Source organism: Triticum aestivum, chromosome 7D, assembly GCF_018294505.1.
Source record: "Triticum aestivum cultivar Chinese Spring chromosome 7D, IWGSC CS RefSeq v2.1, whole genome shotgun sequence".
Classification (NCBI taxonomy): Eukaryota; Viridiplantae; Streptophyta; class Magnoliopsida; order Poales; family Poaceae; genus Triticum; species Triticum aestivum.
This window is the reverse complement of record NC_057814.1, coordinates 55071775-55141780: the sequence shown is the minus strand read 5'-3', so window position 1 is coordinate 55141780 and position 70006 is coordinate 55071775. Positions and strand designations below refer to the sequence as shown.

General features: G+C 47.2%; 7 protein-coding genes and 1 pseudogene across 8 annotated transcripts in view; 3 read left to right on the top strand and 5 right to left on the bottom strand.

The window, feature by feature from the left end:
* The window catches only part of LOC123166797 (early nodulin-93), a 945-nt gene extending 67 nt beyond the window's left edge, over nt 1-878 (bottom strand). The window contains exons 1-3 of the mRNA XM_044584597.1: nt 654-878; nt 437-498; nt 1-356 (exon numbers count right to left, since the gene is read on the bottom strand). The exon at nt 1-356 is cut by the window's left edge and continues 67 nt beyond it. Coding sequence (XP_044440532.1) covers nt 171-356; nt 437-498; nt 654-717 — 312 coding nt within the window. The 5' untranslated portion in view covers nt 718-878 and the 3' untranslated portion in view covers nt 1-170. The remainder of the gene's footprint in view (nt 357-436; nt 499-653) is intronic.
* Nucleotides 879-6293: 5415 nt separating this feature from the next.
* LOC123166794 (early nodulin-93) lies at nt 6294-7254 on the bottom strand. The gene is made up of 3 exons (XM_044584593.1): nt 6973-7254; nt 6787-6848; nt 6294-6702 (listed from the first exon to the last, which is right to left on the bottom strand). The coding sequence occupies exons 1-3, from the start codon at nt 7034-7036 to the stop codon at nt 6517-6519; spliced, it is 312 nt and encodes a 103-aa protein (XP_044440528.1). The 5' UTR covers nt 7037-7254; the 3' UTR covers nt 6294-6516.
* A 14336-nt stretch (nt 7255-21590) lies between these two features.
* Nucleotides 21591-21950, bottom strand: LOC123170771 (early nodulin-93-like; the record flags this gene model as incomplete). Its single annotated transcript, XM_044588537.1, has 2 exons — nt 21591-21776; nt 21879-21950. Coding segments are annotated over 2 exons (258 nt in total), but the record flags the coding sequence as incomplete, so codon positions are not given.
* An 8164-nt stretch (nt 21951-30114) lies between these two features.
* On the bottom strand, nt 30115-31100 carry LOC123166788 (early nodulin-93). The gene is made up of 3 exons (XM_044584588.1): nt 30825-31100; nt 30620-30681; nt 30115-30530 (listed from the first exon to the last, which is right to left on the bottom strand). The coding sequence occupies exons 1-3, from the start codon at nt 30886-30888 to the stop codon at nt 30345-30347; spliced, it is 312 nt and encodes a 103-aa protein (XP_044440523.1). The 5' UTR covers nt 30889-31100; the 3' UTR covers nt 30115-30344.
* Nucleotides 31101-35344: 4244 nt separating this feature from the next.
* On the bottom strand, nt 35345-36256 carry LOC123166789 (early nodulin-93). Its single transcript, XM_044584589.1, has 3 exons — nt 36070-36256; nt 35877-35938; nt 35345-35774 (listed from the first exon to the last, which is right to left on the bottom strand). Exons 1-3 carry the CDS (start codon nt 36131-36133, stop codon nt 35589-35591), a joined length of 312 nt encoding a protein of 103 aa, XP_044440524.1. The 5' UTR covers nt 36134-36256; the 3' UTR covers nt 35345-35588.
* A 13029-nt stretch (nt 36257-49285) lies between these two features.
* LOC123170180 (wall-associated receptor kinase 2-like) lies at nt 49286-53786 on the top strand (annotated as a pseudogene).
* A 209-nt stretch (nt 53787-53995) lies between these two features.
* LOC123170177 (receptor-like protein EIX1) lies at nt 53996-58531 on the top strand. Its single transcript, XM_044588007.1, has 2 exons — nt 53996-56209; nt 56336-58531. Exons 1-2 carry the CDS (start codon nt 55277-55279, stop codon nt 58175-58177), a joined length of 2775 nt encoding a protein of 924 aa, XP_044443942.1. The 5' UTR covers nt 53996-55276; the 3' UTR covers nt 58178-58531.
* Nucleotides 58532-58659: 128 nt separating this feature from the next.
* On the top strand, nt 58660-64871 carry LOC123170178 (wall-associated receptor kinase 3). 2 transcript variants are annotated; one of them, XM_044588009.1, is made up of 4 exons: nt 58660-60732; nt 62018-62923; nt 63070-63240; nt 63465-64871. In XM_044588009.1, exons 2-4 carry the CDS (start codon nt 62107-62109, stop codon nt 64649-64651), a joined length of 2175 nt encoding a protein of 724 aa, XP_044443944.1. In that variant the 5' UTR covers nt 58660-60732; nt 62018-62106; the 3' UTR covers nt 64652-64871. The 2 variants fall into 2 exon arrangements, with proteins under 2 accessions (XP_044443944.1, XP_044443943.1); XM_044588008.1 differs by lacking the exon at nt 58660-60732 and having other exon boundaries at nt 60744-62923.
* The last annotated feature ends 5135 nt before the right edge of the window (nt 64872-70006 follow it).

Here is a 70006-nt window from a genome sequence, read left to right as displayed (position 1 = left end):
TAAGTTCTTGCGCGCAGAGAAGCGCAGTACTACGCCACTGGCTGTCTGCAAGCCTCGCCTGATCTCAGATAAGTGCTGCCTGAACATTACAGTACTATCTTTCAGCAGACACTTCCAGGCCGGCGTGCAGATTATTACCCACTACTAATGGATCTATTATAGTCGAATTATTAGTGGAAGGATGTGTTCTTGAGGTGGTCCGGCGCGTCGTCGAAGGAGTGCTTCCTGGCCATGGAGAGGATGGTCTTGTCGGCGACGATGAAGTAGGCCATCCCGGCGACGGTGGAGATGATGAGGGCCTGCCCGGTCGGGTTCAGGTGCGCCCTCGCCCACGGCAGCATCCTCACGCTCGCCAGCTAAAGTTAGAGGTAAAGCATTCATGAGACATTCTATGAACCGTGGAAGGATTTCGTCGGAGAACTGAATGGCTACTTACTGTGGGGACTGCGGCAGCGACGGTGGCGACGGCCGCGGCCTTGGCTCCGGCCATGGCGGCCTCTGCAGTTTCGGATCAACACCGGGATGTTAATGACAACCAAGTTTTAGCACAAACAGTATACAAAGCTGCAATGTACTGGAGTAGAACAGAGTGGCAAGAGCATTGCCGGCATGGTGAACCGGCGGGCCATGCATCATATCGTTTTGGTTAGTACCTCTGGAGCAGCGCTTGGCGGCGGCGAGCCTCTGGTCGAGGTAGGCGCGGGTCACCGTCCACATCTTGGCGAGGGAGGTTGGTGGTACGAGAACCCAAGGAAGTGAACTTGCGAGCAGAGTAGTGAAGTGTGTGAGGCAAGATGAGTAGTGGTGTGTGAGATGGGATGGGGCAGAGCTGGGCGCTCCGGCCGGATTTATAGGCTGCAAGAAACCGCGAAACCGGCGTGCGGAGACCGTGGGTTTCAGACGAGCGTAGGGCGGGCGTGATGGCCGGCGACGCGGCAGAGCACAGACGGTCCGCATATAAAAACTGGATACTTTTAGATGACCACTGCACCGCAACTGGATAAAGAACGATCGGGGTTGGCAGGAGCCAAGGAGCGTGTTCGTGCGTAGGATAACACGTAGGCGCTTGTGCGTGAGTGTGCCCTCCGTTTTGTTGGAGATCTGTGTGGGCGCTCCCTGTTTTCGTCCAACCCGGCAGCAATCCAATTCCGCGAGTGGTTCGCTGCAAATCCTTCGTTGATCAACTTTTTTTTATCACACACTACAGACATAAGCGCTCACTTGAAGTCACCGTAGCCGCCTTGTGTGATGGAAACGTCTCCTCTCACTAAACACACATCCTTAAAAATCCTGAATTTATTAGGACTTGAACCGTGATGGATTGGGAATACTCATATCCTCCTAACCATCTAACCACATGTTGGTCCATCTCCGTTCATCACCTTGGTTGCGGGGAAATATAAAGTTGGTCACATGTTCAAATAACATAAAGGTTTTCACTAGCTAGCTACGTCACCGCTCGCACAACCACCGTACATCTCCCGTCGTCGTGAATCCCGACCCCGACCAAGGTAATGGCTACCAAATATACTGAACAAATGCCAAGAGGGGGCAAAAGATGCGGCTACCGAATAAAATCGACTAGATACCGTTCAAATATTCTCAGAGGAAGTTTAAAACTCAATTAAATTTATTTGAGCTAGGTATAACTATGCGTTATACTCATTTTAGGGCATCTCGAACACCGACCCTCAAATCATCCGCACACATTCGAATTGTGCAGTTCGGACGTGTTTTGCCATCCAATGCGTGTATCAGTCCGCCGACCGGTCCGGAGGCACTTTTTCCTACAAATTGAAAGCAAAATGGGGGGGGGGGGGGGGGGGAGGGTGCGGGAGTTCGGACAGCAGGCACGTAGGACTCCGAATCACCGGCCGCTAACCCCCACCCCCCTCTCCTCCCGGTCACATTTTCTTCCAAGCCGCCCTTTCTCCCTATTGCTTCCTCCTCTTCGACGTTGTCGTACCTCTCCGGACCCCACACAGGCATTGCCAGACGTACGCAATCAGCACCGACACGCCCGCTCGCCTTTTACGACGGCGCCGTCCACCCAGGACCCGTCTGTAGCCAGGCACAATCCACCCCCCGTCAACAAAGTCCATGGCTGACACCATGCCTGGCAGGTGTTCGGTCAAATGTAATTGAGCTTATCTTCAAATGGCATGTTGTTTTCTTATTCCACAAAGAATGGTGGGGGTACTCGACCATGGAGGATGAGTTGTTCTGCGATGCATGGTTGGCCATATCCACGGAGTTCGTAGGCTGGAGCAGAAGAGGGATCTTCTGGCAGTGTGTGCATGATTCGTTTCACGCGCGAAAGTACATTGCGCCCCATGACATGCACATCATCCATGATCTCAATGTGTAGTCGTTATCGTATCGATGGTACGCCGTCCAGACTACCATCACCAAGTGTTGTGACGCGGTTACTCGGCTGGAGGCAATGTGGCCATTGGGCGCAGCAGTGGAGAAAATCGTACCGCAATGTGGCCATTGGTAATTCTTGCTCAACTTGTTAATTGAATCATTCGCTCACTCAATGTTGCTCTATACATAGTCCCGTAAGCGCCGCCATGATGTACCATAGGATAGAGGGACAACCTTTTACGTACCCACACTGTTGGATGAAGCTGAAGCCGCAGTATGTGTGACGGCATGATCCATTCATGAAAAGCTTATTGAACATCCGGTTAAGCTCGTTGAATTTGAACTATTGTTTACTAGACTTATTTGCATGCTATGTATTTTCTATTCGAACTTGGATGAATTCCGTCGGGTTTGATGGTTTGTGGAAAGCCGAGTTCAACGTGCGGAGAGGACGGCGAGCTCAGCTGATACGGTGGGAAGCAAGAACGTGGTTTCGAGACGAGCGGTGGTGCGCTGCGGCAGAGCACAGGTGGCGCCGCCTTCTTGGTCCGCATATAAAAACCATCCCACGCGCCTGGTCTGTGTTTCTTTTAGGTGACCACTAGACTGCAACTAGATCGGGGTTGGCAGGGAGCGAAGTAGGATAACACGTATGGGTAGGAGCATGTGCGTGAGAGCATTATCTGTCAGCGTGCCCTCCGTTTTGTTGGCGATGTGTGCGGTGTGGGCGCTCCAAGTTTACGGCCAACCCGACGGCAACCATACGCCGCCAGCGGTTCCCTGCAAATCGATTGTTTGGCTGGTATGATTCCCCAGTGTGCAAGCTAAGCCCTTTTGGGGTGATATAAAGTTGAGTGCTTATCTTATTTTATGTTTTTAAGAAGTTGGTCCTAATTCTTTTAATATGCAAAGTGTCCATCCCATTGTCCTCAACAAGGTCATGCATTTAAGTTTTCTTTCCTATTAAGCCATGCAAAATCTGCCACATAAGCAAAGGTCCCCACTAAGGTCATGCATTTAAGTCTTCTCTCCCACTAAGTCATGCAAAGTCTGCCACATAAGCGAACTAATAAATTGCAATTATTTTTGCATTAGTCTATGCATATAACGTTGCCACATCATGCATGCATGTTAGTCATCCTTTACATGTTTGTTCGAAATGATATTTTTAACAGTAATTCAAAAGTTTATATTCTATTTTTATAGACTTTTTTAATGATTTTCAAACTAATATTTTCTTTTCATTAGATGTAGTTATTTTTTAGCAACTATCTACGCATTTTTTTAAACAAAGTTACCGCAGCAAGGCGCGGGGTATCGTCTAGTTCAAATAACGTAAAGGTTTTTTACTAGCTATCATTCATGCTCCTTAATTTTGGAGCCCTCCTATTGAATTGAAGTTTTAAAATCTGAATTTGACTTGTGATTTTGATCAGGTCAACTATTTCTCAACAAGCTCTTTCATTTGGTTGAGGTATTTAATTTTGGATTTGATTCATGATTTTGACCGGGTCAATGATTTCTCAAATTAATCGAAGCACACTAGTCATGTGTTGTGCACCCTCTCACCATCTAAAAAAAGAAGCGCCGACATGTGACACTATGGCACCAATATAGTACATGAGGCTACCAACTCAAGAAACTTCCCCACATAATAAGTAAAAAAAAAATTGAACCGGAACATCCTCACATAAGTATTTGTTGATTAGCAGATAACACATAATCACACCGCCAACAAATCCCACTAAGAACCACATTAAAAAACACTCCATCATCTTTCTCCCACGCCAAACCAAAAATTATCTTTGTGAAATCCAACAACAGCAAAGCGAAGCGCGTCCAACCCTTCTTGTAGGGATGAAATCGCAAAAGAAAGTTATGTAGCAAGGATAACTTCTATGGGAACCGTGTAAAAAAACTTCAATGGGAACGGCTCATCTTCTACAGATAAACAATTAGTGCTAATCAGTTAAAACGAAATTTGGTAATGTTAGTGTTCATTGAAGTGGATTTTAGCCTAATTGTTTTTGGCCTACAGCAGAACCAAAGTTAATTTGAAGTCATAATTGGACTATTGTTGTTCAAATCCAAAGAATTTTAGACCAACTAATTCTATATTAAATTCTAAATCTTATAAGTTTTGGAGATTTTGGTGAGATCTGAAATAATTTTGGTGTCGTGCAAATATTAACACTAATTTATTACAAAGTTCAGTAAACCAAATTGTGATCACTTTCACACCAATGGCATCGTGTTCATGACAAAAAAACATATATACATGACCCGTCCATGTCTGCCATTCACTTAAATTTTTGTATAAGGTAAGTACACATGAAAAAAAAACATCGCATATGCATATACAAAGCAAGATATGTGATTCGCCAGGGAAATTGCCAAATTGAACACGAACATGACGATTCAGTTGTGTTCACTCAAGAAGTTAAGAACTTAAGATTGATATTAAACCAACTTCCGGAAAAAAGGGATCGCGCTCCCGTGCGACTCCAGCGAGTCGCACCGGGGCGCCCCAGTCCGGCGGCCCAAGGCCTACACCGGTTCCTCCTCTCCCCTCACCGCCGCCGGCGCCGGCGGCGGTGGGGCCATCGAAAGGCGCAAAGTGGTCGGTTCTGCTAGGCTTGGAGCGAGGCGGCGGGGCGTGTATGCTACTCTCGGCGATGGCCTCCGGCAGGCTGTCCGCTCTCGCGTTGTCCTGCTGCTGATGGGAGTTGCGCTACCTCCTCCGTCCCCTCACCTAGCCAGCGGTGGATGGATCATGTGTTCTCGCTGGCTGGGGCATGCAGCGGCTGGACGGCCAACTTCGGCTCCTGGCGCATACAGTACATGGGTGGCAAGAGGGCTACAACCATCCCACCTCCGGCCATAGGCCCCTCTTGCTGCTACACCAGATTGGAACAGGGCATGCTGGCGACCCGGCGTGGTTGTGAGATCTGGTGTGCTTGATGGCGGTGATTCGGATCGTACCGGCCAGGTGGTGGTGGCTACTGACTGTCATGCAACTTCATCTTTTCAAATCTGGTGGTTGACTTCGGCGGTGAGATGCAAACTATATATAACGTCTTGACGCAGAGGGATGGTTGTGCAGCGATTGCGATCACATATCGCATTTAGCTGTTGGAATCGTGGAAAAGAGGTGGTAGACAACACAAGTGACTGCGATGGTGGTGCTATTCATGCATCCGGTCTCGAGCTCCGGGGTGAAAGCCCAGGTCTAAACCGAGTTGGTTATGCCTGGCAATGACGATGTTATTTTACGTCGTTACCTTGTTGAAGGCATTGCTCGGATATGTTCGGACTAATTCTTCAGGGTGAAACTTAGATTCTGGCCGTAGTCGTCGGATCCGGTGACGGCGGCGCTTGAGCGCCACTCCCTTCCTGAAGGCGTTGCTGTTGAAGAATCTCGTTGTCCATTTGGTGTCATAAGATGAGTGGTGCGGATATGGTCATTGCTGCAGTTTGCCGGTAGCTATGCAGAGGCCGGGTGTGTGCTCATCATGTTCTGTATCCTCTTGATGCTTCATTTTGAGCCAATAAAATTCACCCTTTGTCAAAAAAAGAAGTTGTGTGGACTGACTTATTGATAGTTAAACAACTATATATTCTGGGGAGATCACTGGCAGCAAGGAATGGACATGATGTAACACTGGTTTTTGACATGATGCATGGTGTGTAAATATCCCTCCTCTGAGAAATTTTGGCATCTTTCTGAGACCACCTTGGATCAAAACGGCACTGTCGGTGAATTTGCTAAGTAGAAACTAGGATCTGAGGTTTACTAGATATTCTTCGCTGATCAAGTCGATGTGTCACGTGGGTGGCAGCGAGCCAACAAGATTAAACTAAACGTCAGATTGAGGTTGCTTAACTTTTTATACAATCTGACTGATTCATAAAAATAGCCACGATAGTTGGAAAATATTGGTTAAACAAATGCTGGTACATCATTCAGTATTGCTAGCTCAAAACATACTGTACATGGCTACTTGCATGATGAAAATTATATTACGAAATGAGCAATTGCACTCGCAGTACAAGACTATCCGGGAGCATCCCTGACCCCCCTTGCTGATCACTGTACGCTATGCACTTTGGCTTACACGGTTTATTGGGCATTACTAATAGTGGATCTAACTAGTGGAAGGAGGTGTTCTTGAGGTGGTCCGGCGCGTCGTCGAAGGAGTGCTTCCTGGCCATGGAGAGGATGGTCTTGTCGGCGACGATGAAGTAGGCCATCCCGGCGACGGTGGAGATGATGAGCGCCTGCCCGGTTGGGTTCAGGTGCGCCTTGGCCCACGGCAGCATCCTCACGCTCGCCAGCTGAAATTACAGTACAGGTAACGCATTCATGAGAAGTGCTATGAAGTATGAACTCTGGAACTGAATGGCTAGCTGGCTACTCACGGTGGGGACTGCGGCGGCGACAGTGGCGACGGCCGCGGCCTTGGCTCCCGCCATGGCAGCCTCTGCAGTTTGAGTTAAATGGTAAGCCCGGTGTCACAGGATCAAGTCAAGTGTCGGCACAAAGAGAAAGCAGCAAAAAAAATGTCAGGAGTGCGTTGGCCTTAGGAGCGGGCCGTCGTTGGTTACCTTTGGAGCAGCGGTTGGCGGCGGCGAGCCTCTGGTCGAGGTAGGCGCGGGTCACCGTAGACATCTTGGCGAGGGAGAGGGAGGTTGGTGGTGAGAGATGGATAGTGGTGTCTCTTTGAGATGAGATGGGTGCAGAGCTGGGTGCTCCGGCCGGCTTTATAGGCTGCAAGGAACCGCGAAACCGGCGTGCGGAGACGAAGGCGAGCTCAGCTGAGACCCTGGTTTTCAGACGAGCGGCGGGCGGGCGGGATGGCCGGTACTATGCTGCTGCGGCAGAGCACACGTGGCGCCGCCTCCTTGGTCCGCATATAAAAACCATCCCACGTGACTCGCCTCTTATACTTTTTGATCACCACTGCACTGCAACTGGATAAAGATAAGGCATCGATCGATCCGGGTTGGCAGGGAGCGTCTTCGTGCGTAGGTGCTGAATCATAGGAGTAGGAGCAGGAGCAGGAGCATGTGAGTGAGTGTGCCCTCCGTTTTGTTGGCGATCCCTGTTTTCGGCCAACCCCACCGCAATCCAATTCCGCGGGCGGTTAGCTGCAAATCCTTTGTTTTCTTTTAAAACTGTACAGACGCAAGCGCTCATACATACGCTTATATACAAACGCATACATGTACACTCTATCCCTATGAGCATCTTTGAGAGAGTAAACCGGCGTATCACCTTGAGATTTACGAAGTCATCGCAGGCGTCCCGTCGTCGACGGGAACGTCTCCTCCCACTGAAAGCTCATCGTCAGAAATTCTGAAATAAATACAGGAATAATGCGAGCACCAGTATTTGAATCCTGGTGGGCTGGGATACTACTGTCCCACTAACCATCCAACCATAGGTTCGTTCGCTGCAAATCCTTTGTTGATCCCCTTGTTTCCGGGGAAATATAAAGTTGATCACCTGTTCAAATAACGTAAAGATTTCTTTTTTGCGGGGAAATAACGTAAAGGTTTTCACTGGCTAGCCACGTCACTGCTCGCACCACCACTGTAGATATCCCGTCGCCGTGGATCTTGACCCTCACCAAGGTTTTCGCAATACCATAAAGAACACAAAGAGGGGGTGAGAAACACCTGTACCGAAAAATACCAAGTGGATGCCGTTCAAAATTTTCAATCGAGTTTCAAATTTAAATTTATTTGAGCTAGGTATAACTATGCGCTATACTCATTTGGGCTGAATTTTATAATTGCAACATGCTTAGAGCATCTACAACCAGACTCTTATATTGACCCTATATGTCCGAGCAGACGGTCCGGTCACCGGCAAAAATAGCAACCCAGCCGGCTCCCTCAAACCGGTTCTATATGTCCGGTCAAGCACGAGACTTTAGCATCATCTACAACTGAACCCCCTATATTAACCCTATATGTCCGGGCGGATGGTCCGGTCACTTATTACCGACCAAGAAATAGCAACCAACCTCAAACCGGTCCTATACGTCAGGGCGGACCGACACCCTTCACATCCAGCCTATATCTGGGGCGGATATAGGAAGGCATGGATGCGTCGTCCGCTGTGTCGGATCTGACAGACGGGACACACCACAAATTCCGTCAAATCGCCCCAACCTAGTCCAACCTGCCCTTTTTCTCTCCTCTCTTCTGCCTCGTCCGTCCAGCCCTTCCCTAGCTTCGTCGCCGTTCTCAACATTGGCATCACTGCCACAAAACTCCAACCCACCATTCTCGCCGCCGCGGTACGTCCTGTTCCTCCCGTCTACACCTTACCCTCTATGTGTTCGATAATGTCCGTGCAGTTTGTTTGGATTCTTTTGTAGGTAAAATGATGGATTCGTCGAGCTCGTCGGGTGGGGAGTATAAAGACAAGGAGTTTGATGGGTTCATTCAAAAAGAGTTCATCGATTCATCGGAATTGGACGACGATGATGTAGAGTTGATGATGATGATCAACATCGGGGAAATGTCATATGCGTACGTCATGCTCTGGTTCTCTCCTTTGTTGGAACTTGTAATTTGTATGTGCAATGCAAGTTGATATTAGGCAGTATATTAATTGCGCGTAGATATTAAATAGTATATTATTTGCGTGTTAATTACGTGATTTGTGCTGAAAATGGAATTTGATATGATATTAACTACAAGCTAAACATGTTGAGTGCTCACCATCGGAGCAATATGAGTCATTGGATTGACCTGGTTTGATGGCCGGTTTTGTTGGATCCGTCCTTTGTGTCGTTTATATATCTATATCAAAACAATATAAAAGACCCAAAGGGACAGATCCAACAAATTCCGGCCATCAAATCAGGTCAATCCAACGACTCAGGCTGCTCCAATGGTGAGCGCTCAACACGTTTAGTGTGCAGTTAATATCATACCAAATATTTGTTGGAAATATGCCCTAGAGGCAATAGTAAAAGGTTATTATTATATTTCTTTGTTCATGATAATCGTCTATTATTCATGCTATAATTGTATTGTCCGGAAATCGTAATACGTGTGTGAATACATAGACCACAACGTGTCCCTAGTAAGCCTCTAGTTGACTAGCTCGTTGATCAACAGATAGTCATGGTTTCCTGACTATGGACATTGGATGTCATTGATTACGGGATCACATCATTAGGAGAATGATGTGATGGACAAGACCCAATCCTAAGCATAGCATAAAAGATCGTGTAGTTTCGTTTGCTAGAGCTTTTCCAATGTCAAGTATCTTTTCCTTAGACCATGAGATCGTGCAACTCCCGGATACCGTAGGAGTGCTTTGGGTGTGCCAAACGTCACAACGTTACTGGGTGACTATAAAGGTGCACTACGGGTATCTCCGAAAGTGTCTGTTGGGTTGGCACGGATCGAGACTGGGATTTGTCACTCCGTGTGACGGAGAGGTATCTCTGGGCCCACTCGGTAATGCATCATCATAATGAGCTCAATGTGACTAAGGCGTTAGTCACGGGATCATGCATTGCGGTAGGAGTAAAGAGACTTGCCGGTAACGAGATTGAACAAGGTATTGGGATACCGACGATCGAATCTCGGGCAAGTAACATACCGATTGACAAAGGGAATTGCATACGGATTGATTGAATCCTCGACACCGTGGTTCATCCGATGAGATCATCGTGGAACATGTGGGAGCCAACATGGGTATCCAGATCCCGCTGTTGGTTATTGACCGGAGAGGCGTCTCGGTCATGTCTGCATGTCTCCCGAACCCGTAGGGTCTACACACTTAAGGTCCGGTGACGCTAGGGTTGTAGAGATATATGTATGCGGAAACCCGAAAGTTGTTCGGAGTCCCGGATGAGATCCCGGACGTCATGAGAGGTTCCGGAATGGTCCGGAGGTGAAGAATTATATATAGGAAGTCAAGTTTCGGCCACCGGGAAAGTTTCGGGGGTTACCGGTATTGTACCGGGACCACCGGAAGGGTCCCGGGGGTCCACCGGGTGGGGCCACCTGTCCCGGAGGGCCCCGTGGGCTGAAAGTGGAAGGGAACCAGCCCTTAGTGGGCTGGGGCGCCCCCCTTGGGCCTCCCCCCATGCGCCTAGGGTTGGGAACCCTAGGGGGGAGCTTCCCCCTTGCCTTGGGGGGCAAGGCACCCCTTTCCACCCCTTGGCCGCCGCCCCCCCCCCAACCCTAGATGGGTTTTGGCCGCCCCCCCTCCCAAGGTGGCCTATATAAAGGGGGGAGGGAGGGCAGCAACCTACAGCTTTGGGCGCCTCCCTCCTCCCCTGCAACACCTCTCTCTCTCTCTCGCAGAAACTCGGCGAAGCCCTGCCGGAGACCCGCTACATCCACCACCACGCCGTCATGCTGTTGGATCTCCATCAACCTCTCCTAACCCCTTGCTGGATCAAGACGGAGGAGACGTCGCTGCACCGTACGTGTGTTGAACGCGGAGGTGCCGTCCGTTCGGCACTCGGTCATCGGTGATTTGGATCACGGCGAGTACTACTCCGTCATCCACATTCATTGGAACGCTTCCGCTCGCGATCTACAAGGGTATGTAGATGCACTCCCTTCCCCTCGTTGCTAGTACACTCCATAGATGCATCTTGGTGAGCGTAGGAAAATTTTAAAATTATGCTACGATTCCCAACAGTGGCATCATGAGCCAGGCCTATGCGTAGTTACTATGCACGAGTAGAACACAAAGCAGTTGTGGGCGTTGAGTTTGCCAATTCTTCTTGCCGCTACTAGTCTTTTCTTGTTTCGGCGGTATTGTAGGATGAAGCGGCCCGGACCGACCTTACACGTACACTTACGTGAGACAGGTTCCACCGACTGACATGCACTAGTTGCATAAGGTGGCTAGCGGGTGTCTGTCTCTCCTACTTTTGTCGGAACGGATTCGATGAAAAGGGTCCTTATGAAGGGTAAATAGAAATTGGCAAATCACGTTGTGGTCATACGTAGGTAAGAAACGTTCTTGCTAGAAACCTACAAACCACGTAAAAACTTGCAACAACAATTAGAGGACGTCTAACTTGTTTTTGCAGCAAGTGCTATGTGATGTGATATGGCCAGAAGATGTGATGAATGATATATGTGATGTATGAGATTGATCATATTCTTGTAATAGGAATCACGACTTGCATGTCGATGAGTATGACAACCGGCAGGAGCCATAGGAGTTGTCTTTATTATTTTGCATGACCTGCGTGTCATTGAATAACGCCATGTAAATTACTTTACTCTGTTGCTAAACGCGTTAGCCATAGAAGTAGAAGTAATCGTTGGCGTGACGACTTCATGAAGACACAATGATGGATATCATGATGATGGAGATCATGGTGTCATGCCGGTGACGAAGATGATCATGGTGCCCCGAAGATGGAGATCAAAGGAGCATAATGATATTGGCCATATCATGTCACTATTTGATTGCATGTGATGTTTATCATGTTTTTGCATCTTATTTGCTTAGAACGACGGTAGTAAGTAAGATGATCCCTTAGAATAATTTCAAGAAAGTGTTCACCCTAACTGTGCACCGTTGCGAAGGTTCGTTGTTTCGAAGCACCACGTGATGATCGGGTGTGATAGATTCTAACGTTCGAATACAACGGGTGTTGACGAGCCTAGCATGTACAGACATGGCCTCGGAACACACGCAATACACTTAGGTTGACTTGACGAGCCTAGCATGTACAGACATGGCCTCGGAACACACGCAATACACTTAGGTTGACTTGACGAGCCTAGCATGTACAGACATGGCCTCGGAACACACGCAATACACTTAGGTTGACTTGACGAGCCTAGCATGTACAGACATGGCCTCGGAACACGGAGGACCGAAAGGTCGAGCATGAGTAGTATAGAAGATGCGATCAACATGGAGATGTTCACCGATCTTGACTAGTCCGTCTCACGTGATGATCGGACACGGCCTAGTTAAACTCGGATCATGTTTCACTTAGATGACGAGAGGGATGTCTATCTGAGTGGGAGTTCATTAAATAATTTGATTAGATGAACTCAATTATCATGAACTTAGTCTAAAATCTTTACACTATGTCTTGTAGATCAAATGGACAACGTTGTCCTCAATTTCAACGCGTTCCTAGAGAAAACCAAGCTGAAAGATGATGGCAGCAACTATACGGACTGGGTCCGGAACCTGAGGCTCATCCTTATAGTAGCCAAGAAAGATTATGTCTTAGAAGCACCGCTAGGTGATGCACCAATCCCACAGAACCAAGACGTTATGAACGCTTGGCAATCACGTGCTGATGATTACTCCCTCGTTCAGTGCGGCATGCTTTACAGCTTAGAGCCGGGTCTCCAAAAGCGTTTTGAGAAACATGGAGCATATGAGATGTTCGAGGAGCTGAAACTGGTTTTTCAAGCTCATGCCCGGGTCGAGAGATATGATGTCTCCGACAAGTTCTTCAGCTGTAAAATGGAGGAGAACAGTTCTGTTAGTGAGCACATACTCAGAATGTCTGGGTTGCACAACCGCTTGTCTCAGCTGGGAGTTAATCTCCCGGATGACGCGGTCATTGACAGAATCCTCCAGTCGCTTCCACCAAGCTACAAGAGCTTTGTGATGAACTACAATATGCAGGGGATGGAAAAGACCATTCCCGAGGTATATTCAATGCTGAAATCAGCGGAAGGGGAGATCAGAAAAGAACATCAAGTGTTGATGGTGAATAAAACCACCAAGTTCAAGAAGGGCAAGGGTAAGAAGAACTTCAAGAAGGACGGCAAGGGAGTTGCCGCGCCCGGTAAACCAGTTACTGGGAAGAAGTCAAAGAATGGACCCAAGCCCGGGACTGAGTGCTTTTATTGCAAGGGAAGTGGTCACTGGAAGCGGAACTGCCCCAAATATTTAGCGGACAAGAAGAAGGCCGGCAACACCCAAGGTATATGTGATATACAAGTAATTGATGTGTACCTTACCAGTACTCGTAGTAGCTCCTGGGTATTTGATACCGGTGCGGTTGCTCATATTTGTAACTCAAAGCAGGAACTACGGAATAAACGGAGACTGGCAAAGGACGAGGTGACGATGCGCGTCGGGAATGGTTCCAAGGTCGATGTGATCGCCGTCGGCACGCTACCTCTGCATCTACCCACGGGATTAGTTTTAAACCTCAATAATTGTTATTTAGTGCCAGCTTTGAGCATGAACATTGTATCTGGATCTCGTTTAATTCGAGATGGCTACTCATTTAAATCCGAGAATAATGGTTGTTCTATTTATTTGAGAGATATGTTTTATGGTCATGCCCCGCTGGTCAATGGTTTATTTTTGATGAATCTCGAACGTGATGTTACACATGTTCATAGTGTGAATACCAAAAGATGTAAAGTTGATAACGATAGTCCCACATACTTGTGGCACTGCCGCCTTGGTCACATTGGTGTCAAGCGCATGAAGAAGCTCCATGCAGATGGACTTTTGGAGTCTCTTGATTACGAATCATTTGACACGTGCGAACCATGCCTCATGGGTAAGATGACCAAGACTCCGTTCTCCGGAACAATGGAGCGAGCAACCAACTTATTGGAAATCATACATACCGATGTGTGTGGTCCAATGAGTGTTGAGGCTCGCGGAGGATATCGTTATGTTCTCACTCTCACTGATGATTTAAGTAGATATGGATATGTCTACCTGATGAAACACAAGTCTGAAACCTTTGAAAAGTTCAAAGAATTTCAGAGTGAGGTTGAGAATCAACGTGACAGGAGAATAAAATTCCTACGATCAGATCGTGGTGGAGAATATTTAAGTCACGAGTTTGGTGCACACTTAAGGAAATGTGGAATAGTTTCACAACTCACGCCGCCTGGAACACCTCAGAGAAATGGTGTGTCCGAACGTCGTAATCGCACTCTATTGGATATGGTGCGATCTATGATGTCTCTTACCGATTTACCGCTCTCATTTTGGGGTTATGCTTTAGAGACTGCCGCATTCACTTTAAATAGGGCTCCGTCGAAATCCGTTGAGACGACACCGTATGAATTATGGTTTGGGAAGAAACCTAAGCTGTCGTTTCTAAAAGTTTGGGGATGCGATGCTTATGTCAAGAAACTTCAACCTGAAAAGCTCGAACCCAAATCGGAAAAATGCGTCTTCATAGGATACCCTAAGGAAACTATTGGGTATACCTTCTACCTCAGATCCGAAGGCAAGATCTTCGTTGCCAAGAACGGGTCCTTTCTGGAGAAGGAGTTTCTCTCGAAAGAATTGAGTGGGAGGAAAGTGGAACTTGATGAGGTGATAGTCACCCCTTCCGAACCGGAAAGTAGCGCAGCGCGGGAAAATGTTCCTGTGGTGCCTACACCGACTGGGGAGGAAGTTAATGATGATGATCATGAAGCTTCGGATCAAGTTACTGAACTTCGTAGGTCCACAAGGACACGTTCCGCACCAGAGTGGTACGGCAACCCTGTCCTGGAAATCATGTTGTTAGACAACGGTGAACCTTCGAACTATGAAGAAGCGATGGCGGGCCCGGATTCCGACAAATGGCTAGAAGCCATGAAATCCGAGATAGAATCCATGTATGAAAACAAAGTATGGACTTTGACTGACTTGCCCGATGAGCGGCGAGCCATAGAAAACAAATGGATCTTTAAGAAGAAGACGGACGCGGATGGTAATGTGACCATCTACAAAGCTCGACTTGTCGCTAAGGGTTATCGACAAGTTCAAGGGGTTGACTACGATGAGACTTTCTCACCCGTAGCGAAGCTGAAGTCCGTCCGAATCATGTTAGCAATTGCCGCATACTATGATTATGAGATATGGCAGATGGACGTCAAAACGGCATTCCTTAACGGCTTCCTTAAGGAAGAGTTGTATATGATGCAGCCGGAAGGTTTTGTCGATCCTAAGAATGCTAACAAAGTATGCAAGCTCCAGCGCTCAATCTATGGGCTGGTGCAAGCATCTCGGAGTTGGAACATTCGCTTTGATGAGATGATCAAAGCGTTTGGGTTTACACAGACTTATGGAGAAGCCTGTGTTTACAAGAAAGTGAGTGGGAGCTCTGTAGCATTTCTCATATTATATGTGGATGACATATTATTGATGGGAAATGATATAGAATTCTTGGAAAGTATAAAGGCCTATTTGAATAAGTGTTTTTCAATGAAGGACCTTGGAGAAGCTGCTTATATATTAGGCATCAAGATCTATAGAGATAGATCAAGACGCCTCATTGGTCTTTCACAGAGTACATACCTTGACAAGATATTGAAGAAGTTCAGTATGGATCAGTCCAAGAAGGGGTTCTTGCCTGTATTGCAAGGTGTGCAATTGAGCACGGCTCAATGCCCGACCACGGCAGAAGATATAGAAGAGATGAGTGTCATCCCCTATGCCTCGGCCATAGGGTCTATTATGTATGCCATGCTGTGTACCAGACCTGATGTAAACCTTGCCGTAAGTTTGGTAGGAAGGTACCAAAGTAATCCCGGCAAGGAACACTGGACAGCGGTCAAGAATATCCTGAAGTACCTGAAGAGGACTAAGGATATGTTTCTCGTTTATGGAGGTGACGAAGAGCTCGTCGTAAAGGGTTACGTCGACGCTAGCTTCGACACAGATCTGGATGACTCGAAGTCACAGACCGGATACGTGTATATTTTGAATGGAGGAGCAGTAAGCTGGTGCAGTTGCAAGCAAAGCGTCGTGGCGGGATCTACATGTGAAGCGGAGTACATGGCAGCCTCGGAGGCAGCACAGGAAGCAGTCTGGATGAAGGAGTTCATTACCGACCTAGGGGTGATTCCCAATGCGTCGGGCCCAATGACTCTCTTCTGTGACAACACTGGAGCTATTGCCCTTGCGAAGGAGCCCAGGTTTCACAGGAAGACCAGGCATATCAAGCGTCGCTTCAACTCCATTCGTGAAAGTGTTCAAAATGGAGACATAGATATTTGTAAAGTACATACGGACCTGAATGTAGCAGATCCGTTGACTAAACCTCTCCCTAGGGCAAAACATGATCAACACCAGGACGCAATGGGTGTTCGATTCATCACAATGTAACTAGATTATTGACTCTAGTGCAAGTGGGAGACTGTTGGAAATATGCCCTAGAGGCAATAATAAATGGTTATTATTATATTTCTTTGTTCATGATAATCGTCTATTATTCATGCTATAATTGTATTGTCCGGAAATCGTAATACATGTGTGAATACATAGACCACAACGTGTCCCTAGTAAGCCTCTAGTTGACTAGCTCGTTGATCAACAGATAGTCATGGTTTCCTGACTATGGACATTGGATGTCATTGATAACGGGATCACATCATTAGGAGAATGATGTGATGGACAAGACCCAATCCTAAGCATAGCATAAAAGATCGTGTAGTTTCGTTTGCTAGAGCTTTTCCAATGTCAAGTATCTTTTCCTTAGACCATGAGATCGTGCAACTCCCGGATACCGTAGGAGTGCTTTGGGTGTGCCAAACGTCACAACGTAACTGGGTGACTATAAAGGTGCACTACGGGTATCTCCGAAAGTGTCTGTTGGGTTGGCACGGATCGAGACTGGGATTTGTCACTCCGTGTGACGGAGAGGTATCTCTGGGCCCACTCGGTAATGCATCATCATAATGAGCTCAATGTGACTAAGGCGTTAGTCACGGGATCATGCATTGCGGTACGAGTAAAGAGACTTGCCGGTAACGAGATTGAACAAGGTATTGGGATACCGACGATCGAATCTCGGGCAAGTAACATACCGATTGACAAAGGGAATTGCATACGGATTGATTGAATCCTCGACACCGTGGTTCATCCGATGAGATCATCGTGGAACATGTGGGAGCCAACATGGGTATCCAGATCCCGCTGTTGGTTATTGACCGGAGAGGCGTCTCGGTCATGTCTGCATGTCTCCCGAACCCGTAGGGTCTACACACTTAAGGTCCGGTGACGCTAGGGTTGTAGAGATATATGTATGCGGAAACCCGAAAGTTGTTCGGAGTCCCGGATGAGATCCCGGACGTCACGAGAGGTTCCGGAATGGTCCGGAGGTGAAGAATTATATATAGGAAGTCAAGTTTCGGCCACCGGGAAAGTTTCGGGGGTTACCGGTATTGTACCGGGACCACCGGAAGGGTCCCGGGGGTCCACCGGGTGGGGCCACCTGTCCCGGAGGGCCCCGTGGGCTGAAAGTGGAAGGGAACCAGCCCTTAGTGGGCTGGGGCGCCCCCCTTGGGCCTCCCCCCATGCGCCTAGGGTTGGGAACCCTAGGGGGGAGCTTCCCCCTTGCCTTGGGGGGCAAGGCACCCCTTTCCACCCCTTGGCCGCCGCCCCCCCAACCCTAGATGGGTTTTGGCCGCCCCCCCTCCCAAGGGGGCCTATATAAAGGGGGGAGGGAGGGCAGCAACCTACAGCCTTGGGCGCCTCCCTCCTCCCCTGCAACACCTCTCTCTCTCTCTCGCAGAAGCTCGGCGAAGCCCTGCCGGAGACCCGCTACATCCACCACCACGCCGTCGTGCTGTTGGATCTCCATCAACCTCTCCTTCCCCCTTGCTGGATCAAGAAGGAGGAGACGTCGCTGCACCGTACGTGTGTTGAACGCGGAGGTGCCGTCCGTTCGGCACTCGGTCATCGGTGATTTGGATCACGGCGAGTACTACTCCGTCATCCACATTCATTGGAACGCTTCCGCTCGCGATCTACAAGGGTATGTAGATGCAGTCCCTTCCCCTCGTTGCTAGTACACTCCGTAGATGCATCTTGGTGAGCGTAGGAAAATTTTAAAATTATGCTACGATTCCCAACAATATTAATATCAATGCTAATCACATACTTAATATGCAAATAATATCCTACCTAATATTTATGTGTAATTAATATATTACATAATATCAACGTGCATTGCACGTACATATTTACTACTAGTTGGTATAGATGCACGAGTGCTATGAGAATTATTATTTTTTCTTTAAAAACTTTCCTAATGTGGCTATTAAACCTTATCAAAAGATTTAACGAGTGAGGTGGCATGATCCCGATGTGCATCGCAAAACAGGGGAGGATTAGGGGGTCAAAGGATGCAGAGTTATTTCGGTCTTCTGCATGCTCTGACACTGCCACATGTCAAATGATAACCACAAACAAGAACATGCAAAATGGGCGATGGCAGGTGAACCTAAGTTGGACAAACGCAAGTTATAATTAGTTCAAGATTACTGGCTGGATACATGATGATTACTTGATCAGATACGCAGAGAAGAGCAGTACACCACATCACTCACTCTCTGCATGCCTCGCCTGATCTCGGATAAGTGCTGAACATTATACTAACTAGTCGTCAACCCGTGCACCTGGCTAGCAATTTAAAGACTACAAAATTTAGTATTAGAGAATCATAAGCAGTCACTAAATTGTTTCGTGGTGATACACTCTAATAATACTTATTTAATTTTTACCATTGTTTTTCTTGATTAGTTATATCCCTATTTACATTGATTTTAATATTGTTATTCCAAAGGCTCTGACGTAACTCAACATATTTTCATGAATATGTATACAAATCTACTTGATCTTTTTTCTTGAGGTTGCGTCAATTAATTTGATTGGAGGGAGTATTTAATTGCTTTTTTAATGGACATACACACTTGCATGAATGTTTGGAGCATGTTTCACTCGTATCTAACTTTGATATATAGCTATATTTAGGCCAAGTGTTCCTTGTCACCAAATGTGGCTAAGGCTAACAGAAGCCCTGACATGTCAATGTATGGACATTAAAGTGTAGAAAGTAGCCGTTGCTATGGTTTAAATCATATATATCTCCCAGTTGATGCCCTTCATTATTTCAAATATATGTATTTTCTTTTATTTCTAGCATTTATGTGCATATGAAATCTAAGACATGGTAATGTCGTATATATATGCATGTGATTCGATCATTACATAATCCAGATATATGTGTGCCTTGTATAATCCAGATATATATGTGCCTTGTATATGATTATCCCTGCCATTTTCAAACCCTAGAATATATCAGTATTTTTTATCAGAGGCGTCAGGCACCTGAATATATCATAATACCAACAATGATCACTTATGTACCTTGATCGGAGGTGCCGGACACGTCGTGACATCCAACATGTAAAATTGCTGGGACATTGGGGCGACCACCATCTAAAATTCATGTCTGAGAATTTTTTAGACTTGTGCTTTATTTTTTTTAGGTGAGTCTTGGTCCTAAACCAATAATTCTAGGGAGACACGTTTACGATGGTATACAAAATTGTAAGCTTTTAGGACTCGACCCCAACTGAACTTCACGGTGCTTGCTTGATCCTAATAATGGTAGAATTTAGATCTTCAGGTCATTTTTATGTGTTTTAATAGGTCAACCTGGGGGTTTGTATGATGCCTCCCATTAGTAACAGATTATAATATACTATAAACCTCAAAGCGATTCCGAAACACATTTTAATGTCCAATAAAATAGTAAATGCTGTTAGTAATAACTGATGAGGGGCCTCATAATACTAATATTACCGAAATATATATTCGGAAATTAAATATGGCCATAAAATTAAATTCAAGTTCGAAGAATCTCTTACCACATCATTAGGTCGGGACATAATTAACTTCAGCTCCCTTCACTTCCAACAAATAATTAAATTAAGTGAAGGGATGAAAAACAACGTATATATACTGCTATTGTCTTTCTTCAAACTTAACATATCTAGCAACGGATAAAGGACATAGTAATAGCCATGTGCCAAATGGGAAGCACACCCCGAGCACGAGGTCGATAAGACCCGTGTGCCGGTGGCCACGTGCGCGGCATGCGCACTTAGCTTACCAAAAATTGTCAATCGACTTAGTAATAGCCATATTAATTAACTAAATGTAATACACAATGTGAACAGTGGCAAAAGGCAAAGTGAGAGGAGGCAATCAAGACAGATTCATTTTGTTCGTCTGCAATGGTGCGGTTTCTCGTTCTTAGTGCACTTACGTGAAGAAAACAATCAGTTAACATGCTCATGCGTACAGTTGTAACCAAATTTTACAGAACCCGACCATAAACAATTGCATCCACTTATTGCATCCGTGCATGTAATTCACGCGATTAAGCAATCAGACCATACCTGAAGGTTCGTTCCATCAAGCAATAGATGCTGGATTCAAACTTGATTTTCCCATGGTGGTAGCACGCAGGAGAACATAAAGCGGAAGGTCATCCATCACAGAATGCAACTCAACAATCAGAGAAGGCGTGGCGCCGTCAGTCTCGACTGGTAGGTGCACGAATATTGAAGGGAAGGAGACGGCCGCGGCCATGTACAGGAGTCGACGTCGATGTTTTTTTTTTTTCCTTTTTATTATATCCGCAGTCAAGGTTGGGTAGAGGCATTACGATGTGCTATAACCGAATCGTGGAAGATTTTTCTTCCCATCCGTGATGTGGGATAATTTTCTCTTTTTTTATCTATCGATGTAGTTTTTATGGCTGGAGGCTTCCTTTGTTTTTTTTTTCCACCAAAGATCGAATCTATACCTGAAAGGAGAGGAACGTGGTGATGGCCTTTTTTAGGAAACCTGTTCATGGTCCTGTTTTTTTTTATCTATCGATGGAGCTTTTATGGGTGGAGCTTCCTTTGTTTTTTGTTTACCAAAGATTGAATCATACGTGAAAGGAGAGGAACGTGGTGATGACCCCTTTTTTTAGTAAACGTGCTCATAGTCCTGTTTTTTTTACAACTGTGCTGACGGTCCTGTTTCTTCTGAAATATGGTCTCTTTTTTTGAGGGAAATGCCATCATGGCGGTTTATATTGAGATATGTCTCTTATAATAACGGTGTTTAATTTTCTTGTGAGATCGCGACTCTTATAACGTTTTTGTTAAGGAAAATATTGATTTTTCTTCTGATGTTAACTATGTGCAAGTTGGGTCATGTTTACGTCCAGATTGGTTATTTTTTTGTCACGGGTGTAACGGAAATTGAAGGGTCAAGATAAATCTATAACATAGATCGGATGATTGAGAATGACCAACGCACTTTTAATGATGTGGATTAACGTGGAGCTTCGTATGATGCCTTCAATTAGTAAATATAAGATAAGATGTATAAGATAAGATGGGCTGGCGCACGCAGCTTATTGCGCACTACTAAAGTACTAATGGATCTATTAGTCTAATTAGTGGAAGGAGATGTTCTTGAGGTGCTCCGGCGCGTCCTGGAAGGAGTGCTTCCTGGCCATGGAGAGGATGGTCTTGTCGGCGACGATGAAGTAGGCCATCCCGGCGACGGTGGAGATGATGAGCGCCTGCCCGGTTGGGTTGAGGTGCGCCCTCGCCCACGGCAGCATCCTCACGCTCGCCAGCTGCAGAGAAAGGCACGGAGGAAGAAGACAGTGAGATGCATGATTGTTAGATCTTGGGGATGCTTGCAAGATAGCGGTGCCGGCTGAGAAACGTGTACTTACGGTGGGGACTGCGGTTGCAACGGTGGCGACGGCGGCGGCCTTGGCTCCCGCAATGGCTGCCTCTGCAGTTACGAATCAACAATGGCATGCATGTTACCGACTGGCTGCCTCTGCAGTTACGAATCAACAATGGCGCCGCCCCTGCCTCGTTGGTCGTATATAAAACCATCTCACGTGCACTGCACTCCACTACAACGGGATAAGAGGAGGCATCGATCGATCGGGGTTGGCAGAGAAGGGAGCGTGCGTGGGATAAGAGCATCTCTAGCGGATCCTTTAAAATCGCAAACTGCAAAACTGAGATACGAGTTGAAAAAAGTGCGCTTCAAAGATTTATTTTAGCTGCGGCCGAATAGATACTGTAAAACAAACTGTAAAACTGGAATAAAGAGCTCCTTCCTTCAGTCCGGCCGCTGCCGCCCCTTCCCCCAGCCGGCCGCGCCGGCCACGCCGGTCGCGTCCAACCCCGTCGGCCGCGCCCCATCGCTCGCAGGCCAAGACGCGTCGCACGTCGGCCGCGCCCCGTCGCCCGTCGGCCGCACCCCGCCCCTGTCGGCCGCGCCCCATCACCGCGCCGGCCGCGCCCAACCTCGCCGGCCATGCCCCGTCGCCTCCGTCGTCCGCGCCCAGCCTTGCCGGCCACGCCCCGCCGCCTACGCAGTCCGCGCCTTACTCTATTGCCAGCCGAGTCGTGCCCTTTTGCCTGCCGCGTCGGGAGGATTCCGGCGGCTAGGCTGAGGTCATGGGAGGCCACGGCTATGTCGAGCTCGTCCAATTCGAACCGGCGGCAACTGATTGCGGCGCCTAGAGGCCTTTTCCGGTGTGCGGTGATGAATTCCGGCGAGTTTAGGGCGGATTCCGGCAAACTCCGCGGCGACGTGATTGTTTCGACGAGGTTTGACCGGTATACGGGCCCCCTAGATTCGGCTTTCCAACCTCCAAAGATAAGGGTTTCAGGTGTGCATTTGCGGGTGGCCCTTAAAATTTTTACGGGTTGAACCACTTTTACAGTTTCTGTTCTGGACACTTTTTTCGCCCAAAACTGTAAAACGCAAAATTTTTACGGGTTTGACCACTTATGCGGGGTCTACTAGAGATGCTCTAACACTAGACTAGGAGGAGCATGTGCGTGAGAGGAGTGCGGTGTGCCCTCCGTTTTGGCGCTCCCAATTTTCCGCCAACTCCGCGAGAGTTTGCCACTTTCGTCGGCGTCGTTCCCTGCTGAGAAACTACCCGAGGTAGGTTTGCACCTTTCGTCATTTCGCCAATTTGCTCATCTGTCCACGGACGCCGATGTCGGAGACCCCATCCAATGCTCCTTGCATACATTTTAAACATCTTTTTAACAAACCGAATTAAATTCATGCAAACATAATGGATGCCATACAAATCGGAAAATAAGATAAAACTAGTCTACGGCCGGCGGCGGCGGATATCCATTCCGACGATATGGATACCCTTGACTAGTCTACTGCCGACCACGCCTTCATAGTTGTCCCTATGTCCGGCAACCGTGAGCCCCGGAGGTAGATGCTTCAACGCAAAGGGCGGCTCGCTTTCCCATCGCTCATCGGAGTGGAACTGTCGGCTGATGCTTCAGCCAGAGGGGGAGGGTCCCTACACTGCAAGGACCAGAGTTGGTTTTTGGGTAGGGGGACATGGTGGCCTGCCACAGGGCAAGACACCGGTTGCGTACGGCGGTGTCGCCTCGGCGGTGGCCTTCATGGAACCCAAGCAGCTGCAACCTCCCGTGTTCTACTTCTCCTCGATGATGGCGGCAGGCGCTGGCGTGCTGGCCACCACCTGGTCGATGTCCGTGCAGCCGGCTTCTCTTTCTCTGCATCCAGGGCGCGGACGCAGACACAGGAGGGGTGGTACGACACGACGTCGTCCACAACAACCACGATGCCCGGGTCGACCTGGGGAACTTGTCACTCCTCACCTCGTCACCGGTAATGTTCAAGAAGGAAATGGGGAGTGGAGGTGTGTTGTTGTTATTCTCCGGAGTCTGGCATCATTTAAATAGTGGGCAGACACGAGAAGCCAACCGGCATTGTGTTTAATGCCGACCGGCTCGCGGACGTACGAGTGGTCGAAGTATATTTCTCGGCACATATGCGGGTTTCTTGGAGGAAAGCGGGCAGTTTGCAGTCGCTTGGATGCGGCGAGGATGCATGTTCCCTCTCCTTCCTGTGAAGGAGGAGCCGGCCTTGCCCCGGCACAACCATGTCGTCCAAATCATACGCCGCGTGAAGGAGGAGCCGGCCTCGCCCCCACACCATCATGGCGTCCAGATCGAACGACGGGTCAAGGAAGAGCCGTCGTCCCCACCATGAGGCCAGTACGGCCGCATGGATGCGCCATCGTTCCGCTGCACCGCCACCGCCTCGCCGTCAAGGAGATTGCCGCCCACGATCAAGAAGGCGCGGGGCCGCCTCCTCCACTACCTCGAAGGAGGCTGTTACGGCGGTCCCTCGGCCTCGAGGGTCGTCGTCTCTGAGGCGGAGTGCACGGCTCGACGGTAGGAGAGGTACGACCGGCGCAATGCCGGTCGCTGCTCCACGTTCGCGAAGAGCGATGTGGCACCAAACTAGGTCCACAACAACCCTGATCTCGCCACGACTTGGGCACTCGACCGCTTCATGACCACTGGGAGACAGCCGCCGCCGTCTTGACGGCGAGCTCGCCAAGATCGGCGAGGAGTGGTTGCTTAGCTACTCATCCACCAACGCTGGTCCGCCAGGGCTCTGAAGGCCACATCGATAGTGGCCGTGAGGGCACTCCGTGCGGCGCAGCAGGAGGTGGAGCGGCTCCTCCGCGAGCGGCAGGCAGCCGCCGGACAAGGCTGTCGCGGCCCTCCGGTGTCGTTGCACCGCTGGAGGAATCACGACGACGATGCAACTTCTTGAGCTTGCGTTGGTTTTCCCTTGAAGAGGAAAGGGTGATGCAGCAAAGTAGAGATAAGTATTTCCCTCAGTTAGAGAACCAAGGTATCTATCCAGTAGGAGGTACAAGCAAGTCCCTAATCTATGCACCTGCACAAACAATCAAACACTTGCACCCAACGTGATAAAGGGATTGTCAATATCCCTTCTCGGTCAATTGCAAAGGTGAGATGTGATAGAGATAGGTATAAAAGATTGCTAAAAAGTAAAAGTAAATAAAATTGCAGCAATGTATTTTTGGTATTTTTTGTTTATAGATCTGAAAATATATGATGGAAAATAGACCCGAGGGCCATATGTTTCACTAGAGGCTTCTCTCATGAAGGTAAATAATAGAGTGGGTAAACAAATTACTGTCGAGCAATTGATAGAAAAGCGCAAAGTTATGACGATATCCAAGGCAATGATTATGCATATAGGCATCACGTCCGTGTCAAATAGACCGAAACAATTCTGCATCTACTACTATTACTCCACACATCGACCGCTATCCAGCATGCATCTAGAGTATTAAGTTCATAAAGAACGGAGTAACGCCTTAAGTAAGATGACATAATGTAGAGGGATAAACTCAAACAATATGATGAAAACCCCATCATTTTATACTTGATGGCAACAATACAATACGTGTCTCGCTACCCCTACTTTGTCACTGGGTGAGGACACCGCAAGATTGAACCCAAAACTAAGCACCTCTCCCATTGCAAGAAATACCAATCTAGTTGGCCAAACCAAAACGATAATTCAAAATGAAATATAAATATATCAAATCATGCATATAAGAATTCAAAGAAGATTCAAATAATATTCATAGATAATCCGATAATAAATCCACAATTCATTGGATCTCGAGAAACACACCGCAAAAGAAGATTACATCGGATAGACTCCAAGAACATCGAGTAGAACATGGTATTGAGAATCAAAGAGAGAGAAGAAGCCATCTAGCTACTTGCTATGGACCCGTAGGTCTGAGGTAAACTACTCACGCTTCATCGGAAGGGTAATAGGGTTGATGTAGATGCCCTCCGTGATTGAATCTCCCTCACGTAGATCGCCAGAAAAGGCCCCAAGATGAGATCTCACGGGAACAGAAGGTTGCGGTGGTGGAAAAGTATTTTTGTGGCTTTTACTGAGGGTTTGGTAATATATATTTATAGGCCAAGGAAGGAGGTCGGTGGACTCCCGAGGGGGCCACAAGCCAGGGGGCGTGCCCCTACGGCTTGTCGTCGCCTCGTTGTGTTGGGTTATGCAGTAATTTCAAAAAAAATCCTACGCACACGCAAGATCATGGTGATGCATAGCAACGAGAGGGGAGAGTGTTGTCCACGTACCCTCATAGACCGAAAGCGGAAGCGTTATGACAACGCGGTTGATGTAGTCGTACGTCTTCACGATCGACCGATCCTAGTACCGAACGTACAGCACCTCCGCGATCTGCACACGTTCAGCTCAGTGACGTCCCACGAACTCACGATCCAGTAGAGCTTCGAGGCTGAGCTTCGTCAGCACAACAGCATGATAACGGTGATGATGAAGCTACCGGCGTAGGGCTTCGCCTAAGCACTACGACGATATGACCGAGGTGGATTATGGTGGAGGGCGGCACCGCACACGGCTAAGAGATCAATGATCAACTTGTGTGTCTGTGGGGTGCCCCCTCTCCTGCATATAAAGGAGTGGAGGAGGGGGAGGGCCGGCCCTCTACTATGGCGCGCCTTGGGGAGTCCTACTCCCACCGGGAGTAGGATTCCCCCCCTTCCAAGTAGTAGGAGTAGGAGAGAAGGAAGGGGAAGAGAGAAGAGAAGGAAGGAGGGGGCGCCACCCCTCCCCCTAGTCCAATTCGGACTAGGCCTTGGGGGGCGCGCGGCCTGCCCTAGGCAACCCCTCTCTCTCTCCCCTAAAGCCCAATAAGGCCCATATACTCCCCGGCGAATTCCCGTAACTCTCGGGTACTCCGATAAATACCCGAACCACTCAGAACCTTTCCGATGTCCGAATATAGCCTTCCAATATATCGATCTTTACGTCTCAAACATTTCGAGACTCCTCGTCATGTCTCTGATCTCATCTGGGACTCCGAACAACCTTCGGTACATCAAAACACATAAACTCATAATACCGATCGTCACCGAACGTTAAGCGCGCGGACCCTACGGGTTCGAGAACTATGTAGACATGACCGAGACTCATCTCTGGTCAATAACCAACAGCGAAACCTGGATGCTCATATTGGCTCCTACATATTTTACGAGGATCTTTATCGGCCAAACCGCATAACAACATACGTTGTTCCCTTTGTCATCGGTATGTTACTTGCCCGAGATTCGATCGTCGGTATCTCAATACCTAGTTCAATCTCGTTACCGGCAAGTCTCTTTACTCATTCCGTAATGCATCATCCCGCAACTAACTCATTAGTTACATTGCTCGCAAGGCTTATAGTGATGTGCATTACTGAGAGGGCCCAAAGATACCTCTCCGATACTCGGAGTGACAAATCCTAATCTCGATCTATGCCAACCCAACAAACGCCTTCGGAGACACCTGTAGAGCATCTTTATAATCACCCAGTTACGTTGTGACGTTTGATAGCACACAAGGTGTTCCTCCGGTATTCGGGAGTTGCATAATCTCATAGTCATAGGAACATGTATAAGTCATGAAGAAAGCAATAGCAACATACTAAACGATCAAGTGCTAAGCTAACGGAATGGGTCAAGTCAATCACATCATTCTCTAATGATGTGATCCCGTTATTAATCAAATGACAACTCATGTCTATGGCTAGGAAATTTAACCATCTTTGATTCAACGAGCTAGTCAAGTAGAGGCATACTAGTGACACTCTGTTTGTCTATGTATTCACACATGTACTAAGTTTCCGGTTAATACAATTCTAGCATGAATAATAAACATTTATCATGATATAAGGAAATATAAATAATAACTTTATTATTGCCTCTAGGGCATATTTCCTTCACGTTGGTCTTGTGACTTCATCTCCAAATCTTGTAGGTGTCTCTTCTGGTCCAAGAAAAATCATCGCGAAAGTTTTATTCCGTTTGGACTCCGTTTGATATTCCTTTTCTCCGAAACTCAAAAACATGGGAAAAACAGAAACTGGCACTGGGCTCTAGGTTAATAGGTTAGTTCCAAAAATAATATAAAATAGCATATTAATGCATATAAAACATCCAAAACAGATAATATAATAGCATGGAACAATCAAAAATTATAGATACGTTGGAGACGTATCAGACGACAAGACGACGTCACTGACAGAGACAGCGGTGCGGCAGGGCAGGGCGGCCACGCGCATGAGGTGGTCGTCCGGTATAGGGTTTTGGTGTTTTTGCTAAACGGTCGAAATATCGACCTTTTATGTAAACTATGTCCGAACTTCAATGAAATCCACTCGGTTTTATCGAATCTTGTCCAATTAGTTCGAACTGTTACTAAAATGTATGCCCGCGTCCATGTCCGCAGACTGGTCACCCCTATCCGCGGACGGATGCGGGAGGAAATTTGCGAGGTTCCCGTTGGAGGTGCCCTAAGAGCAACACCAACTCGTCGACCCAAACAGACGCGCGCTTTGTCCATTTTTTATCCGTTTGGGTCGACGCGTGGACGCCGGTGTCTGGTTTTTCATTTGGGGTCTGCCCATGCATCCAACGCTGGCCCGACTCACATTTTTGAATGCTGACTTAAAATAAACAATCACGTTCAAACATAAACATAAATAATGCATTAAAACCAGTCAGCCGCCACCCAAAGTCTACATTTACATTAAACATAAAATTAAAAAAGTCCGCGCCACCACGCACGGTGCCCTAGGCATCCGAAGGAACGCCGGTCAGGTCGACCAACTGGGGCGCCGGGCCAGCCCACGGGAATGCCACCTCCCAGGCCCGGCCACGTCGCCCTGCTGCGCTGGCTCGGCGCTCCTCCTCCTCCTTCTATCTGCGCTCCTCCTCCTTCTCGCTCTTCCTCTGCATCAGCCGCTCGCCTTGCGCACGCTCCTCCGTCAGCGCGCTGCCTCCAATGCTCTAGGTACGCGGCCGCTGCGTCCATGGCACCACCGGCACTGGGATGCGCTGCGGATCGAAATGCCAGTTGTGCGGCAGCGTGACATCCAACTATGGCAATGGCTGCCTGTACAGCTAGTGCCAGCGTGCTTGGTGCACCGGAATGTGCAGGCGCTGCTTCGCGGGACGGGCAGGCGTGGCGGCGAAGGAGGAACCGCGTAAGAGGAGGATGCGCCGGGGGCGAACTTCCCCTTGCTCTTGCCGGAGCCGCTGAAGAAACGCATGCCTAAGGTTTGGTGGTCGCCGGCGAGGGAGCACGCGGGTGGATGGGGGGGGGGGGGGGTAGATGTGGACAGGCAGTGGAAGTGGATGAGTCCCCTCTCCCCCCTGGCGCACTCGTGGATTAAAAAGGCAGGCCGCCGTAGCTTCTAGCCGCTGACGCGTGGGCCCTTGGTGAATACGACTTGGTAGTTGGCTGGCCGACATGTGGGGCCGCGGCGGACATCGAGGGGACGCGCGGCGCGTCCACACCGACACATTTCAATTCTAAATTTAGGCCTGAAATGGGTCGACGAGGATACGAAGCGGACGCATTTTGAGTTTGAGCCGACGCATTGGGCCTGCGTTTTTGTCCGCGGCAATCCAAACAGATATGGACAGACGAAATGAGTTGCCCCTAACACTACTTTCTACCCGGACAAAGAAGATTCCATGAAACATTTCTTGTCGTATGCACAAATCCTTATTCTAGAGCGTGGGGGTGGTGTGCATGATCCCTGCTTCAGGCACAATAGGGATTTGTCGCTCTCTCCTTTGTTGAAATGCATGAGTGCTATGAGGTTTTTTTTTCTTTATAAAAACTTTCCTAATTTGCGGCGGCATCTATTAAACCTTATCAAAAGATTTAACAAGTGAGGTGGCATGATCCCGATGTGCACCCCAAAACAGGGGAGGAACGGGGGGTCAAAGGCCCTGTTTGGATACTCTAACACAGTTAGAGTTAGAGTTATATTCTAACCCACTCTAACTCAAATAAGCACCTCTTCACGGGGATAGTTGGGTTAGATGGAACTAACCCACTTTAACCCTACCTGTTTGGATACTTTTGGGATTTAAGCCCCCAACTAACCCAAACTAGTTGTAACCCATGATCCAAACAGGGCCAAAGAATGCAGAGTTACTTTTGTCTTATGCATGCTCGGACATTGCCACATGTCAAATGATAACCACACACAAGAAAATGTACTAAGTGGCAGGTGAATCTGAGTTGTACAAATGCAAGTTATTATTAGTTCAAGATTACTGGCTGGATACATGATGATTACTTGATCAGACAAGTCCTTGCACGCAGAGAAGAGCAGTACACCACACCACTGACTGTCTGCAAGCCTCGGGTAAGTGCTGAACGTTACACACCATCTTTCAGCAGACACGTACGGGCTGGCGCACACAGCTTATCGCGCACTGCTAATGGATCTGTTATTACAGTCTAATTAGTGGAAGGAGGTGTTCTTGAGGTGCTCTGGCGCGTCGTCGAAGGAGTGCTTCCTGGCCATGGAGAGGATGGTCTTGTCGGCGACGATGAAGTAGGCCATCCCGGCGACGGTGGAGATGATGAGCGCCTGCCCGGTTGGGTTGAGGTGCGCCCTCGCCCACGGCAGCATCCTCACGCTCGCCAGCTGCAGAGAAAGGCACGGAGGAAGAAGACAGTGAGATGCATGATTGTTAGATCTTGGGGATGTTTGCAAGGTGAGAAACGTGTACTTACGGTGGGGATTGCGGCGGCGACGGTGGCGACGGCCGCGGCCTTGGCTCCCGCCATGGCGGCCTCTGCAGTTTCGAATCGACGTAGGGATGTTAATGACGACCAAGTTTCAGCACAGACCGTACAGAAAGCTACAATGTACTTGAACAGAGTGCCAAGAGCATTGCCGGCATGGTGAACCGGCGGGCCAGCATATCGTTTTGGTTACCTCTGGAGGAGCGCTTGGCGGCGGCGAGCCTCTGGTCGAGGTAGGCAGGGGTCACCGTCGACATCTTCGCGGGAGAGAGCTCGGTGGCACGAGAACCCAAGGAAGTGAATTACTAGTAGCTAGCAGTGAAGTGTGTGAGGCAAGATGAGTAGTGGTGTGTGAGATGGGATGGGGCAGAGCTGGGTGCTCCGGCCGGATTTATAGGCTACGAGAAACAGCGAAACCGGCGTGCGGAGAGGAATGCTAGCTGATACGGTGGGGAGCGAGACCGTGGTTTTCAGACGAGCGGCGGGCGGGCGGGATGGCCGGCGACGCGGCAGAGCACAGATGGTCCGCATATAAAAACCATCCCACGTGACTCGCCTCTCATACTTTTTGATGACCACTGCACCGCAACTGGATAAAAATGAGGCATGGAGCGATCAGGGTTGGCAGGGAGCGTGCTCCTGCGTAGGATAACACGTAGGGGCATGTGCGTGAGTGTGCCCTCCGTTTTGTTGGAGATCTGTGTGGGCGCTCCCTGTTTTCATCCAACCCGGCAGCAGTCCAATTCCGCGACTGGTTCGCTGCAAATCCTTTGTTGATCAACTTTTTCTTAACCGCGCTCGTATATACAAGCATACAGTCAAAGTCACCCTGGCCGCCTTGTAATCGACGGAAACGACTCCTCTCACTGAACACGCATAGCTGTAAATCCTTAATTTATCATGACTTGAACCCTAGTGGGCTGAGAATACCTCTATCCTCCTAACCATTCAACCACATGTTGGTTCGTCTTCGTTCATCACCTTGGTTGCGGGGAAATATAAAGTCAATCACCCATTCAAATAACGTTAAGGTTTTCACTAGCTAGCTACGTCACCGCTCGCACACAACCACCGTACATCTCCCATCTTCGCGAATCCCGATCCCGGCCAAGGTCATGGCTACGAAATATACTGAACAAATGCCATGAGGGGGCAAAAGATGCGGCTACCGAATAAAACCAACAGGATACCGTTCAAAATTCTCAAAGGAACTTTAAATCTCAATTTAAATTTATTTTAGCTAGGTAAACTATGCGTTATACTCATTTTAGGGCATCTCCAATATCAACCCTCAAACCGCCCGCACATATTCAAACTACGCGGTTCGGGCGTGTTTTGCCATTCAATGCGTGTACCGGTCTGCTGACCGATCCGGAGGCACTTTTTCCTGCAAATTGGAAGCAAGTGGGAGGTGGGTTGCGGGAGTCCGGACAGTAGCCACGTAGGACTCCGAACCCCCGGCCACTAAACCCGTCTCTCCTCCCGGTCACATTTTCTTCCAAGCCGCCCCTTCTCCCCCTTGCTTCCTCCTTCTCCGACATTGTCACTATACCTCTCCGGCCGCCACACAGGCATTGCCAGACGTACGCAATCAGCACCGACGCGCCCCCTCACCTTTTACGACGGCGCCGTCCACCCAGGACCCGTCTGTAGCTAGGTACACTCCCCCTCCCCCCCTGTCGACGATGTCCATGGCTGACACCATGCCTGGCAGGTGTTCGGTCAAATGTAATTGAGCTTATTTTCGAATGGCATGTCGTGACCACAAAGAATGGTGGGGGTACTCGACCATGGAGGATGAGTTGTTGTGCGATGCGTGCTTGGCCATATCCATGGAGTTCGTAGGCTTGAGCAGAAGAGGGATCTTCTGGCAGCGCGTGCATGATTCGTTTCACGCGCGAAAGCACATTGCGCTCTATGACATGCACATCATCCATGATCTCAATGTGAAGTCGTTATCGTATCGATGGTATGCCGTCCAGACTACCAAGTTTTGTTACACGGTTACTCGGCCTGGAGGCAATGTGGCCATTGGACACGGCAGCGAAGGACATCGTAAAGTTTTGCTTCCTCCTGCTCAACTTGTTGATTGAATCATTCGCTCACTCAATGTTTCTCTACACATTGTCCCGTAAGCATTGCCATGATGTACCACAGGATAGAGGACGGCCTTTTTATGTACATACACTGTTGGATGAAGCTAAAGCGGCAGTATGTGTGACGACATGATCCATTCATGAAAAGCTTGTTGAACATCCGGTTAAGCTCGTTAAATTTGGCTATTGTTTTAATAGACTTATTTGCATGCTATGTATAGATGACTTGCGCTATTTTCTATCCGAACTTTGATGAATTCCGTCGGGTTTGTGAAAAACCGTCTTGAAATGTATGTGGCTCCCGCATCCGTGTCCACGGACTGGTTCCTCTGTCTCGGGACGGACGCGGGAGAAAATTTGCGGGTCAACATTGAAAATGCCCTTAATTAGGAATACACTAACATTGCAGTGGTTGTCTTTGCGCACCTTAGCGAACGTGAGACCTTCGCGTTCAATGCTTAGAGCATCTACAACCGGATCCTTTATATTGGCTTTGTATCATACCCTTTATATGGGCTGGCGGATGGGTTCAAGAAATAACAACCCAACCGGCCCCCTCAAATGGGCCCCATACATCCGGGCCGACCGACACCCATCATATCTAGCCCATATCTGGAACGGTTATGGGGAGGCTCTGACACGTCCGCCATGTCGGATCCGACAAATAAGACCCACCACAAAATTTCATCAAATCACCTCGGCCTAGGTAGACCTGCCATTTTTGTCTCCTCTTTTCTCCCTCGTCCACGACATCCCTTCCCTAGCTTCATAGTCACCCTAGCTTTGCCATCGTTATGACCCCACAGTGTCGGCATAACCATCACCACCACAAAACTCCTTCATACCATTCTCGCCACCGCAGTACGTCCCGCTCCTCCCGTCATACACCTTTGCCCTCTATGTGTTCAATAATGTCTAAGCAGTTTTTTTGGATTCTTTTATAGGAAAAACAATGGATTTGTCAGTCTCGTAGGATGAGGAGTATACAGACCATGAGGTTGATGAATTCAGTCAAAAAGAGTTCATTGGTTCATCAAAATCGGACTACGAACATGTCGAGTTGATGATGAAGTCAACATCCAGGAGGAAATGGAGATGGAAGTGGAGCACATTCCGAACTTCGAAGGTTTGATCAAAGGGAAGATAGTTCTAAACTGGGATAGGGTTGCTGGCGCACGATTGCTCTATTAAGGGCATCTTCAAGGTGGACCCTCAAACCTTCACTATATGTCCAGACCGCAGTGTCCAGACCACTTTCGACATCCAACGAGGACCTGTATATGTCCGCTTAGCAGTCCGGGCGTACGGATTCTGGTATCCAAAAAAGCACATTTCACTGATTAAAAAAATGGTTTCACTCATTAAAGATATATCTCAAAAACTAATTTCACTTCGTATTTACAAAAATATATTGAAACGGATTTCACTCAGTAGAAATATCAGTTTCAAACATTGAAGTAAGCAGTTTCACACCAAAAAGTTATATTTCACTTGTTTTAAAAAGCTGGTATCACTCATTTGTTTTGAAAAATTGATTTCACTCAACTGAAATACTATATTTCACTTATTTTAGAAAATTGATTACACTCATTACATAATATATATTTCACTCATTTCACTAGTTTCAAAAAAAAAACACATTACAGTCACTCAATTGAAAAAACAATTTCACACTAATATATTTCATATATCAGAGAAATACAAGTTTCATATATTTTTAATAATCAATTCCGGGTAATGAAACAACCAAATTCACATATTTGAAATAACCTGTTTCACAGATGTTCACGCAGCGGAATAAGCAACTTGACAAACACACTAAAAAATCACATATTAAAACATGTTTGAAATAATCCATTTCACATATTTTTACACACTGGAATAAGAAAGTTGATAAACACACAAAATTATGTTTCATATATTAAAAAAATACCAGTTTCATATATTTGGAAAGTACTAGTTTCATATATTTGAAATAATCGATTTCACACAATGAAACATTCAATTTCACATATTTGAAATCTCACATTTCATAGTTTTCTTGTACAATGTATTTGAACGAATCAATTTCACACAAACTGGTTTCAACAACTTAAGAAAACTATATTCAGAAACGTGGTTTCAATCGTTTCAATTATTTTGAAAATTGAAATTTGAAATGAGTGAAATTAATATTTTGATATGATTGAAATAGTAAAAATTAAACTAGTTTAAATATATTCAAGATTGGTCTTATTCTGAAGATTTTATGTTCAGGAATTTGAATATATGAAAAAATTAAATAATAGAGCATCACTGTAAAAATATTGGCCATCTAAAAATGTAAACAAAAATAAAATGCATGGATTTGTTTGGGAGAGGGAGAGGGAAGAGACATTGCATGCATACATACATCCCACTGCAAAACCTATTAATCTGACACTGATTTGACTATATACAAAAGATTAACTGCCACAAATACACTCTTATACATTGGATGTGGGCCACCACAGCACGAATCACGAGCAAAATGGCCAGTCGATGCTTCACCGGTAGCTACCTTAACCGGTAAAAAAGACTTTGCGATGATAACCACAAACAAGAAAATGTAAGATGGGCGATGGTGGGTAAACCTGAGTTGTACAAATGCAAGTTATTATTAATTCAAGATCACTGGCTGGATACATGATGATTACTTGATCAGATAAGTGCTAATTGCACGCAGAGAAGACCAGTACACTACACCACTCACTGTCTGCAAGCCTAGCCTGATCTCAGATAATTGCTGAACATTATACTAGTGCTAGTATCCTTCAGCAGACACGTGCAGGCCGGCATGCAGTTTATTGCACACTGCTACTAATGGGTCTATTACAGTCTAATTAGTGGAAGGAGGTGTTCTTGAGGTGCTCCGGCGCGTCCTCGTAGGAGTGCTTCCTGGCCATTGATACGATGGTCTTGTCGGCGACGATGAAGTAGGCCATCCCGGCGACGGTGGAGATGATGAGCGCCTGCCCGGTGGGGTTGAGGTGCGCCCTCGCCCACGGCAGCATCCTCACGCTCGCCAGCTGCAGAGAAAGGCACGGAGGAAGAAGACGGTGAGATGCATGATTGTTGGATCTTGGGGATGCTTGCAAGATAGCGGTGCCGGCTGAGAAACGTGTACTTACGGTGGGGACTGCGGTTGCAACGGTGGCGACGGCGGCCGCCTTGGCTCCCGCAATGGCTGCCTCTGCAGTTACGTATCAACAATGGCGTGCATGTTACCGACTAGCAAGTTTCAGCACAGACAGTACACAAAGCTGCAATGTGCCCTGAACCGTCCTGGAGGACCGGCGGGGCATGATATCGTTTGTTGGTTACCTCTGGAGCAGCGCTTGGCGGCGGCGAGCCTTTGGTCGAGGTGGGCTCGGGTTACGGTACACATCTTCGCAGGAGCAGAGCTTGGTGGCGCGAGATCGCAAGGAAATGAACCGGTAGTACAGTGAAGTGTCAGCAGCAGTGTGAGTTAGGTGAGATGGATAGGAAATGTGCTCTGTCCGGATTTTTATAGGTCGCAGGAAACCGGTGACCAGTCTGCGCGCAAGAAGACGATACAGTGGGAAGAGACCGTGGTTTTGCGTGGTTCAGGCGAGCTAGCGATACCGGCGGGCGGGCGTGGTCGGCGCTGCGGCAGAGCACAGGTGGCGCCGCCCTGCCTCGTTGGTCATGTAAAAACCATCTCACGTGCACTGCACTCCACTGCAACTGGATAAGAGGAGGCAACTCTGCGTAGGATAACACTACACTAGCAGCATGTGCGCGAGTTGAGCGCAGTGTGCCCTCCGTTTTGGCGCTCCCGGTTTTCCGCCAACCCGGCCGCGTCGATCCGGCAAACTCCATGAGCGGTTCGGTACTTTCGCCGGCGTCGTTCCCTGCCGCGAAACTACTAGTGGCAGTGGTAGTACTATTATACCATTTCTATCCGATTCTTTATAAATAAAAATGCGATGTTAGAGCATCTACAGCCACAAATCCGTTCTCTCAAAACGCACGTGGACGCGACCGGGGGCGTCTGTAACTGGTCACGCCTTAAATTAGTCACTCTATATCCGAGTCTCTCATATTTCGACTCCTAAATCCATACAAAGTATGCAAAAGAAATCCTACGTACTATCCTAGCTAATCTTCGTCGTCGGAGATATCCACGATGACGGTGCCGGGCTCCTGCTCACCCTCCTTCTGCTCGACCTCATCCATGTAGGCGAGCATCTCCGCCTCCTCCACGGCCTCCATCTCCTGTCGTCGACGGCGTCTGGCCTCCGCAACAGACTCCAAGCGGAGGGAATCGAGGATGTCCTGTTGCTCCGCCTGCAGACCCACGTCGCCAGCGTCCGCCACATCCTCCTCCTCCTCCTCCGGCTCATTCTCATCCTCATCAACCTCCTTCTCCTGAACCTCCTCCTCCTCCTCCTCCGGCTCATTCTCATTCTCATCCTCATCAACCTCCTTCTCTTGAACCTCCTCCTCCTCCTCCGGCTCATTCTCATCCTCATCAACCTCCTCCTCCTGAACCTCCTCCTCCTCGTCCTCCTCCTCCGGGTCCAACTCCTCCTCCGGATCCACTGCATCTGGAGGTATCCCCGCGGCTATCCGGGCTTCGCGCCTTGCCCGGATCTGCTTAAGGATTTCGAGCCGGCGCTCCGACGTTAGAAATGGCTCGCTCCTCACCCGGCGGCATGGGGGCATGGCTACTAGGCGGACGAGGGGAGTGGAAAGTGGCAGCGGCAGCGGACAGGCGGATGAAAATGTGGATGGTAGGGTTTGGGTGCCGCCAGTCGACTTAAATAGCCGGACTAGGCACTACGCGGCCCGCCGGAGCAGCGCCACGCGGCGGCATCGGTCCGATGGAGGAGACGAGCTTCGGACTGTCGGGTTTCCGGGCGTTTCCGCGTGGGACCCCACCGTCAGTCCGACGTGGCGGGCGCGCCCGGGCGCCCCCGTATCCGCCCCATATTTTGGCTGGATATGAGGGGTGCCGGTCATCCCGGGCGTTTGAGGCCCGTTTAAGGAGCACGTCTGGTTCGAAAAATCGTGACCGAACAGTGACTGGGCGCCCGGCTATAGATGCTCTTAGGTCATCTACAGTTTGCGTCTCAAACTATCTCTCATACACCCGCGGACGCGCCCGGTCAATGACTGAATATAAGAGAGAAGGAAAAATGTGACCCCCTCATATCAATCCCTATACGTCCCGCCTGTCAGCGAACCGTCATATCCATCTCAAATGTAGGGAGGATATGAGGGCTCACGGACGCGTCCGGTCTCAGACCGCCACGTAGGACACGACCCCACCCTGTACCACCTTTTCTCTTTATTTATTCATTCTTTCGTTCTCTTTCTTCATATAGGAAGAAAATGAAAAGTGGGGTTGTACGGACGGACAAATAGGGGGCTCAAAACGGACACGCCTGGTCACTGACCGGGCGCATCTGCGGGCGTTTAAGGAGTCATATTTGCTATGTCCGACTGTAGATGCTCTTACTCCTCTAACCGGCATCTAGCCGATCCCCAATCCGCAGTAAGGGAGTATAATTTTTACTCCATCCCTAAATTTCTCCCTGTATTTACTCCGTTTAGAGGCGGCCGAGTATAATTTTTCTTCACGCAAATGCCTCCTCGTGGCCGGCCAATGACTTACGTGAAGCTCCCACGGCCTCGCCGGTGACCTCGGGGCTCGTCGGCGACCCCTGCACGTACTACTACTGGTACGACCACTAAATGTTGCTGCTGCTGCGCGTTGCTACTGCTCGCCCCTGCCGGTGTGTGCTGCTGCTGCTCGCTGCTACGTACTGCTGCTGCTATTGCTCGCCCCTGCTCCGCCGCCAGTGCATGTTGCTACTGCTCCGGGCCAGCCGAGCCCCTCTGAATTAGTTGACGGCTTTGATGACTCGACGGTGAATATTAGGGAAAGGAGAGCGAGAGGAAGAGGGGGCAGCCCTCGGCCCGATCATCCAATTCGCTCCGACGATCCGCCGCCGCTCCGTGCTGCTACTGGTACTGCTGCTGCTCGTCGCTGCTCCGCCGCATGTGCATGCTCGCCACTTCTCCGCCGCCGGTGCATGCTACTACTGCTCCACCGCTGCTGTGTGCTGCTACTGCTACTGCTCCGCCGCCGATGCATGCTGCTGCTCACCGCAGCTCCGTCGCCGGTGCATGCTGGTACTGCTTCGCCGCCACTGCGTGCTGCTACTGCTCAGCTGCCGGTACATGCGCCGCCGCCGCCGCTGCTACTCGCTGCCACCGGGGCATGCGCTGCTGCTGCTCCTCCTCCCAGTTGCGTGCCTTTGTTGCTGCTGCTCGCCGCCGGCGTGGTCACCATGGTTGCCACTCGCCACGGAGGTGCATATATAGCAAGTGTTCGACAAAATGTATGAGCCACTAAGGTTTACTCCAAGATTTACTTCTCTATTTTTTAAGGGATCGATTAGAAATGCCCTTAGGTTTGCTCCTTTCACTACAACACGGTTGAGAAACAAAGGCATTTTCTAGAAGGCATTAAAAAAGTGCCTTAGATTACCTCTCTTTAAAGGCGTTTTGACCTCGTTAGCAGGCATTCTGAAAAAATGCCTCAAAACATGCTTAATTAGTGGCATTTTGAAAAGTGCAGTAATATATAATAGTTTTTGGAGCGTTTTGCGAAATGCCACTAGAGATTGAGAGGCGTTTTCCGAAAATGCCATAATAGATCAGAGTATAGGGGGCGTTTCGAAAATTGCTAGCACTCAGTTTTGAAGGCATTCCCGAGGAAAACGCCTCGAAAGCTCGGTCAGATTTTCAAATTAGCCCCTATTGTATCGAATATATATCTATACGGCCTTCCACTCGGGCGACCCACCTGGCCAAACTGACACACTATTACAAACTGAAGCTTCTTCTTGTACAAAACATGCAAGAAACGATTGGTTGGGTGGTTGTCGAGTTTCTCTTAGTGCGAGAGGTTGCTGGTTGCACATCGTGAGATGTGCAGTAATTTTTTTTTATGTGAGCCACTCCTCGCATGCAGAGAGCGTTACAATTTATTTAGTCCCATACCGCCCCCCGAGCAGAAATTTAGCCGCTTTATAAGGGGAGCCGCATATGTTCTCGTAAAGATTCTCTAACCTGGGAGGAAATGACATTGTGCTGTGCGTGATTCAGTTTGGCACGTTATTGTTACGCGTGATGCTGACCTGCGCACCTTGTGCTGTGCGTGTGGACTGGACGACGGGATGATATTTATATGAGATTTGAGCGCGCAGTTCCTTTTGTCGGTGGAGTGTATTCCAAAACGCCATCCAAGGATATCAGAGGCATTCCTCTAAAACGCCGTCAATGGTCTGAGCATCGGAGGCATTCTAGCGTTTTTTAGAAATGCCTTTGAAGGCACTTTTTGGGCTTTTAAAGGCATTTTTCAGCGCCTCCTAATTGCTACCGTGCTCTAGTGTTTGGACATTTCGCCACCAGCCGATTAAGAAAAACAAGAGAGAAAAGCGGGGATAAAGCTTTTCATAAATGAATAATCTTTCGAAAACGAAAGGTCAGGCTTTACGCCATAAGCGAAGAAATGGCGTGCTCTCGCGACCGCTCTCGCGACTGCGAGCCCCGCCAGCGCCGCCCGCCCCAGCCCATACTGGCGGCCGCCGCTCCGGCTCCGTCGGCCACCCAAGCTCTGCGCTTCCCCGTCACCCCTGCCGCTGCCCTGCAGTGGGGCTTCCCTGTTGCTGCCACCGTCGTTGCGCCGTCCCCAGATCTAGATCGGGAGCTGCAGACCCCACCCCCTCCGCCGCCGGGGCGGCCGGTCAGGCCTGCTGACGACGTGGATTTCGTCCCTGAGACGCCGCCCGAGCTCCTGCGCGCCGCGGCTTCCGCTTCTGGCGGCGCGGTCCCATTCAATGCGGGCGATGGCGTGCCGTGCGAGGGCGGCATTAACTCTGGCCTGCCCGCGGGCGGGTGGTTGGCCTGCTTCAAGAGGGTGGAGGGCGAGGCGCATTCAACGCGCGCGCCTGCTCCGCAGTCCGACGAGGGGCTCGAGGGAGGATGGGTCACCGTCGGGTCAAATCGGCCGCGCCGAGCGGCTTTTCCACCAGCGACATTCAAGCCTCGCTCCTCCCCTCCGGAGTGGATTCGTGGGCGCTGCTTTCACTGCTTAAAGCCCCGCCATCGCGCTGCTGCGTGCCGCGACCCCATCACTTGCCGCAGGTGCTTCCGCTCGGGCCACCGCGCCTGCTTCTGCACCAACCCGCCGGCGCCTCATCTTCGCCCGCCTCCGCTGTCCCAGCGCCGTCCGTCTCCACGTCCGCAGGCCGTGAGGCAGCAGCCGCGGCAGCCACCTCGGCCTGTTCCGCCACCTCCCCATCTGCAATCTGCTACGTCGGCGTCGGCTGCGCCAATGGCTTGGAGCGGCGACCATGGAGCAAGGCCGGCAGAGGTCTTCGCCATCATCCACTCGACGCCCTCCATGCTGCAGGAGGCGACCGTCCTCGAGGCCCACGCGGTTGTGGCCTGGCCGGACCGTGATCTGCGCGCATCCACGCAAGAGGTGGCTGCGGCGTTCGTCAAGGAGCTCGGCGTCCTGGAGCCGGACATCAGCGTCGTGCGCCACTGTCCGGAGGCGTTCTTGGTGCGCTTCTACCACCAGCATCACTGCACCAACGCCGTCGGCCGCCGCGAGATCCCTTTTGGAGCCACCAAGCTCCAAATTCGTCAGTGGCGCCTTGAAGCCCATGCCGAGCATGTTGACCACCGACACCACGTGCGGCTCTGCCTCGAGGGGTTGCCATTGCACGCTTGGGAGGAGCAGCCATCGCCACGGCCATCGGCTCCGCCTGCTCGGTGGATTACGTGGAGCCGGCATCCAAGATGAAGACAGCGACTGAGGTGCTGGCGGTTTGGGCATGGACGTCCAGCCCGGCCAACGTGCCGCGTGTGAGCTGGGTCACGCTACCAGGAAGGAACGGCGGCGAGCCCATCTTTGGGAGGCGTGGCCTGGAACACCGGGTGATTGTTCACCTCTCCATCCACGAGGACCCGACCCAAGGGCCAAACATTGTGTCCCAGGGATACGACTATCGCATGGGCATTGTTGATGGCGAAACAAAGCCGAGGGACAGGCGGCAGCGCATCTCCAGGCCGGTCGACCCTCATAGGCGGGACCGTGATGACGACCGTGACCGCGACCGTCGCCGGGATGATGATGGACGCCGTGGCCGCAACGACTCAAGGGACGGCCAGGGCTGGGGAGCCAAAATCCGTCGCAGTCTCTCCCGCCGGCCCCGGGACCGTGACCAGGGGCGCGACCATGGCCGCGACCGTGACTCCGGTCGTGGCGGTGGAGGCGATGGGAGGCGCAGGCAAGGAGTGTCTCCACCACGCATGCTTGCAGGTTCTGGCTCGGCCAGCGTTGATGGGGTGCGTGCGGCGGAGGGCGACGTCATTACTCCTTCATCCGTGCTGCTTGGTGGGCGTGGCCGCAGCCCGGCGAGGCAGGCCTCGCCGCGTGGGGCTAGGCGCCGTTCAACGGAGAGCCTCACACCGCAGGCCTCTCCTCCGCTCTCGCCAACCACGGTGTTACTGCCCTCGCCCCGCTCCAAGCGTGGCGAACTCGAGGGCGCTGCTCTCGCTTCCAGAATCGCTGCCGTGAGCCCGCAGGTGGCCCTGCTCTGTTCTCCGGCACGCATGGCCACTCCATCCCCAGCTGGCTCGCGTCCTCCTGGGTTCGAAGCTTCGCCAACACCGCCCCTTCTATCCAGCACGACGCCCAGGCGTACGCCCCCCTGATGCCCGGGGCTGCTATGGTGGAGAGCTCAATTCCAACGGGATTGGATGCTCTGTTTCAGCCAAGGCAGCAGCCTCTGCTTCCCTCGTCGGCTTCCTCCCCAGTCAAGGCCCCAACGCGCAGGCGCAAGACCCTGGCTGGCATGCACATCACCACCAATGGTGGGTTCTCGCTGAGGCGCAACAGTGCGCGGATCATGGCTCGCGGCGCTGGCTTTGCCACTGCCATGGCCAAGGAAGCGCAGGGGCTGCTCTGCCGCTCGATTGGCATTGTACAAGACGGGGAAGATATCACAGACAAGACGCTGAAGGCATTCGAAGACCAGTTCAAGGAGCAACTCCCAGAGGCGGTCATGGCAGCCTTGCGAGGCTTGTTCAAAGTTGATGATGTTGTTGCTGGAGAGGTGGAGGAGGCCCTAATCAACCACGGGGGTGAGGCTGCGATTGACCATGAGGCCACGGCAACGGCGCCGTCTGCCTAGGTCTCTGTTGTCTGCCATTGGGTTCCATAGTTCCTTATGATAGAACAATATTATGTGGTTCAGTCTACGTACTGTAAGGGGTTGTTCATGGATGCATGCTTGGATGCCATGACAGTGAGGTGGGTCGAGTGTAGAGACCACCTGATGCTATTTTGGTGTTTGTCTATGCTTCCTGTGTGGAATGCGTGGCAGAGAAGCCCAGATTGTCTTGTGGGCGATGCTTTTAGCCGGGCTGTGGCTGTGTTAGGGTCTGTGCTAGTTTCCATATGTTAGGAGAAAACATCAACTTTCTTTGCTGGAATGTAAGGGGCCTAAACTGTGTCAATCGGCGTTCCACCGTCCATGAAACCATTGCAGCAACAACCTGTCATGTTGCCTGCCTACAGGAGACCAAACTTGATCATATGGACCAATTCATTGCCTCTTACCTGGGTGGTAATAGGCTGCGCAGCTTTGCTCATCGGCCAGCTACTGGCACTAGGGGTGGCATACTGATGTTATGGGACGACAATGCTGTCCAGATTTCCGACGTGGTCAGCACTGTCTACTGTCTCTCGGCCATGGTTCTCATACGTGCAACTGGGAATATGTTCAAGATCACTATGGTGTATGGCCCAACTGAACCTTCTTGCAAAGACGCATTCTTTGCGGAACTGCTCGCCCAAAAGCCAGCGCCCAGGACCAAATGGCTCGCGTTGGGCGATTTCAATCAAATCTATCGCGCTAGGGACAAAAATAAGAGAAATATCAATCGCTCACGCATCAACCGTTTTCACAACGCCCTTCATGCTTGTGAGCTCAACGAAATACATCTTCAGAACCGCAAGTTCACTTGGAGCAATGAAAGAGACAAGCCGACTCTGTGCAAGTTAGATGCATTTTTTTGCAACGTTGACTGGGACACTTCCTTCAGCACTCACGTGTTGCATGCCCTCTCCTCGTCGCTGTCCGATCACTGTCCCCTTCTTCTTGCGGATGATAGTGGGCCCCGTAGGCCTCGAACCTTCAAATTTGAGAATTTTTGGACGTCCATGCCGGGATTTAATGAGGTGGTGCTTAACACTTGGAATGAAGATTGCCATCATTTAGAGCCTTATCAGAGGCTTTTTCACAAGCTCAAGAAGACAGGGCTAAGACTCACCGAATGGAGTAGGAAATTATTCTCCAAGTCTAAAGTGCACCTCCATGCCGCTCTGCTCGTGATCCTTCGGCTGGACACCGCTCAAGAGGGGCGTGCGCTATCCATCCCTGAGCAAGATCTGCGGGCCAAGCTCAAACGGAGGGTTGTGAGCTTGGCGGTATTAGAGAGAGCAAGAAAGAAGCAATGTGCGAGAATTTCCAATCTGAGAGAGGGTGACGCAAACACCAAATTCTTCCACCGGAGGGTAAACGCGAGGCGTAGGAAGAATCACATTCACAGGATACAACACAACAATGGTTGGGTTACGGACCATCAACAAAAAGAGAACTTGATCTATGAGCACTTTTCCAATGTTCTGGGAAAAGGGACCAGGAGGTCCATGGACTTCAATTGGGATGAGCTGGGCCTCGAGGACCAGGACCACGAGTTGGGCGAGCTTGACTCCACCATCACCGAAGAGGAAGTTAAAGCGGCGATTGATCAGATGCCATGTGGTAAGGCACCGGGGCCGGACGGCTTCACTGGCATCTTCTTCAAGCATTGTTGGCCCATCATCAAAGTGGACTTGATGAATGTCATCCACTGTTTCAACACCCTCCACACGGCCAACCTCAAGTGGCTTAACTCGGCGAACGTGGTGCTTCTCCCCAAGAAGGAGGGAGCAGAAGGGATCTCTGACTATAGACCTATAAGCCTCATCCACGCCGTTCCTAAGATCATAGCTAAGGTGCTTGCCAACCGCCTTGCCCCTCACATGCACTCGCTCATCTCCAATGCGCGAAGTGCTTTCATCAAAAGGAGAAGTATTCACGACAACTTCATGTATGTGAGGGGTCTTGCTCGCAAGTTGCACAAAAGTAAAACGCCTTCACTCCTCTTCAAGCTCGACATCCGGAAGGCATTTGACTCGGTCCGATGGGAGTACATCATTGACCTTCTGCAGAGAAGAGGGTTCCCACCCAAGTTTCGCAACTGGATCACCGCCCTGCTCCATACGTCCTCCTCAAGGACATTGCTCAACGGAGTGGCCGGTCCTCCGGTCTTGCATGCATGTGGCCTTCGACAGGGGGACCCTATCTCACCGTTGCTATTCGTCATCGGGATTGACCCGCTGCAGAAAATCCTCAACCTTGCAACCACCCATGGTCTCTTCCATAAGATTCGAGGACGGAGGGCAATATTCCGCACTTCCCTCTACGCCGATGATGCGGCGGTTTTCATGGCCCCTATCAAGGAAGATATTGAGAACCTCTCAAAGGTGCTCACCTGCTTTGGCAACTTGTCGGGCCTATGCACCAACTTTCAGAAGAGCTCGGTTGTCCCAATTCGTTGTGAGGCTATTGATCTAGATGCGATTCTTGCTAGCCTGCCGGCCACCAAGGTTGACTTCCCCATCAAATACTTGGGTCTACCACTCTCGGTTTGGCAGCTTCGAAAAGGGGATTTCCAGTTCCTTGAAGATAAGGCGGCGGCACGGCTTGTGCCGTGGGATGGGCAAAACATCACGACCATGGGGCGATGTGCTCTTGTCAAGTCAGTCCTCACTTCGCAGCTGACCTACCACATCATCTCCCTCAACCCTCCTGCCAGCACACTTCATAAGTATAACAATATCCAGAGGGCTTTCCTTTGGGCGGGCACGGACAAGGCCACCGGGGCCAAGTGTAAAGTGAGTTGGCGCAACGTTTGCCGCCCAACCGACCTTGGGGGTCTTGGCGTCATCGACCTCACCAAGTTTGCGCGGGCGCTAAGACTTAGATGGCTATGGTTTGAATGGAAGGATCCATCTAAGATGTGGGTTGGCCTTGACAACCCTTGCGACAAGATGGACCGAGCTCTCTTCTACGCATCTTCGCACATCATCATTGGCAATGGGGCCCGTGCACCTTTCTGGGATTCACCTTGGATCAATGGGGTGGCGCCCTTGGACTTGGCACCACTCATTTTGATATCTCCTCGAGAAAAAAGTGGAAGGTGCTTGGCTTGAAAAAATTAGGCTGCCCATGGACTGGAGAATGGAGCACATTACACAAATTGTGACTCTCTGGGCTCGCTCTCGGTCTATTCACCTTCTGGACGGAATCGAAGATGACATCATATGGAAGCATACGACAAGTGGTCAGTACTCCGCGACCTCGGCATATAAGGCTCAATTCCTTGGCGCCACGCGATCACCCATGGGCCAGACGATCTGGAAGGTCTGGGCGCCCCCAAAAGTCAAATTTTTTGCATGGCTTGCAACTCAAAACCAACTTTGGACGGCGGATAGGCTCCAGAAGCGAGCTTGGCCAAATTGCGGTTTATGTCCTCTTTGCAAGCAGACTAATGAAACGGTGGATCATCTCTTCTTCAAGTGTCGTTTCACTAGGAGGCTTTGGGGCATGATCAAGGATTGGCTTGGGCTAGACGGCATGGACACTTATCGCTGGAATGACGAGCGCTCCATCAAGGATTGGTGGATCAACATGTCCGAGAAGAACGTGGCAAATCGGAAGGCAATGGCAACCCTTACCATGTTGTCTTGTTGGAATATTTGATGCGAGCGAAATGCTAGGGTGTTCCAACAAAAATCGACGCTGCCATCCATCATTTTTGGTAACATCAAGAATGAGGCTAGGCTTTGGATCGCCGCCGGCGCGAAGCACTTGGGAAACATCATGCCGCGAGAGTAGAATCTATGTATCTTATCTTGCTTTTCTGTTGTAAAAGCAACTCTAAACTTCTTCTTAATTAATGGATGAGGCAAATCTTTTGCCTCCGTTTTGAAAAAAAAAACGAAAGGTCTTTTCTGGTGATGCAACTTTTTGAAAAGCGAAACATGTTTCGTTCCGGCCCGTGACGTATGCATGCATTGGTACGTACTTTCGCGGAATAAACACATGTACGTACACAAGCACGCGTACGCGTCTATTTTCAAAAGCCCGACGCATAATCTAAAGATCACAATGAAAATTTGTGTACAACGAGTTACCACATATCCTTAAATATGTGCTGAGAAATACTGTATTGTGCTACTAAAAGATCATCTCGTAATTAAGAGAACGCACGCCTTTTTTACGCTATCTCTCTCCTCCATCTGGGCATTTTATCCTGCTAATATAGGAACCATTCTGCATGCCCTAATTCTCGCACTAAAAAGATGGGCATCTGAACGGTCGATGTGCCTGAATGGATGGATGGCGTCTGTACATCCGTCGCCCACCTGTCTTCTTCTCTTGCGAGGAGTAAATTTCTACGCGGCAGTGCATCATCGTCGTTAGAGAGGGCTGATTTCTACAGCCTCTTCGCCCAGCCACACGTTGCATGCACCCGCTGATTAGTTAACGCGGCGCCAAATTTCCGTCTGAAAAATATGATGAGCAGTGAGGCGCGCGATGTTTGGTCTGAGAGGCCGATAGACTGACTGATCTAGAGATCGGACAGACAGACAGACAGAGATCCAAGCAAGGCTAGAGACGACTTGCTTCAAGTAACAGCCACACACCTGCATTCTGATTAGTACTCCAGTTCACACCCATGGAAAAATATACATCGGAGGAGACTTGACTCTACGAGTTTATCTTTGCTGCTATGTATATATATATATGCTGGCTAATACGTACACAAATCCATCCCCAAGCTCATCGATCACACGCGCCGTCGCCTCCCATGGATCCACTGCATACAGGTACGGACTTCTTACCAGCACTCCTAGCTTACGAACACTTGCATAGTTTTTTGTAAGGCAATGCGTACGCATCCCTAGTATTTACTCTCACTTTCTAGAAGTTTTTCCATTATGTTAAACATGTAGAGTAAATTTGTTTTCCCAACTTTGATGTCATGAGTGAAAGGCTGCCATTGCCGTACATATGGAAGCTCTTTGAGCAGCTCATACCCATATTTTTGTAGTTTCAATGGAACATATATACATACTCAGTCCAATCGAAAGTTGCTACTCAGAACTCTTTCAGAATGCATACAGGTTTGGGGTAGAAGACGTCTCTTGCCTGGTGGTTCCGGTGTTGGTCCGGTGGGCAACTTCGAACCTAAGCATCAACATGGCCTTTTCGTTTTTGTTAGTTATAATCCTCGATTTGTTATATCCACAAGGGAAATAATCCTTTTGTTCTGGTTGCACACGCATCTTTATACTCAAAAGCTGATAATTAAATTCTTTTGTCCGCAATTTTTTTCTTTTGGTTACAAGTTTTAATAAAAGATCATGTTCTTTCTATGTATCGATTTTTCTTTCATACTAACATAAAGACTTGAGGCAAGCGAAAACGAATTTTGGAGGATCGGCTCTAGGGAGACTTTTATTTTCTTTTTATCAAATATTACATTAATTTATATCCCGCAAAAAAGTACATTAGTTTATACCTTCAAAAACGTCTTATATTATGGGACCGATTTATTTTAATATATGTCTTAGTATGTAGTGTATACAAAAAATATTTGTTAATATATGTCTTCGTACCTAGCATATGCAAAAATGATTAATACGTAAATCAAAATGGACCTACTTTGTGCTGTTCCCATGAGCTCTTGAACATTTTACAAAAACGTCATCCTAGAGTCTAAAAATTACGCGCAGATACGATAGCTTCTTAGATGCCGTCGGATCTGCGATCCAACGGCTCCTGGATGCCCGTATCACAGTAGCACCTAAGAGCCAGTAGCACATGATTTTTTCCCAGCAGGCTTTTGTCTTGTCCTTGTGCAGACTACAAATCACTGCAGATGTAAGGGTTACCTATATGTTCTCACATAAAAAATGTTTTTCTTCTAAAAAATTATAAAAGAATGTTTTTTTAACTTGTAAATTTTTTCCATCAAAATACAGCGCTCATTGGAGAACGGGAGTTGAAACCTCACAACTCCTGAGAGCACACACAATAATGATATCTTACCAAAGTCATGTATGATAATACTAGACTCACGGGCAACAAACGACGGACTTTAACAGACACGAGTGCGTTCCCGGCCCGACTACGGCCAAAATATTGTTGTCCGCCAGCCCGAGCCCGGCCCGATCTGCCCACCGGGCTCAATTTTCAGGCCCAAGCCCGGCCTGATGGCACGCTCAGGCTCAGCCTGGCCCGGGATTTTCGGGCCGGGGGCCCATAGGCAGGTATAACTCTAGCATTACTCGTTTCTCCAAAAAAAAAACTATAGCATTACTCACCCGCACCCCGCACACCATCTCTCTCCCGCATTCCAATCCCCGACCTGCCTCCTGCCGGAGCAAATCCCCGCCTCCCGGCACGCCATGGCCGCCGAGATGCCTGATGCAGATGGAAATGCCCGTCCCCCGTTCCGCACCACCATCGGCGCGACACCTTTTGGTCCTCGTCCGCCGTCGGCGAGTTCTCGCGGTCGGCGGTCCTGGTTCCTCGAGCCGGCACCGCCGGCACGTGGGATTCGACTGCCCGGCACCCGCGCCCGCCGTCCTCCACCGCGGGCGTATTCGCCCCCCGCGCCGTGCTTTGCTCGGGGCTATCTGGCCCTATAAGGTATGGGGAACCCTAGCCGTACGACGTAACCTGTTGCCTGTCTCGTCTATGTGGTGCCGGCGAAGAAGACTTTCTGAACGGTATATCTCATTCTGTTCGAAATCTTCTGGTACTCTTTCCTGGAGCAGATGGCAAGGAAACAACAGTATAGATAAATACATTATGTGCATATACTGTATTGCTGGAACAAAATAAATAAATTGATTAAAAAGCAATCTGCAGCGTAGAGTTTGATGATTATTTGCGCACTTAATTGGTGGCAAGAACGATTTTTAGTTCACTACTTTACATGTGAAATCAGTGGCAAGAATGATTTTTTGCGCACTTAATTGTTGGGATGAAGATGCTGGCATGTATGGAATCAGTTTCACGAAGTAGTGGCATGGAAGTAATAAGGCCGCGTTCGGTGGCAATAGGGATTGGAGTGTTATTCAGTTATGCAGGAGGTTACTTTTTTACAAAATTCTCTACTTCAAGATGTAAGTAAAACGGAACAAAAGCATGAAAGGTGGTGCTCGGACAACAGAAAAAAATGCATCCAGTATAAATAAATCACTAAAAAACTGTGTGCCGTCGTCTGTGCTTGAGCTGCATAGAAGAACCCCAGAGGAGACAAGCTAGTAAATCTTGTTTTGGATTAGAGGTTATACTTTCCTAACTATCTCTTGGATGATAACATAAAGAATCATGGAGCCTGGAGTAAATACTGAATCGCGACTTCCTTTTGTTCTACCCCAACGTAGATGTATAATTTGACATGGTTTTGTTTCTTCATACCTAAATCAAATTTGATCTTCAATTCTTATATGGTGAAAAAAGACTTGAGAATAACTTAGAGAGACATTCAGAATCCATGTTTACTCTCAAAGACTGGAAATACATTTATTTCTTCATCCAGTTCTTAGATTGTTGGGTCGAAATGCTTTTAGGAGTTGGATCAAACTCTTAACTAACTACCGATTCATTCCACATGATTAAAGTTTTAAGGGATTTCCTCTAAACAGTGTTTGGATTGAAGGAATGGTGTTGACACATTTTGAAAGAAAGCAGTATTTGCTATCTACTAGTATACTGTATTAGGCATTTTTTATAGTGGGGGAATAAAGGACCCATATCAGTTACTATAACATGCATTCATTCAATATAGATAGATATGTACATGATACATGTCTTGGTTGTTGCCTACAGGTCAGAAGCTCTTATTACTTGTCGTGGCCACCCTTCTTGTCGTACAGCATAGTACTATTGCTTATGGGTCTGGGACCTCCGGGAGCATCAGCATGGCACTGCCTGGCTGCCAAGACAAGTGTGGCAACATGAGCATTCCGTACCCATTCGGCACTGGAAAAGGCTGCTTCCGAGAACCCTTTAACGTCACATGCAATGAAACTGGGGCATATCTGGCCTCAACCGAAGTTAGGTTACTGGAGATCAGTCTTACCCTTGGGGAAGTTCGTGTTCAGAACCCACACATAGATTGGCAATGCAACTACACGAACGGCAAAAATAGCAGCAGTGGTTTGAATCCCTTAACACTGGATTCTTTTCATAAGGTTTCTGACACCAAGAACAAGATGACATCAATTGGCTGTGCTACGCTTGCAATGGTTATGGGACGCACCAAGAGCAAGAAGCAGCTTGAGTACCCTACCGCCAACACATGTTTTTCATTCTGCATTGATGCAAGTAGTGTCGATGATGTCACAGAGTGCTCTGGCTTGGGTTGCTGCCAGGCCCCTGTTTCAGGAAACGTCAGCGCATTCATCACCGTATCCTTACCAGTACCTGATCTTTACAACACTACCATCCAGTCTTTCAGTCCCTGCAGCTACTCATTCGTTTCTGAGAAGGACTCGTTCAAGTTTGATCGTTCCTATGTTAACTCTACAAGTTTCGCAAGTACGCATACAGATGGGGTTCCTTTGGTACTTGATTGGGTTGTTGGTAATGGAAGCTGTTCAGAAGCCACCAAGATGGGATCACAGTATGCCTGTCAAGCCATGAATAGTGAATGTATTGATGTGTCCAATGGCCCTGGTTACCGCTGCAACTGCTCTCAAGGCTATGAGGGCAATCCCTACCTACAAGGAGGGTGCCAAGGTACGTATATATATGTCACAGAATCAACCTGTACTCTCCTTTATTTCAGCTTTATTGTTTATGGAATGCAATATTCTGTTGATTCATCACGACATTCTCCTCACTTCATTGAAATGACAGACATCAATGAGTGTGTACCTCCAAACCAGTCATTGTATCCTTGCAAAGGTAATTGCATGAACACCGAGGGGAGCTACAACTGTTTGTGCCCATCAGGATTCAGAAGTGATGATCCAAAGAGCATACCCTGTGTTCGAGCTGACCCAAACAAAACTCTGAAGATAATATTAGGTAAAGGATTATTAGCAATCAAATTATTTTGCACACTAGTTGCGCACGTTCTACTTCAATGTAAACAGAAAGCATTTTTGCACTTTTTACACGGTCATACAAGTCCAATACAATCTGTATGCATGCCATCTAGCGAAGCAAATGGGGTGTATGGGACAACATGTTGCAATTGTTTTACCCAATTGTGGGCAATTCCACTAGTTGAACTAATGGTAATTATCCATCATTATTTTCAGGCATATCTGCTAGCATCATCTTCCTCATGGTTTGTATCTTCGCTCTACGGGCCGAGTATCAGAAAAAGAAGCTGGCAAAAGAGAAGGAAAGATTCTTCCATCAGAATGGTGGTCAGATATTGTACCATCAAATTATGTCAAAACAAGTCGATACGTTGAAGATATTCACGCAGGAGGATCTCAAGAAGGCTACAAATGATTTTGACGAGAGCAGAGAAGTGGGCAAGGGGGGGTCATGGCACTGTCTACAAGGGCATTCTTAAGGATAACAGGGAAGTAGCCGTGAAACGCTCAAAGATCATGAACATGGCCGAAACTGACGAATTTGTGCAGGAGATTATTATACTTTCACAGACCAACCACCGGAATGTGGTCAGGCTTCTAGGGTGCTGCTTAGAGGTGGAAGTCCCCATACTGGTCTATGAATTCATCCCGAAAGGCACTCTCTTTCAGTTCATCCATCAGAACTATGGGAGTCCACCTCCCTCTCTGGACACCCGTCTCAGGGTCGCTCAAGAATCCGCTGAAGCACTATCATATCTGCATCTGTCCATGAACCGCCCCATAGTACACGGAGATGTCAAGTCGATGAACATTCTCCTGGATGACAACTACATGGCGAAAGTGACCGACTTTGGGGCGTCAAGGATGCTCCCCAAGGATGAGGTCCAGTTCATGACATTGGTGCAGGGCACCATGGGTTACCTGGACCCTGAGTACCTGCAGGAGAGGCAACTCACGGAGAAGAGCGATGTTTACAGCTTTGGCGTTGTTCTGCTGGAGCTGATCACGGGCAAGAAGGCGATCTACCACGATGGCCCCAAGGAAGGCAAGAGCCTTGCATCGTCCTTCCTGCTCGCAATGAAGGATGGTAGCCTTGAAGGCATCCTGGATGTGAGCATAGTTGGTGTCGGGATGGAGATGCTGCTGGGAGAAATCGCCGAGCTGGCGAGGATGTGCTTGAGCACCAGGGGGGAAGAGAGACCTTCCATGACCCAGGTGGCTGACAAGCTAAAGGCTCTGCGAAGCGCCTGGAGGGAGAAACTGGTGCTTGACCATGGCAAAGCAGAGTGTCTGGTCAAGTGCTCCTCACCTGCAGCTTCGGTGCTTCTTGATCCTCCATCATCGAGCACGTTCTCAACAGGGCCCCACATGTCTGGAATAGGTATAGAGACACCCAGGTGATAGTTTCAGTTATTATTTATTACACTACGCGAGTAGTATTGCAAAGAAGAGTGTGTGTGTGTGTGTACGTGTTAGAGGCCTGGAGCTTCCAGTGTACTACCAGTATTTGTCATGTATTTGCGGTACCAAATATTAAGTAGAAGAAGTTGGAATTGGTTATTAGAACATTTATGTCCTAGTTTTGGTTATTTTGGTTACGTAATATTTGACCTTCATCATTTTTTGTGTTGCTTGCTGCTTTTTATTCATGCCTTTTGGCAGTTGCATTGTAATGATTTGTAATAATTTTGAGAGTAAAATGTATCTGCAGTCATCAGATTAGTTTACGGAGCAGTATCCGATCACTTACAGTTAATGCTTCAGTGAACCTGCTGTCTGTTCTGTTGTTTCTGTGAACTCTTATCTCTGTTAGATTATTGAAAGTAGGTCCTGCTGTGCTCATATTCTTTACTAAGATATTTGCCTCTCAAGTCAGGCGAACAATAAATAACTTTACTCTAACTCCGACAGGTAATAAGGTGATTTGTGCTGCCACCACAGTTTGAAATTAAAATTTCACAGTTTGTTACAAGGATCAATCTCAGGTGACATTGCTCCACTTCCTCCTGCTTACAGTTTCTGTTCATTACTATCATATAGAATTTCATACTGAATTCGATTGATGGAGTTCAGTAAATTTTGATTCATCTGATGTCATGTTCTGTACTGTTGCGCATATCTATATAGAACCGCCACTTATTAGCAATTAACTATTCCAGTCTATATATAGTTATCCCATCACAGTTCATGAAAAGAAATAAGTAGAACTATTCCAGCAGTGAAGTGCCGGCCTGCTACTAGAATCAAGTGTTTATTGATTGCTAATCTGTTACACAAGTCTTCGGTCATAGCCTCGTAGGGCCTTCATTCAGCACAGTTTAGCTGCAAATCAACACAAGTAACCTGTGGGTTGTTGCCGTCATGACTTCAGACAGCGACACATTTTTCTCTATCTGATAGGTGCCTTCTTTGACTTGTTTGTCAGCTTGCGCCCAATTCTCTTCTGATAACAGATTATATCAGGGCGAGAGCTTTATATTGTTATACAGTACTCCCTCCGTCCGCAAATACTTGTCCTCGAAATGGTTGTATCTAGACTTATTTTAGTTATAGATACATCCATTGTATCCATTTCTAGGACAAGTATTTCCGGACGAAGGGAGTACCAAAGTTGACTTGGTAAAACAAAAATAATGCCGAGTTATCGGAAAGTAGTACTCCCTCCGTTCAAATTTTGACCAAGTTTCTGTTCAGACTTTGCCAACTTTGACCAAGTTTATAGAGAGAACTCTTTCTATCTACAATACCAAATATATAAAATATGAAACTATGTCTTATGATGAATCTAGTGATATATGTTTGTCACTCTAGATGTAAATGTTTTTCTCCACAAACTTGATCGAAATTAAGGTTTGACTTTTCAAAAATTCTATATTCACTATATGATGGAACGGAGGGAGTATAGAATTGTCACTTATTAGCATTTAGCTATTCCAGCAGAGAAGTGCTGGCCTGTTACTAGAATCAAGTGTTTTTTTATTGGTAATCTGTCGCACTAGTCTTCGGTCGTTGCCTCGTGGAGCCTTCATTCAACACAGTCTAGCTGCAAGTCAACACAAGCAACCTGTTTGCTGTTGCCATCGTTACAGTGGCACGTTTTTCTCTCTGATAGGTGCCTTCTTTGACTCCTTTGTCAGCTTGCGGCCAATTTTCTTCTGATAACAGACTAACTATATCAGGGCCAGAGCTTCATATTGCCATACGTCCTCAGAGCACCAAAGTTGGCTTAGTAGTAAAACAAAAATAATGGCGAGTTTCGCAGCTCCGGTATCCTCCATGGATGCAGCTGCAGCCCTTTGCCTTGTGCTCATTCTAGCCACCACGACTACCTCTCCTGTCTATGGGCAACAAACCAACAACGGCGGGTGCATCACAAAGGAGGGGGACGCACTGCTGTCTTTCAGAGCTGGCATCAGAAGCGATCCACAGAACCTCTTTTCCTCTTGGAATGGCCGAGATTGCTGCCAGTGGAGCGGTGTCAGGTGCAGCAACAGGACAGGCCATGTCGTCAAGCTCGACGTCCGCAACGGTCTCTTCTTGGACGATATCTATCGTAGCTGGTACAGTGAAAATCCTCATGGAATGCGTGGGAACATAAGTTCTTCCTTAGTTGCTTTGCATCATTTGGAGTATCTAGATCTGAGTGGGAACTATCTCAGTGGAGTGGATGTGCCCATACCCGGATTCTTGGGCTCCCTCCAAAGCTTGAGATATCTCAACCTCTCTTCCATGGATTTTCATGGTAAAGTGCCTCCTCAACTTGGTAACTTGTCCAGACTGCTATATCTTGACCTCAACAACAACTGGAATCATAATTCTTATGGCATGATGTTGCACATCGAGGATATCTCATGGTTGCTGCGTCTCGCTTTGCTAAGGTTTCTCGACTTGACTAGTGTGAATCTTAGTGCCATTGGCAATTGGGTTCAAGTGGTTAACACGCTATACAATCTAAGAGTCCTTCGTCTCCGTCGTTGTGGACTTGTTTTTCCACAGACACCTACTGTGCATTCTAACCTCACATCACTTCAGATTCTTGATCTAAGTGATACTGGGTTTCATACCATCAATCCAACCTACTGGTTCTGGGATGTTGGCACCATCATGCATCTTGACCTTACGAATAATGAAATCGCTGAAGCATTTCCAGATGCCATGGGAAATATGACTTCGCTTGAGGTACTTCATCTTGGAGGCAATCATCTCACTAGTATAAAGCCGGAAGTACTGGGAAACCTGTGCTATTTGAGAGTGCTAACACTCTGGTCAAATCTGATCAATCAAGACATTTCACAATTTTTACAGGGGTTGCCTCACTGTGCATGGAGTAAGATGGAGTTATTAGACATGTCTTGCACAAATGTCACCGGGGAAATTCCAAGGTGGATAAATCAGTGGACTGATTTGAGCACTCTTCAACTCTCCTCCAATAGGCTTGAAGGATCAGTGCCTTCAGAAATTGGTATGCTTGGCAAACTCAAACAGTTGTATCTAGACGGCAACTATTTTAATGGTTCTATATCAGAGGAACATCTTGACACTTTAGTCAACTTGGAGGAATTGGACTTGTCTTACAACTCCCTACACCTGATGATCAGCTCAAATTGGATCCCCCCCTTTAAATTGCGCCGGGCATATTTCCCACGCTGCAAAATGGGACCTCATTTTCCTCTCTGGCTAAATTGGCAGAAGGGTGTTGTTTATCTTGACATTTCTGATGCAGGCATAGTTGATAACCTCCCGGATTGGTTTTGGAGTGTGGTTTCAAATGTTCAATACTTGAACATCTCTTTTAACCAAATCAGTGGCAGGTTGCCAAGGACTCTTGAGTTTATGTCTTCAGCAGTGATATTTGATCTGAACTCCAACAACCTCACTGGTACTCTGCCGCTGTTGCCAAGGCAATTGGCAGAACTGGACATTTCCAGAAACTCTTTATCAGGGCCACTGCCACGAAACTTTGGAGCTCCGTTTATTGAAGAGTTGTTGCTTTCTGAGAATAGTATCAATGGCTCGATTCCAACATATATTTGTCAGCTGCAGTCACTATTGGTACTGGATTTAGCAAAGAACCTCCTAGCAGGACACCTCCCCGTCTGTTCAGAAGAAACTAAAAAACTGAATAGATCCATTAGAGCTCTAGTCCTGTATGAAAACAACTTGTCTGGTGAATTCCCTTCATTTTTGAAGAGCTGCTCAGAGTTGGTTCTGCTTGATCTTGCGCACAACAACTTTGTCGGAGAGTTGCCGGCATGGTTAGCAAACAAATTGCCAAATTTGTCCTACCTCCGGTTGCGGCATAATAAATTCTCTGGCTCTATTCCAGGTCAGCTCACCCAGCTTGAACACCTACAGTATGTGGACCTTGCAGATAACCGAATATCAGGATCTATACCTCATTCGTTGGCCAACTTAAAAGCAATGATACAGGAGGACCAAACAATTTGGAACCCCTTAGTGTGGAGTTATGAAAGGCCAGCAAACCCTGACACGAATGATTCACCAAAATATGATGACAGCTTAGCAGTGGTAATTAAAGGCCAAGACCTTGATTACACCAGCACTATTATTTATATAGTTGGCCTCGACTTGTCCTGCAACAGTTTGGTCGGAGAGATTCCAGATGAATTGACTTCCCTGGTTAGAATGAATAACCTGAACATCTCCCATAATCAGTTGTCCGGCAGGATCCCGGAGAAGGTCGGTTCGCTACGGTCATTGGAGTCTCTCGACCTGTCCTTCAATGAACTCTCTGGCGACATCCCTTCCGGTCTCTCGGACATCATGATGTTAAGCAAGCTGAACTTGTCATACAATAACCTTTCAGGAAGAATACCCTCAGGGAACCAGCTGCAGTCACTCATCGACCCAGCATCGTCGTATATCGGCAACAACTATCTCTGTGGGACTCCTCTTTCGAGGAACTGCTGGGAGCCTGATGTAACTAGAGGTGATATTGAGGAGCATCAAGACGAGGCGAAGTATTTCTATCTTGGGCTGGCTGCAGGATTTGTCTTTGGTCTCTGGCTGGTGTTCATTATCTTGTTTCGTTCATGTGGTGGGTTCGCAATGTGCGGAGCAATGCCATCATGCTGGGCACGACTGCCTGAAGCTCAAGGATTGGCATTGCAGCTTCGTCGTGGGTGAAACCAAGACCGGTGATGAGCTGAACTTAGCATTGCTGTTGTTGGAACTAGCGTTGATGCAGTGTGCGTGATGGTGTGATGCGGAGCCATGCCATTGCGCTCAACACGGTTGCCTGAAGGATTGGTGCTGCAGCTTCGTCGTGGGTGAAACCAAGACCGGTGAAGATCATGCAGCTGAACTTAGCATTGCTGGTGGTGGAACTAGTCTTGGTACTGTACTAATATTACTGCATGATGTTGTGATTTGGACAGTTTAAAATATAAGGGCAATTAAAATGATTGTAAGCCACACCTTTTCGAAGATGTGGATTGTACTGTTTGTATTGATTATTTCAAAGTTGTCTATATTGTTTTAGATGGTGGTGGTGTCTAAATTGTTTTATTCTTGATACTATACTACCACATGATGTTGTTTAAACTGTTTTAGACGGTGTTGTTGTCTAAATAGTTTCACTATAAGTTTTTGAAATTGTTTAGTGTTGAGTAGCGCTTTTATTGATTATTTTCAAGTTGCCTATGTTATAGATGGTGTTGTCAAGTACTCCCTCCGTTCGGAATTAGTTGTCGCAAAAATGGATAAAGTTGGATGTATCTAGAATTAAAATACATCTAGATACATTAATTCCTTCGACAAGTAATTTAGAACGGAGGGAGTACGAAGAAACCAGTTTTTTTTCCCTTTTGCTATTTCGGATCTCTATGTGTTACATTGAACAAATACCTTCATTTTTGGAACATGTATGTATCCTAGATGCTGGATCCGTCTAAATAATTTGGGAAACAAAGGCGCCATTTTCTAGTTTTTGTCCTAGTTGTGTCATGAAGAAACTCAGCACTTGTCCTAGCTAGCCACATGGTGAAGACACCTGGTACTTGTTCTAGCTTCATCCAGCGAGGTTGAACCAATCCATAATCTATATATGTTTGATGCATATGTTCCATTCCGAGATGAGCAACGACTTTGAATTAGTGCATTGATGGTGCTGAACTATATATACTTTGACTCCGGTGCAGTTTTCATATGAACATACGTGTCCGGGGAATAGCTCGCGGTCTTTGTTCTGGGAAGGAGATAAACTAAACTAGACGTTTGAGAATTGAGATTAGAGATCAGATGGAGATCGAACAACAGTTGACTGCTTGCTTGCTGCCACCTCCTCCCGCTCTCCAAATTAAACAACAAGCCACGCAACTTCAGTTTGATTAGTACTCCATTTCACACCCCAATGATCCAGGAGACTTGAGTGCAAGTTTATCTTTCCTTGTGTGTATATGTAGCTCATATGTGATTACGCGCACAAATAACCCTCGCAACAACTAGACAGTCGCATAATACACGGTTGTGAAACAAACCCGGGCGCTACACCCTACATACATACACACACACATACATGGGTTGGTCACTGCCTGCAGGTAAGAATTTCCTTCTGGCCTTGCTAGCCACCTTGTTCATGTTCAACAGTTCTTTTTGTAAAGAACACACTCCATGACTCCACCCGCTTCTTTCTGTAGATAGTTGCCCCCTTGCAGTTGGATGTAATTTTTTCGCTTTTTGGTTGCTCTTTTATAAGTAAACCTACCATGAGTTTATTTTGCGGAGTAGCAGTTTCCGTTTAGTATATGGTTTTAGAACATGTAAAATATTCTTCGCGTGTTGATGTTATTTATGGGAAGCTGTTGCTGCATGGTGAAAGGTTGTTATTGCCATATGAAGGCGCTTTAAGCAACCAAGAATTCAGGATGCACAAAATTTTCAAGTTTACATGAAACTTTCACCTATTTCGCCACACTATCATACGATAAAGCTTGATGGTAGCTTGTCGGAAAACCCCACGTACCTGCCCTCATGCGGAGTAGCAATGTTCACTTTTTTTTACATATCCTCGAGGGCACGACTTCGGCATCAATACGAGCTCTCCATCGTTGTATGTCTCATAGGATTGCTAGTATTGTAAAAACATTCTCCATCTTGTATACGCAAATAACATGCCACGGGTTGAATTTCTATCGGTGGTGTCATTTTGACCCGATGACAAGTTTTAAATTTTAATACCACGTGGTATACATGCGTGGTGAGCAATCCTAATCCCGATAAATTTTAGTAATAATTTGCTTCCATCATCGCAAATATTCTATCCATGCCACGGTTTTTTACTTCAGACTAAGAAATTCTAAAATGGCTTTCATATCATACATGTCAGCTTTCCTGAAATGACCAATATACCCCGCAGACAAGTCTCCCCTCCATCTCTCTCCCGCGTTTCCCATTCCCCTGGCCTGAACCCTCGCCCCGCCGCCCAGCACGGCCGTGGCCAGCGAGATGTCTGACGCCGGTGGACCTCCTCCACATGGCGCACCACCACCAGTGCGGCACCTCTGGGTGCTCCTCCGCTTCTGTCCAGTCCCCACGGCCGGCGGTCTGGTACCTCCAGTTGCCGCCGTCGCCGCCACGTGGCGTCCGAGTATCCGGCACTATCCGCCTACTCTGGCTTCGTCTCCGCGGCCATATTCCGCCGCCTCGCCGTTCTGCGCTCAGGGCTACAAGCCCCCCGTAAGGTACGGGGAACCTGGTCTGGTGAATTTGTCTTGTCTCTGATGTGTTGCAAACGCCAGGCCATTGGAGATATTAGGAGTGGGAGAAGTAGAAATCATCGCAGCTTAAGAGTGATTTTTTTTTTTTACTTTACTACCTTACATTAGTTCGTGCGAAGCAGGGGAATTTTTTTTATGCACTTATAATGGTTGGGCTGAGATGGAGGTTCCAGAGTAATGTCATGTGAGGAATCAATCACGACGCAGCGGCATGTAGAAATATGCTGTTTCTGGTGACAAGTAGGGATTAATCAGAGTGTTATTCAGTTATACAGAAGGTTATTTCTCAAAATTGAAAATTCTTTGCTTGAAGATATAAAACAGAACGAAAACATGAAAAGTGTTGCTCGGACAACAGGATAGAAGAACGCCCAAGATCAGTAAGAATGATATGTCAGTCGTAGTGGGCAAGAATGTTTGCCATTTTACATGCCTAACTTGCCATTTTAGCTTTACATACAGAGCAACAAAGGATGTTGCTAATGTTTTTGTTTTCAAAATATATCTTTTCCTTACTGATTGTGTACTTGAGTTTTAAACATCACCACCAATAAGCAACCAATAGAGATATTTCATCGGAAACTGAATATAAAAACCCGAAATGACAAATAGTATATGCAAACTGAAACACGCTGCTTAATGTTATTCTGGATTGGAGGTAGTGTGTTTTCCTACAATTTATAGAATGAGAACAGAAAGAAACATGGGGTCTGGAATGTACACTTAGTAGTGACTATTTTTTGGTATACTCCGCAACATAGATGCATAATTTATAAAAAAACTCTTCTTTTTATCTAAATCAGATTTGAACCTAAATTCTTGTCTGATGGCAAAAGACTTGAAATCCAAGAATAACTAAGCGACACATACAGAATTTATGTTCTATTTTATAAGACGAGTATTAATCTCTGTTTCATCTGATTCGGATATTGTTGGATCAAAATGTTTGTGGTAGCGGGATCAAACTCTTAACTAAATACCGATATATTCCCTATGTGATGGTAGTTTTAGGGGATTTTTCCTAAATGTGTTTGCATTGGTTTGTCATCTACTAATATGTCGTATTTGGCATTTTCTATTTTGTGGTGACAAAATGACCGATATCAATGATAGATTGGTATGTACATGATACATGTCTCCATCGTTTCCTAATATAACACTTTTTGCTAAAACAAAGAACTAGTGTAACATGCATATGGCCTAGATAGATTGGTATGTACATGATACATGTTTCCGTCTTTTCCTCCAGGTCAGAAGCTCTTACTACTTGTTGCTGTCACGCTAATCCTGCAGCATAGTACCACTGTTTATGGGTCTGGGTCTTCTGAGAGCATCAACATGGCACGGCCTGGCTGCCCAGACAAGTGTGGTAACGTCAGCATCCCGTACCCGTTCGGCACTGGAAAGGGCTGCTTCCAAGAACCCTTTAATGTTACATGCCATGAGAGCAGGGCATATCTGGCCTCAACCGGAGTTAGGGTACTAGACATCAATCTTACCTTTGGTGAGGTTCGTGTTCAGAACCCAAATATAGCATCGCAATGCAACTACACCAACGGCACCAATAGCACCAGTATGGTTGGCTTAAGTCTTGATCCTTTTCATAAGGTTTCCAACACCAAGAACAAGTTGATATCAATCGGGTGTAGTATGCTTGGAATGATTGTAGGACTGACCAAGGGCAAGAACCAGCTTGAATTACCCATTGTCAACTCATGCTTTTCATTTTGTACCGATGCAAGTAGCGTGGATGATACCACAGAGTGCGCTGGCATGGGTTGCTGCCAGTCCCCCTTTCCAGGAAACATCAGCTCCTTCAACACCACATCTACACCAATACCACCTATATATAACGCTACCATCCAGTCTTTTAGCCCATGCAGCTACTCATTCATCGCTGAGGTGGACTCGTTCAAGTTTGATCGTTCATATGTCAGCTCTACAAATTTCAGAAGCAAATATACTGAGGGGTTTCCTTTGGTACTTGATTGGGTTGTTGGTAATGCAAGTTGTTCTGAAGCCACCAAGATGGGGTCACAGTATGCCTGTCAAGCCATGAACAGCCAATGTATTAATGTGTCCAATGGCCCTGGGTACCGCTGCAACTGCTCTCAAGGTTATGTGGGCAATCCTTACCTACAAGGAGGGTGCCGAGGTATGCACATGCATCTCGCAAAATCAACCTATAATTTCTTCTTTATGTCCATTCTTTATGCGGGGAATTTCTCCTCTATATCAACTCTATTGCTCTTGGAATGTGATATGCATGTTGACTTTCTCCTCACTTCCTTGAAATGACAGACATCAATGAGTGCGAACCTCCAAACCAGTCTTTGTATCCTTGCAAAGGTAATTGTAGAAATACCGCTGGGAGCTACACCTGTTCATGCCCATCAGGATTCAGGAGTGATGATCCAAAGAGCATACCCTGCGTTCGAGCTGACCCAAACAAAGCTCTGAAGGTGGCCTTAGGTATGGGTTAGAAGCAATCAAAATATTTTGCACACCAATTGTTCACAGAAAACAGAAAGCTTTTTTGTACTTCTTTATGCCAATCATACAAGTCCGAGTAGAGTACAGTTTGTATAGATGTCATGTAGTAAAGCAATGGTGAGATGACACAATACGTGGAACTATTTTTTAGCCAAATGTGGGCAATGTCTCTAGTTGAACTGATGTAGCCGTCATGATTTCAGGCACATCCGCCGGTGTCGTCTTCCTCATGGTTTGCATGTTTGCTCTACGGGCTGAATATCAGAAAAGGAAGCTGGCAAAAGAGAAGGAAAGATTCTTCGATCAGAATGGTGGTCAGATACTGTACCATCAGATTATGTCAAAACAAGTCGATACATTGAAGATATTCACGCAGGAAGATCTGAAGAAGGCTACAAACGATTTTGACAAGAGCAGAGAAGTGGGCAAGGGGGGTCACGGCACTGTCTACAAGGGAATTCTTAAGGATAACAAGGAAGTAGCCGTGAAACGCTCAAAGATCATGAATGTGGCCGAAACTGACGAGTTTGTGCAGGAGATTATTATACTTTCACAAACCAACCACCGTAATGTGGTCAGGCTTTTAGGGTGCTGCTTAGAGGTGGAAGTTCCGATGCTGGTCTATGAATTCATCCCGAATGGCACTCTCTTTCATTTTATCCATCGTAACTACGGAAGTCCACCTCCCTCGCTGGACACCCGTCTCAGGGTCGCTCAAGAATCTGCTGAAGCACTGGCGTATCTGCATCTGTCCATGAACCGCCCTATAGTACACGGAGATGTTAAGTCTATGAACATTCTCTTGGACGAGAACTACATGGCGAAAGTGACCGACTTTGGGGCGTCAAGGATGCTCCCCAAGGATGAGGTTCAGTTCATGACATTGGTGCAGGGCACCATGGGTTACCTGGACCCTGAGTACCTGCAGGAGCGGAAGCTAACAGAGAAGAGCGACGTTTACAGCTTTGGCGTTGTGCTGCTGGAACTGATCACGGGGAAAACAGCCATCTACCACGACGGCCCCATGGAAGCCAAGAACCTCGCGTCGTCCTTCCTGCTCGCGATGAAGGATGGGAGCCTTGATGCTGGCATCCTGGATGCTAGCATAGTAAGCGCCTGGACGGAGACACTGCTGGGAGAAGTTACCGAGCTGGCGAGTATGTGCTTGAGCACCAGGGGGAAAGAGAGACCTTCCATGACCCAGGTGGCTGACAAGCTGAAGGCTCTGCGAAGCACCTGGAGGGAGAAACTGGTGCTCGAGCATGGCCAATCAGAGAGTCTGGTCATTGGCTCCTCGCCTGCAGCTTTAATGCTTCGCGTTCCTCCGCCGCTGAGCATGTTCTCGACTGGGGCCCAGATATCTGAAGTAGGTATAGAGACACCCAGATGATAGTTTCAATTGATTATTACACCATGCGAGTAGTATTGCGAAGAGTGTTTGAGGCCTGGCGCTTCGAGTATACTATCTGTTTATCTATTTTTTAGAAGTATACTATCTGTATTTGTGACGTTCATGTAGAAGTTGGAATTGGTTGTCACAACATTTATAGAACGGTTTTGGTTATGTGGGATATTTGGCCTTGTTCGTTTATTATTGTGTTGCTTGCTGCCTTTCATTCACCCCTTTTGGCAGTTGCTCTGTACTGATTATTTTGTATAAATTTTGAGAGTAAGATGGATACACCGTCACTGAATTTATTTTGTTTGATCTTAATTCAATTAGACCATTTGTACTCTGGAAACATGTCAGATTCTTTCAAGTTGGCCAGCCTATATATGTAGTCCTCTGTTGAGCGAAAGGGGTTATTACTTCATTGAAGGTGTCAAAGGGGTTAAAATACGGTCATTAGTTCGTTAACTATGTGTTCGAAATTTCAAGTCGGTGTCCGGGCTCATCTACACCTGATTGAACAGTAAAAGAAAAAAAAACAGAAACATTAAAAAAATCTGATTTTTTGTGTGGTGCAAGATGATCAAGTGGTGATGTTCGTGCAAAATTTTGGGATGTTTGGACATTCCAGGAGCTTGGCAAAAAAATCGGGTGTAAACAGTATTGTTTTCAAAAGCTTCTCAGACACCCGAAAATTGTCTTTTTTGCCATGAGCTCCTCAAATGTCCAAACTTCACCGAATTTTGCACGGACATGATGCATATGAGCATCTTGCAGCACAAATTTTTTTGTTTTTAATGCTATTTATTCATATGAGCCCATGTTTGGATAAAAAAGACACGTTGAGTTGGGTAAAAAGATAGACTCAAGAGTAAGATGGATAAAGAAAATCCGACCATTTGAAAGGGATGGAGGAAGGGGTGCCTTCTGGATTACTGAGTGGAGGCGAGAGACACAAGTTGATAGCTGATTGTCGACATATAAATGTATTACCTAGTCTCTTCCATTAGATCGATTTTTTGGTTGCATTGGCTAGAGCATACACTTCTACATGGCAGTGACTTTTTTCGGCCTACTATAGTTAGTTGAAAGTAGTTTCACCAACGTAACACTCACCACCACGGCATAACACTCTCAATGACAACATGTTCTGAAAAAAACAACGTCAGGTGACGGGTGACCAAAAACAACATCAATATACCACAGCTGCACAATTAGGGATGTAAATTTGAAATCTTTAGGGTACCCTCCGCTACCGTCCTTAGCACAGGGTACTCTCAAGGTTCCAAATTTGCATCCATACAAATAATGATAGATCATCTGACTTGGAGAAAATACAACAGGTGCCCTAGTGGCTAGTGATCTCGTGCAATTGCACTCAGGCTTCCCAGACCTATAGACACTGTTGGTCCTAAAGTTTCGGAGGCCCCAGGGTGTGCCCATCATCGACACTGGAGGAAAAATTCGATTCCATACATTGATAGAAAAACTGTTGCAAATCTATAGTAAACAATGATAATTTTCCCCGCTAAATTATACTATATGATAACAGTGTCTTACTTCAGGTGTAAATCAAATTTCATAGAAGTTACAAAGCATAAAAAATGACATGCTAACTAACCTCCAAGCCTCCAACAATCATGAGAACCAGCTTCTCCATGAATGCAAAATCACTAATGACAGTGTCAAGATCAATATTTTGCAACACATCCTTCTCAATACAACATATTGCCAATCCATTTAGTCTTTCTTGTGACACAATTGACCTCAAATAATTTTTCAATAACTTCAATTTTAAATTCAAATGATGCTACAGTCACATGCACAGTTAAGATAATGTGATAACCAATTGAGACATTTGGATAACATTTGGCAAATCTAACAAAGTCAAATATATGATCATCTGACATGGGAGTATTTGGCAATGTCATCTACAACACTTTCAATTCAGAAACAAAACCATATAAGTCAACGTCTGCTGAGTTGTCATGAGAAGAAGTCTTGGCGAAATTAGTGTGACATCTTCTCAGATCATTATCATCCAAGGACTTCACATTTGGAGTTGAATAAGAAACTAAATACCCCCCCCCCCCAATGGCTTAAGCTCGTCAAATCTATTGGTCGAGGAATTAATTTCAACATCTATCATCACCAGAAAGTATTTAACTCTATATGATTCCTCCTCAACTGCTTGTATTTCTTCCATTTGATCATTTCTTCCTGTCATTAGTTTCTTCAAAGTGTTTTTTTGTAATATGACATTTTACAGGAAATACAGGCTCCACATCCATGTTCGATTCATATTTGTATTCCTTGCAATGAGGGCTTTCAAAGAAGACCACTTTTGAACACGTTTGATAAATTTTAAAGTTTTCACCAAGCTTCAACTGTGATTATAGTCTTGATGTATCTAGCAATGGCTGCGGTAATAAAAGCTTCCATTATGCAAAAAAATTATACTACATTTAGGTATTGCAAAAGTAAACACTCGTTTACTAGTTGGATGTCCCTCCATGCATAGTGCAGCTGGTCGAGTTGTATAAACTCTTTCACATGAACATGAATAGCAAAGCATATCGACTCAATGATTAGACATGTGTAGAACCCCAAATCAGAAATTTATAGAATTGTTAGTATGATATTACCTTATCACAACCGCTTCTAGTGATGACTGAAGTAGAGAACACCAACACAACATCTCTAACAACATCACACATCTAGAACTTTCAAAATGAGGAAAATGAAGATTTAGACATGTTAACTAGCATGTAAGTATTGGTCTAGATTAGTAGAATTACCTCCTTAGACATGAAGGCCTTTTCAAGTTTCTTCACAATCGGCATCAAAGCACCATCGTAGTCCAAAAATAGCACAATTGTCTTAACGCTCTCCTAATTTTTTTCTTAATGTTATGGACTTTGCTTGTCTTCAACACTCTCCTAATTTTTGTAAATTTTAGAATGATGGAACATATCCCTTCCGACCTAAGAATGAGTATTTATCTACAAATACTCCCTCCATTTTTATATACAAGGCCACAAACTCATATTACAGGTACCAAGGTAAAAGTTAATGCTTTGCTTTGTAAACGAACTTTTCATTTCGTTTATTGGGATTATTAATATGCGGCATGCATGCAAGGAAGGGATAGAAAGCTAAGTGGAATGTCATTACGACTGCGTCCATGCAAGTATTAAATAGGTTATTAGTATGAGGACATATCATTAATTTTTGTCTCGATTACTGTTGGTGTCCTTATATAGATGCAAAGTATATTTTCCATAGTAGCTTTGTATACGACTAGCCACAGTGGGGAGTAACTTGGATTAGTAACATGCATATGTTACTACCTCTACGATGGGGAGTAACATATATTTGGTGTCATGCAACACTTCATTTATTACGTTGCAGACTCATCTTGCCTTGATATGTGTAATGTTACTCATACTACTAGTAACTAGCTATGTTACCACATGACTCTCTTTCTTCATTAATTACTTGCCACATCATCTATTTTGCCTAAATATGTGTGATGTTACCACCTATGTTACTCCCACTGTGGCTAGTCTAAATAAATGGAGGGAGTAGTTAATTTAGGTTAGGGGCAATTGCCCCCCCCCCCCAACCTTATGCTACATTTCTTAGTTGCCTATGTTGGAGGTCATGTACCCTATAATCATCATTTGTACCCTATTATCACGTATACGTGATGTACTACTTGCACAAAAAGACACATAGTGTCCCAAAGAGATCAAGGATGCTACTATGGAAAACACAGGTTCTGTGCGGTGCACTACCGAATGTTTGCAATAAGGTAAAACTGAATGTCAAGTTTCATTGTTGTTTTCTCCTTACTATATTATGATAATCCACCTCATGTTTGGCCTCTCATATTTGGCACGAGCAGAAGTTGGTTAAGAACATTGTGATGAGAATTGCGATCGAAATTCCTGATCTCAAAGTTAGCCGCAATAAAAAAAGGGTAAGTAGGTTTAATTGGACACCATCATGTTCAAATGCTCTAACTATACTCATTACATGTATGCATGTACGCATTATATATGTTTTAGAGGTTTGTCAAAAGACGGACTTAACCAAGGGACATACGACTAAGCATGCCCTCAAGGACCTCATCAATAGATATAACCAGACAACTCTTGGGTCCTAGCGATACTATCGGGATGATACATCTATTGAAGATGCTTTTATGGTAACAAACTTATGATATAATATAAATTGTTGAAACATCTTTCTTTTAAAGCTTCATTTAAATAATTTTATTTTGTTTTGTGTTCGTGTGCTTTGTGGAGAAGAAGGTGGATTTGGGAATCCTCGTCTCTAAGAAATGTGAGAGAACTGAATCCGTGTGCTGGCGAAAGGACCCAAGTTAGGTAATGCATTCCGTCTCACGGGTATGCATGTAATTCTTTTAGTTGTATCCAATCAAATGATTGCTAATAATTTCGAATGTCATTCAAGTCAAATATTCTTTGAAAACCTAGTGAGTTGGCGTAGCGGAGAGGCTCAAGTTTTAGTTCCTTGGAAACAAAAGAGCAAGCAAGTTGTAGCAACTCATTTGGAAATATGCAAACATTGCCAAAAAAATGAATGCCCCTATTTTAAACAAAGTGGACATAGAATAAATAAATAAATAAATCCAAAGCATTGTTTGGAAGTTGGATGTTCGAATAACATAAAATTATAGTCCGTTGAGAAGTTCCAAGATGCAATACATAAATACACTGACGAAATATGTTTTGCAGCACATAATACAACAGTAATAAAAGTCAAAATAAAAATAACTTAATAGATACCTAACTCTGTGGACAACTATTTAAGTTGGGATTGCCCCCCTCCTTATGTTATGGACCCCCCCCCCCCCCCCCATCATGAAACCACACTATATTTCTTAGTCAATTGTCTATGTACGACGGCAACCTCACTTCAGTTGGGAGACACCTGAGAACCACCAGCCGTTAAAGGTAACTTTATTCCGGACCGAGTGGTAGTCTCTATAAGGAGATAGAATGTCCTCCTGAGCGAATGCAAGAGTGCAAAGCTCGTAGTGCATGCACACACTTCTTGTCGATGAGCGTACAACATGTGCATCCTAGAAGGCATGTCATTAAGACGATAATGCCACAAGATATATATCTTGCTACCCCATGATCAAACAACCTTTTTCGTCAAACAAGTAAGAGTAGAAGGACACCACATTGTGTAGGTCGGCCAACAACTCCTCAAGTACTTCTGGGCAAATACATTAGGGCACAATAAGTTTACACACATAAATACATTAGTCAAATATGTTTTGCATAACATAAAAAATAGAGGCCTAACGGCTTCAAAGGTGCA

Coding starts and splice junctions, on each gene's coding strand:
- LOC123166794 (XM_044584593.1), bottom strand. CDS start 7,036: ATGTCTACGGTGACCCGCGCCTACCTCGACCAGAGGCTCGCCGCCGCC. Junction 6,849..6,972: donor CGCCAACCGCTGCTCCAAAG/GTAACCAACGAC, acceptor CTCAAACTGCAG/AGGCTGCCATGGCGGGAGCC. Junction 6,703..6,786: donor TCGCCGCCGCAGTCCCCACC/GTGAGTAGCCAG, acceptor CTGTAATTTCAG/CTGGCGAGCGTGAGGATGCT.
- LOC123166788 (XM_044584588.1), bottom strand. CDS start 30,888: ATGTCGACGGTGACCCCTGCCTACCTCGACCAGAGGCTCGCCGCCGCC. Junction 30,682..30,824: donor CGCCAAGCGCTCCTCCAGAG/GTAACCAAAACG, acceptor TCGAAACTGCAG/AGGCCGCCATGGCGGGAGCC. Junction 30,531..30,619: donor TCGCCGCCGCAATCCCCACC/GTAAGTACACGT, acceptor CTTTCTCTGCAG/CTGGCGAGCGTGAGGATGCT.
- LOC123166789 (XM_044584589.1), bottom strand. CDS start 36,133: ATGTGTACCGTAACCCGAGCCCACCTCGACCAAAGGCTCGCCGCCGCC. Junction 35,939..36,069: donor CGCCAAGCGCTGCTCCAGAG/GTAACCAACAAA, acceptor ACGTAACTGCAG/AGGCAGCCATTGCGGGAGCC. Junction 35,775..35,876: donor TTGCAACCGCAGTCCCCACC/GTAAGTACACGT, acceptor CTTTCTCTGCAG/CTGGCGAGCGTGAGGATGCT.
- LOC123170177 (XM_044588007.1), top strand. CDS start 55,277: ATGGCGAGTTTCGCAGCTCCGGTATCCTCCATGGATGCAGCTGCAGCC. Junction 56,210..56,335: donor GAAATATGACTTCGCTTGAG/GTACTTCATCTT, acceptor CAATTTTTACAG/GGGTTGCCTCACTGTGCATG.
- LOC123170178 (XM_044588008.1), top strand. CDS start 61,996: ATGTTTCCGTCTTTTCCTCCAGGTCAGAAGCTCTTACTACTTGTTGCT. Junction 62,924..63,069: donor CCTACAAGGAGGGTGCCGAG/GTATGCACATGC, acceptor TTGAAATGACAG/ACATCAATGAGTGCGAACCT. Junction 63,241..63,464: donor AGCTCTGAAGGTGGCCTTAG/GTATGGGTTAGA, acceptor TCATGATTTCAG/GCACATCCGCCGGTGTCGTC.